This window comes from Temnothorax curvispinosus, unplaced genomic scaffold, assembly GCF_003070985.1.
Source record: "Temnothorax curvispinosus isolate PA1 unplaced genomic scaffold, ASM307098v1 QBEX01004937.1, whole genome shotgun sequence".
Lineage (NCBI taxonomy): Eukaryota > Metazoa > Arthropoda > Insecta > Hymenoptera > Formicidae > Temnothorax > Temnothorax curvispinosus.
This window is the reverse complement of record NW_020214717.1, coordinates 1-57,553: the sequence shown is the minus strand read 5'-3', so window position 1 is coordinate 57,553 and position 57,553 is coordinate 1. Positions and strand designations below refer to the sequence as shown.

Genomic DNA, 57,553 nt, shown 5'->3' with positions numbered 1-57,553 from the left:
GAGAGAGAGAGAGAGAGAGAGAGAGAGAGAGAGAGAGAGAGAGAGAGAGTGTAAAGTCGCTGGCATCTTGATGGGCGGTTTGCTTCTTTTTATCCTATCGCGAAACACGTACGTGTTTATCAAGCTCGAACCTTTACCCTTTTATCCCGCAGAATAGGTATCCCGATCTCCGAAGATATATCTTTCTCTTGTTAGCGGCGCGGCGTTCTCGGACGTCCCTACAGATTTTTAAAATTTATTCCACTTTGTATTTACAATGCGAGATCACGAAGTTAGATATACAGATTCCATTTACAGGCAAACGGACACACAATATGTAATTTTGCATATATTGCTCTACCAAGCATAAATATGCAAAGTAAAATCACGGAAGACCAAAAAAGATAAAATTTGCAAATAAAATACAGATTTAAGATAACGTTGCTGTTAAAAAGAATAAATAATTAAATAAGAATATTTTTTAATTTACTACTAATTTGGATACGATTAAATGTTGAAAAAAATTCCATGATTTTTTTTCCGTCATTACATTTCTTACGATTTTTACGCGTTTCAGTTCGTTCTACACCAGCATGTTCCGCACACATTTCTCACTATTTCTGTCGCTATCTAATGGGACGTCAAGTTTAACTTAACGGAAGAAGCTGAATATTCTCGCAACATATACGTATGCGCGCTCTCAATAAAAAGTAAGAGATGATGGTCAGTAAGCGTCCAGAGATTGGATCAGATCTCCCGATTACCGCGGTAATTACAAAGCCGCGCCGGCATTTTGCCGGACTCGTGGAAGCCAGCCGCCCTGGTCCACACAGCCGGCCGGGGCCGCGCGATGCATTACGCGACGCGCACGATGCAAAAACCGGGCATCCGCGCGCAAACCATCGAGAGATAATCACCGCCACGTGACCGCCGCCAGGCCGGCCCCGTTTTTGCGGGCATTACGTGGCCCTAATCCGGCCGAAGAGGCGCCATAATTACTACGCCCTGTTCGAACCTCGTCACCGTGTGTAATTTAATAAGTTTACGCGCGATGACGATGCCGCCCGGTCGTGCCGCCCGAAAAAAAAGCTTTCGCCGCGTCTTCCGTTCCGCAGCCACCCGGTCAAATCCCTTTTAACGCACGTTAATCGCGGCACGCAACTCCGATACGAGCGATCGCTGACGATCCGATCGATGCCGCTTTATTGTTAGTAATTGGCAAAGTTTCGATACAAATAGAAATCGCTTATATATTTATTAAGTACATTTATAAAGTTTAAATGAGTAGCTATTAGTATACTTTTCTCTTAGTTTTATAAAGAGAGATCCTTCAATTTCTGCAGTTTTATTTCAAAAGTATAAGTAAGTGATACAGAAAAGAATTCGATTTTTATACAAGATCGATCAGATTAACTACACTATTGTACCTTATTTTACTTTATATTTATCGCATTATTATATTTTATCTTGAATCATAATAATTTTGCTTTAAAAATTCAATATCTTGTATGAGAACATTAATTAATTTAGAATTTGATTGAGTGTAACACGTACGTGAGTTGCGTTTGATTATATACTACTGTATTTAAGAAATTGGGGAGTTTTTGCAATACCGTCTTTCAGACACGGTAACCGTATCTAAATTATTCAGATACAGAGTGAATGTATGTGAACAATTCAGATAACGTTTACCGTATCTGAAAGACGGTATTGCAAAAAACTCCCTATTAACGATAATATAGTGTATCTTTTATTTTTAATTTGTATTCAGATCGTTTATGTTAGTTCGAGTTCTTTTGTTTCATGTTGATTTTATTTGACTGACGATAATTCCAAAAGTCTGAAACTGGCGAGTCAGCCAAATTCTCCCGCTTAAGCCGATTTCAAATAGAACTGCACCGAAAATCGACGACGTTAGCAAGTTTCGCGCGCTTCGCCAAAGTTAGTCGCGGCGACTCTTATTTGCTTTTGTTGTGGGTTCTTTAAACCGGCGCGGCCGGCCTCCTATCGATCCGCCGATCTCCGCCTGTAAATCTCCGTCATTTATAAACGCCTTTTAACGATCTCTTCTTTCCCGCACGAACCGCCGATTTGGTGCACGCGAATGTAAATGCCTTCGGCCGAATTTGTCGGGCCGAGAGATCCGCCAATGACAGCCTCTCGCGGACGAACGCTTCCTGATTGCGTGGCGCCTTCTTAGAATGGGTCTTTATCAATTTTACGAAGTGGCCGAAGTAGTTTTTATTAATTGGATACCGCGCGGAGTAGCCTCGAGCTGCGACAGCCGCAATTTGTCTTCCTCGTTTCTCGCCTCTCTCTCTCTCTCTCTCTCTCTCTCTCTCTCTCTCTCTCTCTCTGTTATGTCGGTCTCCTTTCTTCTTTTCCCCTCCCTCGTGAGAGAGAACTCGGGGTCTTCCTGTCGCCTAATCTTTCATCCACATCGAGCGCCCATCAAACGACGCGACGCGCGTTTCACCCAACGTGCGGGTCCGCCAAACATGTAAATGCGAATGCTATTTCGATATGGCAGGTAATGGTCGCAAGAAGAAATGATAGAACGTTAAGTCACTATCGCTCGTCGCTCGACGCCGTCTGGAAACTGGCTCCGTCTTCATCGCTTTTATGAAACGGTCAAGCGGCCTTTATTAGTCCGCCACTTCCCGGAGTAATCTCGACGATGGAGAGGAATACAATTTATCTTCGTTACTTCCACGGGATTTAATCTTTAGACTTTTTAATTAAAGCCGCAACATCGTTTAAACCGACTAACCTCCGCCGCGTCTCGTTCGCTAGGATCGATATTATTACCTTATAGATATATGTACGGGGGGGGGGGGTTCGCTTTTTAGCGAATAGATATGAGAATGCGCGCATTAATCTACATTAATTCGCGCTGATTTACGTTAATAAATATGCATCTTTCGTGTACGATTGCAAAATCCAAAATGAAACGCAAGTTAAGTTATGGATACGCATCAGCAAATGTAATCCGTAAAAAGTTCTATATACGTATCGGAATTCGAGATGTAATCAATATATTGTATTTCTGAAAGAAATATGAGTATAATCGCTTATTCAACCATCAATCAGGCTGCAAAAAGATTTATCAAAGATATTTTTCACAATGATTAAGATGTTACATGCGCATGAAAAGACAAAAAGAACTATGCCGGAATCGATTAAATTTTTTCAAGCTAATATTGAATCTCGTGTCGTTAAATTACAAAAGATTACACGGATATATATACCGCAACGGCGACTTATAAAAAAATTTTTACCCTCTTTTACTCTGTATTCTCGTTAGATCGCCGCAGTAGCCGGAGCGCCTCGTTATCGTTCTAAATTATATCGCAAATAATCTTCAGATTACGGACAGAACTGAAATAGCCGGAGTAAGTTGTTGCAAGCCCGGCTCGCACGACTTCTCGAGCTCTCCTCCGCCAGCCAGCGATACGAGATTTCCAACGGCAATTTCGCGAAGCCCCTTTTCCGCGCTACGAAAACCAGTGTAAAAAAAAAAAAAGGTCGCACGCGGACGGAATAATCAGGGTCCTGATCAAAGCGCGGTTTCACGCGGCGACGGACGATGCTGACGGCTAATTAAGCGCCGGCGGACTTCTCGATGCCGCTCCGCCGTACGCGAGCATTACATGATCGGTCGTCGTATACGATTATGTCGTTTTTGCCTGTAAAAAGATCCACCGGCGTATACCGTATTCGTGCAACGCCAGTGTCCATGCCGGGACATCACACAGGAAGCTTCCTATCTTTTGAATGCTCGTCCCTCGCTCGCCAAGATATCTCCTTATAAGCAGCTCGCGCGTACGTTTAAACGGATACCCGAGCTGATTAGCACCTCGTTGCGTTAGTTTCAAAGAAAATGTCACGGGCTTCGCGCGAACCTAAGTTACGCAACAAACTTTTCGCGTTTTGAGTTTATCATGACGAGAAAATTTCAGAAGAGTTGAATCTCTCAGAACAGGAATTTAGGGCCGACGCTTTCCAATAAAGAGCCATCAAATATATTTTAAATTACACAGAACAGTACATAAAATACTTTTCTAAATTTTTTTTGTATAATATAAGCAAGTGAGATTGAAAAATTGAGCAAAGATCCATTTGCGATTCGTAAACACTCTCGTTTCGTTCGTAAACAATCCGCCTACTACAAAGAAGACGTTTCAGATAATCGACGGCGAAAGATCAATCGCGACACGCAGCGTGCGAAAACCCGCATGACGGTAGGACAAATAAATAGCCTGCATACACGGCACACGGCTCCGGCGTCCTTACGGCTGAAACGGGGTATTGCTGTTGCAGGTGAGCGAGTGGTATAGCCGATTGGATCCGAAATCGAACACAGTGTGGTGTGTTCATTGGTCGTGGCAGGGCGACAAGCGGAGGGGGAGGAATATGCAGGTAAGAGGAAGGGGGGATGCGTACCGGCGTGGCTTAGAAGAAAGAACGTGGCGGCACGGTTCAAAGCAATGGTGACATGTGACCGGCATTGTGAGAGCCTGAGCCTCTCTATACCGCGTAGTTATATGCTTTTCTATTGCGATGAACCGGGCTTGCTTTGACGGTCGGCCGGCTCGCCGACGTGGCGGTCTCTTCCGCGCCGTTTCGGGGCAACCCTGAAAATTGCCGACTACGATCACTCATGGCGTAAGCATAAATGTGCCACCCCGGAAGGGTCTTGTCCGGTAAGACCTTTCTCACGTATAAAAACAATAATCCGTAGTGTATGCCCTTTCGATGGCACATGACATACGCAATATCTTGCTAGTCTTAGTTTTTGGTCGCTTCTTTAGGAGACGTATGTATTTTCGTGAAATGTAGCAGTAAAAAGTCGTTACGACGAATGTGTTGGCGCAGATTAAAGCCTGCACACTAATTTACTTGAAATTATTAATTCACTTTAATATAAGTATTTCTTAATTATTTCATAAAATGTCCAACAAACAAATTATTTTACAGTAAAACTGAAGAAAAAATTTCTATTTTTTAATTCAATATCAAACTATACAATTTTTAAGCGTATATCTTTTTATATTTTTTATTTTAATATTTTTTATATTTGATACTTTGTTATATTTCCGAATTTTTGAGATCTTATCTACAAAACAATTTAACAATATTAACGTATTGTTTGATACACAAATGTAGGAAATACACAAAAAGTATGTTTTGTCATAAAAAATACCATAATAGTTTTGTGCCATCATTTTTCAACATCATGAGCGCTCATTACACACGATTAAAACAACCCTAAATGGAAGCAATCTCTGCTACGGCTTGAATCTCTCGAGGATGAGTATCATAATGATCTAATCTGAAGGCGCAGTGACCGATCTTACGTAGCCAAGCCACGAAAAGGACACGTGTTCCAGACACGTGTGTCCTCATCGCACTTATCTTTGAGCCTATCTAGCCGCATTGTGCTCCGGACCGATTATAAATACCCGTTTCCTGCGAGTCGCGACTACCACTAAAGCTCACCCCATAAATTCAGGCGGAGGTTAATAAAGTATACTCTCCTCATTTCCACTCCACACACACACTCTCTCTTTATGTTCTCTCTCTCTAACTTCCGATATAATTTTCTAAGTCTATGCTTAAATTGTTATGATATTGAAGCTATAGAACTGTATATGGATATATACAATCGATTTATCGATCAGAGAGAGAGAGGGAGAGAGAGAGAATTATCTAAGGATTTAAAAATAGAGTTGTGTTCAACAGCAGTGCAAAAGACATATGTTTGTATTATGAAATTAACACTGCGCGGGCACCGTGTTTTTGAAGCACTTACCCGGACACCCTGAGACTTTTAAGTCCAAAGGGTTTTTGAAAGCGTTTCTGTGTTACAAAAAATCTATAAAAATTTTCAAAAAGTGATTTCTATACTTACATAAGGCCAGAACTGTTGCAATTTTTTTTAAGTGTTGAAACGTCAGGAGAAAACTGTAAATACGAAAAATCGTCTGTGCCTTAAAAGGTCCCCACGGTGTCTGCTGTCTGCGCAGTGTTAAAGAGTGTTGACGAGAAGAAGTAAAAACGAAAGATCGTAGAGGAAGATCAATATGTGAGAAAAATTATCTAACAATAAGAGAAGAAGAGGGCATTATATGCTTAGAGAGCTGCTGATTCCAGTCACGTTATTAGAGATGTTTAATCGTGGTTACGGAAAATAGAGAGAGAGGTAACACAAGTTTGTCAGTAGACTATAGATAGAGACCGTATTGATTACAAGTTTACTACGGAGTCGTGAACTCTACGCTCCCATTTGTGGTTTTCAGCCATCGAGGAGGCATTAACTAAGAAACTTGTTTTAAAAGATATTATAATTTTTGTAAATAATAATACCCCCGTCTTTTTTTAACAATTTACAAATTTCAAATTGTGTACTGCACGATCAAGTTAAAAACAAGATCCTCAAAGTGATTGCTCAAAGCTTTGCTCTGAATATCCACCGCGTAAAAGTAAAATTGCTTGCAAGAGATATTACATGCATCAAAGAATGATTATACTACGAATAGAACTTGTGTGTTCTACATATTGATTCGCAAATAGAATATGCAATGTTAATAATTGTGCCATTTTTTGTTGTACTTATAAACATATATATATGCCGCTCCGGGAATGAAAAAGTCGTGGCAATGTATAGATTAATGTAAAAGAATAAAAAGAATATACATATTCTCTCAAATTAACAAACTGCTGCAAATTAATTGCAGTTATGTCGTAATAACGCAGGTCGATAACAGTCAATAATTTATTCATAACTGAGGGGGAGCAATACTCTCGGTTGGCAGGTAATTATATTACGCTGCGTTAATCCGCGGGATCGGAATTAATTAATCGAACTTATTGCACAAAGTTTCCGCGCGGGCTCAGGTGTGCCATTGAACGCATACTTTGACTACCTACCAGCCACAATGCCCGCCGGGATTCGGCGGCGGGTCAAACAGGAAATGCCGTTGTTGAGTTTGATTGCATTGTATTGTACCACGACGTTGATTACATCAGTTCCTGCACCTAGCATCCTTCGAATCCTTCGTGCGGACATTGGCTAGTCACGTGGTATCCCACGTCTCTCTTTGTGGGGAAGCAAGGAAATTAAATGCACGTGAAAAGCGAAAATGCGGTTTTCGAATCGTTGAAATACCGCAACAATTGTCTGTCTACATTGTCTACAAGATCTTTGTCAAAATTGAGAAATTGAATGAAACAGTTTATATACAAGATTAAGAACAATTTAAGAATCAAATTCTTTACTTTATGATCCAATTAAAATTTTAAATTCAATATAGATATGTTTTTCGAGAATTTGCCAGCGCACTCTCCATTTCCAGACAATATCGTCACGAATCGAACAATATTTTTCGAATATTTAGCTGTTATATTGAAAACGCTTCTACGAGCGCTTCTGCCTATTTGGATTTATCCAAAAAACAATTTTCACGTACAAAAATTCAAGAATTCCTTGATCTAAATAAATACGCTTTTGGGACGTAAGTGCCGTACGTATTTTCTTTAACGCTCAATGAACAATTTCGATTGTTACAAGCGCCGGTAGAAAACGTGGACGTAAGCTGGCGCGCATCCTTCGAATCCTTAGCGTTAATTTCGGCGAGCCGCGTGCCATTCCATATTTGCGGTGCGGGGATGATTGCCAGGGTGGGCGTGTGTATGCACGCCCGCGCAGTAAACTTGTAGCCATCAGCGAGCATTACATTAATTTATCGGGTACTCGTTCCGCGGCGTTTCGCCTCGAGAAACTGCGCGCGGGGAGCGCGGCAGCATCGGCGTCGGCCGTCGTAATAACAATAAAGTAGAGGCTTATGGTGCTCGGACGGGCTCGTTTTCGCGAAAAGGCACCGAAAAGGCATTATCGATATTTATTCGGCGACCGCCCTCCATAATATTCATAACGATTGCCCCGGCGTTCGGGCCGAGACGTTCGACTGCTGCGCCTCCGTTGAAATTTCTGTTGTGCGCGTACGCTTGAACGCATAATCGTGGATAATAATTAGAGGGCTCGTCGGCGCCGCGGTGGTCGCGCTTTAACATCGTTATTTCCCTTCCCTCATCCCCTCCCCTCGCCTCCTCGCGCTGTTCCTCTCCCGTTTCGATCTCTTTGCCCTGATCTCGTTCCTCTCGCGTATGTACACGCGCGTGCGAGCGGCACATCGGTAAAAAAAAAAAATTGTTTCCTTACGACCGTAAAATCGAAAAACAACATCGCCGATCGCGATACGTGATGCACGAAGTACGACGTTAACAAGCCGGAAAAATCGTGCAGCGCGGTTTGGAAAAACAACGAAATTATTGCGAAATTTGCAAACCGTAGAGGAAATTGTTTTCCTTCGACGTTTAATTCAAGCACGACAAACATCGAAGGGTGGTTTGTTCGCAAATTCGATTTATGACGCTGTTTTTTCTTCGCATTCTACACACGTGACAGTTTTAGAACAGCGGAATCAATCTGTCTCTAGCGGTATAGCTATCAATTGTATCAATATTTTTGAATGATACAAATGAAACAAGCACTTCGCTTTCAGTGCTTTCACATATCATTTATTATTAAAGATTGACATTTGTAACATAATATTTGTATAGTGTCAAAATATTTGCGATATATATTCCCTTTATAATATCGTACACACCAATTAATTATGTGTACTCAGAATGAACAATTATCTTGCTAATATTTTGACAATATTATTAGAATGAAAACTATTAATAATAAATGTTTTACACGTGTAATCGGTAATATATTGCAATCAACAAAGTAAAATCACTCTGTCGCTGTATTAAATCTGTTATCTATTATTACCAATAAGTAGATTTTAATATAAATGTATTGAAAAATCAATAGTTATATAGTATAATAATAATAATAATAATTCATGATTACGAAAGCGACAAATTTTCTATTTTTCGTGGTACCACCAAAAAAATCTTAAGAAAAAACACATACATTTATGTTCGTTTGAAAAACCACAAAAACTGTTTTTCTTCTAAATTTCTTTTGTATCTCATAAAAAATTCTCATAAATGTCTATTACCTGCACATACCCTTACAGCAACCTATACAGCTTTTTACAACGCTATTTGTCTCGGCAAATGGAACCTCTTTCAACAAAAAGACAATCTAAAAACATGACATTTACGGCCTTTCTATATATCAAGTCTTTAAATTTTTTTCTCTTTATTCCCAGAAAGTAAAAAAAAAATAGTCATGGCAAACTAAGTGATCCTATCTTTATCTCGGATCGAGAAATTCGAAAATAATCCGAGAATAACTATCCTGTCCTCGTTAACGACTTATGTATTTTTCACGTAGGGCAGGGTTCATCGATTCGGCGTTTCATGGTAATTTCGCGAATGGACCGTTTCGATGGTTCCCTCGATTCGGAGAGAGAGAGAGCTGGAGTTATAGGTCAGCTTTGCGGCGGTGGCGACGGCGGCGGGCATATGGCGGCAAGATGAAAGCTCTCTACCGCGATGTTTACATAATAGTAGTCCACCGTAATTCTCCCCCTCCTTTTTTCGCCCTACCATCTCCTACAATTTCTTCGACATTCTCACACTTCACCCGTCTCTCTCTTTTTCCGCGTCTTCTTCCATTTGCCGCTACTCTCTCTTCAGTCTTCTCCTTTTACAAAGATCCACCTTCCTCTTTTATTCCTCTTCGATTTCTATCGCCCGCTTCAATCTTCTTTCGTGCTTTATTTGTACGGTGAATTTTTCTTTGATTGAAGTGAAGTGTTGTTCTTCCATTTGAATTTATGATGATACGCGCATTGATTATACTTCATCCTCGTTTCATTATCTGGCACTTTTGATTTTTCACTGTTTTTACGTTCTCTTATCGTATTCTGAACTTATCCGAGATCTAATCAATATCAATTAAATGATTTTTATTAAAAAAGCCAATATTAAATCAATACTTACTCTAATTACAGTAGCGTGAATTATGTGATGATTTATTGAATCGACAATCAATTTCATTGTTAGATATATAAATAATCATTTATATTTTGGGAACATCTTATACACGGAGAGAATTTTTTGTTATTTTTACCCTTAAATTCACTACAAACTTGGGACAACTTGGCAACCAAGGAATTTTTAAGATACCTATACAAAAGACATTTTACAAACAACGTGATAAAAATTACCAAGCAGATTGGTAAATTTTGAAAAATTATTGAAATTTCCTAGATGTATTTTAGTAAAATTAATCAAACATATTTTATATTTTAATGTAATAGATATTAATATTTTTTAGTAGGTAGATATTAATCAGAATAGCTCACATAAAATTCTTGGTGATACATGTTGTCCTACAACCACCATGATTTCAGGGTAAATTTTAAGAGAAAATTCTCTCCGTATAATAATAACAATTCTGATCCAATAACTCGCTTATTTATCACATCGCATCGTCATCAGCCAGCTATCATTATCTCATTTATTCACCGAGATTCGGCCATCCAACATTCTCATACCATCCGATTTCCGCTCGATCGCTTTTATTCCCCCGTCATTTTAATATTCTCGGCCTCATCCTTTTTTCTCTCCGATTCCTTCTCTCCGCATTGGCCCGCGGTATACCGCGCTTCTTCCCATCCCTATCATCCCCTCCTAGTTCCTCGAGCTGCACTTTTATTTCTCCTCCCTTTCTGTTTCTTTGATTCCACATTTCTCTTATCGCCCTCCTCTCTTCCTTCCCCGTTCTCCTCGTCCCCCTCGAAAGTTTCCGTTTCGTTGACCGCACCGCTCCTCCTCCAACCCCTCCTCCAACCCCCATCCCTGGCATGCACACGCATCACCGATTCAAACGCGACATACGCATCCCCCCATTCTCCGTGGAACTGCGTGGCTAACATCAAACGTGCCGACAACCACGACGTGCACCTGCCTCCGTCACGCGCGCGAGTAAACGGCTCGTTCCTTCCTACTCTTATCCCTCACGGGTATTCTCATTACCCCCACTGGCAGCCGAGTACCCTCATTGGCAACGACGTGTCTTGGTAACCCATTACCCCGCACTCTGTTTACTCATACACATACAGAATCATCTTACTAATCCTCTAGTTAAAAAAAAACATTCACGCTGGTCTCAACCATCTTTATCAGACTTTATTGTAAGCTAAATCTCATTGTTTTAATATTAATTGAAGTATATTATAAATATTTCTATATAAATCAAATTCTTTGTTTCCTAAAGCTTCAGAAAAGAACTACCTTTTTAAACTATAATTAAACAAGTTTAGAAAAATTTTATCAATAGAATTATTTTATTCTGAAGTACTTTTAATTAATACATATAATAAATGTCCTCTATATAATAAATATTAACTGTTTTTAAAATTTAATTTTTTTGTCAATTACTAACACATATATTAAGATCAAAATAAGAGAACATTTTCTTATTAATACGTAAATACATTTATTAATAATCTATGTTAAAATGTGCGTAAAATAGCAGATATCTTCTAAATAAATTGTAATATATTATATCTTAAAAGTTTCTCTTGAAGAAGTAGTTTGATATAGGTATTGCAAATAAAATGAATAAACAATCGTTGCCATGAATTCATGCTTCGTTTACGTTATTTTCTCTAACCCTTCACTTTAGTATGCAACCGTATATCCCGCATCCCACATTTAATTAACTAGAAATTTGCGACATAGTAGGAAGACCCTCGAAACGTTAAGAGCTTGCAGTTGTGTTCTATTATGGTACCGCTATTTAACACAGTACAAAGCCATAATTATCTCCACTGATGAACAAAGATAGCAACAATGAAAAGCCAATTTAGCAGCTGCATTGACACGTTAACATCTAAGCCCTAAATCTCAGTAATTTTACTATAATTTCAATTTGATAGATAAAATGCCATACGAACTACACATGTAAATACATTTCTTAATTAGAAAAAGAAAGTGTCTAAAATTTCGTGAAAATAATAGCTAGCTTTCACAAAATATATGAAAATCTCCTAAATCTCCGTGAGACGATCTCCGTGACACGCGAAAGTTATATCGTGCGTTAATGCCTGGCAATATTTAAAACTGGCAGGAACCGTTTACAACAGGACTGCAAAAGCGTTATTATCATTAATTCTCACCACGATATTAATAATAATAGCTGCACTTTAGTTGCGAGAATTAATGATGATAGCGCGCGTTGTCGTGCTTGTTTAAGATGCTGGCCGGCAGCTCCAGCACAGGTATCTCCGCCGCGAGCTCTGAATTTCGCTCTTGCGGCTCTCTCACCGATTCAGTCGAAGGATATCGCGAGCTTGCTATCAGTTCCCCACGATTGTGACGGTTTGGCCACAGTGTACAGGCAACGCCGCTGAAGCAACAAGGAGGTAAGACAAGCGAGAAAAAAAAAAGAGATAAACAAGAGGTAGATCGTCGAGGAAGGGATGAAAGAAGCCGACTGCCCTCCGAGATATTCCCCTCCTATGTTCCACGAGAGGCCCCCCTTTCTTCGACTACTACACACCTGGTCGCAACTCCCTCGTCATATCCTGAGTCCGCCGGTATCAAAACTACGATTGTGCGCACACACAACCGCGGCCTGCATGCCGTCGCGCAAAACTGTTTATTTATTATGTTCTTTTATCGAGTTATTAATTGTTCGGAAACGAGATATTATTGAGAAGTTATTAAAAATAATATGTATTTTAAAAGGCAATAATTGTTCATCATATTTAAGAATATGGTGCAAATTAAGTCTTGAAATGCAAAAAGTTTAGAGACAAGAATATAAATCTATGCGACATATATATAATATTACAATTAAGATGTACAAAAATTATGCTTGAATTTTGTCTTTAATTGAAATCACTGGCACGTTGCAAGATAGCATTTTCTCTCCAATATCATTAAGCAAAAATCCATGACATAAATAGTACAAGGAACGTTGAGTAGAAAACTTGATAGCTCATTATCATTATAATATAAACATTCTCTTTTTTGTATTTTAGACTTGAAACTTTTCTCGGCAAATCAAGATATTATATAGCCCATTGTTGCCCAATTTCAATGTTTAATCGTGATCTTTCGTCGCGACGCGCGTTTGTATTGCCCGAACAGTGGGTGTTCCAGCATCATAATTCGTTTTGTCTATTATCCTAGCAAAACAGGTATTGTTTGTCGCGTAATTGCATCGCGTGCGCGTCATTAACGGAAGAATAGACCGTGACTATCAGTCTTTTGAAAATTGTATTCGTGTGTGCAAACGTAGGGCGCACCGTGTGACGTACATTTAAATTACTCCATTCCTAATATAATATTCCTGCTTCGTTATATCTATTGAATCCATTTATGAAATGTAACATTTTAACGGTATCTTATTGTAAGGGCCACAAAAAGATAAGGTATTCAAAATTCATTCAATTAAAACTTCAGGTACATTTACATACATACGTCGCATTAAAGCTTGTATTTTTATAATGTTACTTTCAACAGGATAGTCACGGAAATTCGTACACGATAACTGGATACATTCGCAATTTGTGAATACAGAACAAGATCGTGAACAGCCGGAGCCGTTCGTTCGGAACACTCCACGGCACTTTTCGAGCATCAATTCGGTACTTCGTTTCGACTGCGAATCGGCCTAAATTGGCATCGACCGGTTTGACGATGACTCAGAAAAAAAAATTTTTTTTTTTTTTCGATTCGCCCGGCTTCTGATCTTTCGCTTATCATTAATTCGATACGATAATATTACGGCGACACGTTCTCCACTAATAACGTCACGTCGATCGCTTTGGCCCGCCGCTTTTCTGGACGCTGTTGATCGCCGACGACCATTCGAAGATACGGTTTAAGAAGGAGAAACGCGCGCGTTCGATATATTCGCGGGGCGTACATACGTAATCTTTACGCAAATTTACTTATCGGCTCCATTACGCTCACATATTCATTTATTTATTTATGCGCGGTTCACGGTATGCAAATGCGGACGCGCCGTCGTCGCCCGTCGCCCGTCGAAAGCCAAATTTGGGTAAAACTGAAATTCAGATTCGGACAGTCGGAGATCCCACGTTAAGCCACAGTCAAATTTCGACTGAAATTCTAATGTAAGTGGGAAACAGCGCGGCGCCAGGTGTCGAAACGCGCGAGAGTGCATTGGTGGAAACAAGAATAGGAATTATTTGTTTGGTTCATTCCGGACTGTGCGTTCTTAAGCATTCCACGTGGAATTCCATTCTCTGTACTTAAGCAAATCAAAGAGAAAGAAGAGATAAAAAGAAACCAGTGTATAATAATTTAAGTTTTTTATACTCGCATGTTTCGAATTAGAAGAACCAAAACAATATATAGTCAAATATAATATAATTTTTTTTCTTCTTTTTTCTGTAATTTTTCATTTTAATTATTACGTTTTTTATTTTGCACATCTTTCTCACTGTTCATAACAAATTTATAATAAGCAATCTCTCATTCATTATATCTACTTTTGTCAGTTAATTAATATCTGTTACTCTATTCTTTAAAAACTTAATTTTCATAGATCTAAACGTAAATCAACTTTTCACATTTCCACTATAAATTGTCATTTCATCGTACGTTCGTCCTCACTATTTATACATATACAATTAATTCTGTTTCTGCTTAATTTACGCGGAGGATTATTTCGAGAACATAATAAATTTCTACTCTACTCCGTTCCCTGTCTCTATTGAAGCCACGAGCCCCGCGGAGGTTCCGTGAATCGGCCGCAGCGTTAAGAGTCGGTACGGCGAGTGGATATCAAAGAGAGTATCGTGCAGCCTTCCCGCCGGCAGCAGGCGGCTTCTAGCTGCTAATGATCGCGGTGTACCGTAACGTGCTACACGATTCCGACGATAAACTACAACGCACCCGGCAGCACCCGCGGCACCGCAAACCCGTTTTTCGAGCGGACTTTTTCACGCTCCTCTTCGTTCTCCGTCCGGCTCTCCTCTTTCTCCCTCCCTCTCTCTCTCTCTTTCTTTCTTTCGTTCTCTCTCTCTCTCTCTCTCTCTCTCTCTCTCTCTCTCTCTCTCTCTTCTCCTCCTCGTTCGCTCGTAAGTATCTAACAATAAGTACGCGCTACTCGACGAAGCGCCTCGTCGCGATAGACTACCGGCTTTTATGGCGGGCATAGTATGTGCACCTACGTTACCTTATCTCGTTACACGTGTCATTAACGTGGCGGCGCCCGGTCAAGGTATACGAGCTCTTTTTGCGCGAATGTTAACGACGTAGCGATAACTGCAACACGTTAAACGGGAACGCCTCGCGATCACGCAGTGTGTGTTCCTAATGTTCATGTATTATCTCGGTCCGCCAAAATATTTTTGGTTTCAAAACTATCGATTAAATCAGTTGAGAACAGTTGCAAGGTTTGAGTAAAAACCGACAATTTCAAACTTCCTTACACGCTTGATTATTTTTCTTTTGTTCCTGTTGCTTTATATTAAATTTTACACAGTTCGTGGTAAAAACAGCTCGTAGGAGTACAAAAGTAGTCGAGAACTTGCTATAAAATTAATCTAAACATCAAATATGCTGTACATTTACATGAAGCTGGAGGTTTATTTCCACTCGAGTTTGTGAACTTTTAATTAGTTTAATTATTATGTTTATGCTAACTTTCTCTATCCGTCTAGCAGTATATTTCAAAGAAAATAATAATTAGGTAACGTAGCTTTACAAACAAATAAATAATTACGAATAAAAATATCTTATATATAATTATTGTTAATGGTAAATGTATAATTATAACATTGTTAAAGTTTCGTATTTCAAGTATTTCGTATAAAAATAACAAAAAATTATGTATACTGATACATTTATCCTGAAATAAATTCTTTATCGATTGTAACACATAGATATTAAAGACAAAATATTTTTTAAATCAACAATAATTATAACTATTATTGATACAATTAATTTAAAGGAATATTACCAATGCAAAAACAATTTATCAATTTTTTCGAGACACAGAGGAAGTAACGAATAGGATATAAATTACTGTAGTTCCGCAACAAAATGCGTCTATAGAGATGAACCATTTGCCGGCCACGTGATCGCACGACTGCAAGGATATCCCTTTACCTGGATCCACCGCTTTCTAATAATGCGGCTTGCAAATTGCCCCATCACTAAATAACCGATGATCAAGGGAAGCCTCCTCATTACTATACGCGTAAGATTCCCGCGCGCGCAATTTGCATTAACTCCGCGAACGAGCCGCGACCTCGATGAAGGTCGACACTCCCTACCCTTAAGATTGATGCCGGCCGATTACAGTAGCGACGAGAAGTCATTCAACAGAGGACGAGGGGCCCCCCTGCCATCGCATTGTATGCGTGTCCAAGTTCCCTGCCTACATGCTGCCGTTCGATTTTCGACCGAGAAGTGTCCACCGTGATAATCGGAGATCAATCGTTACCCCTCGATCCTCATCGATTAGGTAACCGAACAGCAGAGAGGAAGAATCGCAGGTTTTGCGTTCACCGAAAAGGGCACCTGCTGTCGTCGGCTGCCTTTGTCGGCGACCTCGAATACCCCGAGCTTTGATCTTTCGTCGACAACGTTCGGGACAAACAACGCCGGCGATGACAGCGTTACGGTGCACCACGGCTATTTGCGGCGGCCCGGCCGTCTCTAGCCGAGCGCTCGACTCGCTGGAAAACCGACCGCGCCGCCGCGCAGCGAATTGCACGAATTAGACTGTTAATAGCCAAGATGCGTCGGAAATTAATTGTGGCGAAATAGGAATGTAATTGAAGATCTGGACGCGCGAGCACCGAGCAAATCGAAAAACCGTGGCGATGCAGCGATGGATAGATTTCTGAAGTAAAAAGTCTATGGAAAAGAGAAAACTTCTTCAACTTTCGATACAAACAAGTATTTTTAATATGATTGTAAAAGGATCAGAGGAATTCGTTAATTTCAATCTGCAAGTTTACATCGTCATGTGTTTAGTTAATGTCTTGGTAAGTAATGGCTTATTGATGCAAGAATTAGACGTACCTAAACCTTTTCGGCATATTTGTTTTTGCAAAAATTAAAATATGTGCGGAAAGTAATGCAGCGTCATTAATCTCTTAACATCGTTAGTTTCTTATTTATTGTAGTAATATATTTATAATAAAACATCAGAATTCCTGCTTTATATACAGAATATAAAAAAAAAAGATTCTATTCGCCCGAATACTTCCTTCAATACTGGTGAATTGTGGTGTTTTCATCACCGAATGAAATTGTAAATTTAAGTTTCAATTAGCGAGAGAAGTGAGGATGAAAAAAAAGTCGGCAAATGCGCGTGGATTACACTCAATAGCCAGCGTGCCATTTATTAATTGAATATCCACGTTCGATGTGCGATAAAATAAACCATAAAAGCGCTTGAATCGCAATTATACAAAAAAAGTGTCTCTAACGGTAACACCACCGCTTAACTGTAATATTGAGTGCAAACATTATTATGCGATACGGTGCAACGCGTTGTCAACAATATCGCGTAAAATAATTTCTCTGATGGCGACGAATGAATCATCACAAATTAATTCAAGATTCTATATGCAAAATGCGTGTCCGGAAAACGAAATACGATGTTATCATCGAGCTTATTATCGACCGTAATTATTTCAATCAAATCAGCTATAAAGCAAAAATCAAATATTGAAATCTAATTACTAATTCTAGTAATAGAAATCCAGAAATCATAAACCGCATCAAGTGGACTCATTTACAGACCATTTATCGAGCTTCTTTATATATAACGATGAGAGAGTTATATAGTCGTGCTTCAGGCTGGTATTCATTTTCATGAAACAGGAAACATTGTAGATAATTCTAATAGTCGGATTATATAATTGTATTATTAACTGCAAATATCCGGTATTATTTTCAATAATTTTATTACAGATATTAACTTTTTAGCATTGAAATATATTTTGATATCGCACGGTACACTCGTATTTTTTTTATCATGTCGTCGTTATCTCTCCATGATTTCATATTAACGAATACGCGTAAACATAATTACAGGTTGAATCAATGATTTTACTAATTAAAACTGTAATGTCGCATTACATAATCAATTGATCGTACATTAATTACGAAGATTTATTGAATCCGAATATTGTTAAGTCAAATAACGGAGAATCAAATCATGCTTTTAGCATCAAGGAACATGTTTTTCCATTAATTAAAATTTTCATTTAATTAAAATAAATGATCGATGGAAAGTCTGAAATAGATGTATTGATCTATGTACGTGTCATTTTGTAAATCGTGTTAATTACGAGATATATCACAAGTGAAATAACAAAATCGTAATTTAAAAAAGGCACCTGACTGAATCGATATTGTTGGAAGCGTCCATGATCTTCACGACCTCGTCGCAGTTGGTCGCAGTCAAAACAACCCTGCACGTGGGTAGTGAGAACCACGCTCTCCTCCACCACCCTCTAGACTTCGCTCTGTCTCACTCGCTCACTCCACTCCTACTCTGTCTCTCTTACTGGTTCTCTCTCTTTCTTGCTCTTCCCTACCCCTCTCACCGGTGTGCTCTTACTGGTTACTTCGCACGGTTTGAACTGGCCCGATTGTCAGTCGGTTCTCGGCTCTGATAGTGCAAAGAGCAAGGTATAGCTGTACTGCACGCGATCTATCGTATCGCAAGATCGTGTGAAAGCGCGCCTGAAGTGCTCATCTACTCTTCAATTAATCGAATCATTCCGATTACGAGATCAAATTATCACGTCAAGATATTCCTTTTAAGCTTGAAAAATTTCTTCAATCAATAACGAGCACTGTCTAATTCTAAAATTCCTAAGCGCGAGCTCGCGTGAGAATCGCGAATTCGAAGGGGTGCCCTGAAATTCGAAACGGGTGAGCGCCGGGGGTGAGGAGGAGGAGGAAGAGGAGGAGGAGGAAGAAAAATCGGGCGAGAAGAAGAGGAGGTGTCAGTCGCTATTACTTCGTCGATCGTGCCCGGCACGTGCGCGTACCCGGCCCCTCGTGCCTTTGGAAGAAGAAGGGTGCATCGGCGGAAGGAGTGAAGAAGGAGAGAAGAAGAAAAGGAAGCGGTCGAAGCGAAAAGTGACGGCAGTGCGCTCCGAACCGTCAAGCGGGACGCTGGAGGAAGAGAGCGAAATCGGTGCACGCGCGCGCGTTCAAATGCGTGCCGTAGTACCACGTGACTCTCTCGGGATACCCTCAACCCCCGCTTAAATATCGGGATCGTCGTCGCGCGGCACTCGATCGGAGAGATTACGGACCACCGCGAATTTTCATGTCGCATCAACCGTACGAATGGATCAATAGAAAAACACAGTGCTGTTGTGATTCGTTAACGAGACTAAGATGATTCGCGTGAGGATAGATTCGCGCTGTTGTACGCGCACGGATTGAAGGTGATCGACATGAACTGCGATGATTGCGTGTGAATGAAGATACGAAGATTTGTCGCGTGAGAACAGCAGCTGTACTATTTAGCATACGAGGGTGTATCAAGATGAAGACGGCGTTGCAGGTGAGTCGAGTTTACCTTGCACGAACGTATTTCGCGATTTTCTGTTATAACTTTACCTGATTTTTGGATAAATTTTAAGTTAGGAATGTTGGGCGTGAGAAATCTTATTGAATAAAAATATGGAATTATGGGTAACTTGAAAATTTTCACAAAAATCGATATCAACATCCTTAATGTTATCATATAGTTAAAGTTTGTTAAAGCAACAGTTATATTTAATTATATAATTAATATACATATATTCGTATAGTTTTTATACAAGTATTTATAATTTTTTATTTTTAAATTATATAACACTGCACCCAGCAATTAAAATGAACAAAGCTGTTCGGCAGTTACTTACGTAAAAAGGCAAATCCGAATAAAAACAGTAAATAAAATTAAACTGCCATACGAGAAACATGTAGACGATAATGGACAATCAAAAATAAATCCAGATCTTAAAAGAGGGAAGCTATCGCATGCGTCATCATCATCAACAACAACAGGGGCGAATGTCCTGTACATTAATTCCTTCTTATCACACACACGCGCGCGCATACACACCGGCGCGGCGGCGTCGTAAGACGAGTAGCGGCCGAGGCATCCCAATCCTCTTTTAACGCTCTTTGATCATCTGGAAGTTCTGCTTTCACGGGTACCCGCCGCGCGTTTCTCACCCGTCGCCCCTCCACCGACTGTCTCCTTCTCTCTTTCCCCTGACAACCGTCGTATATGCGATGCGACTAGGCGTACACAGTGGCCTTTAACTTTTAAGTACGATTTAACGAAAGCCTTTGAACGCTCGCCTGTGGTCGCGAAAACTCCACGGTACCGGTCGCGGATTCTTCCCGGGGGGAGGGGGGGTTATTTGACCTCCGCGGCCGCCGCCCTCGAAATCTTTCTTTACCACGATTTCGCAAGCTTTTGGCTCTCTCGCGCACGGCGATCCTCCACCGTAGCGTTCGCTTTGATATTTTTAATGCTCTTCGCGCGTCAAAATATACGGCGCCGCTTTTGTACGTCGTGGAAACTCGAGAAATCTGTAACCCGCGTTAATGACGCTTCCATAATGAATTATGCCGATTCATAATCAATTTTGTTCACGGTACAAAAATCTCGGGTGAAATAATTATAAAGCGAAATCCAAAACTATTATTTATATACAATTAAAGTCACGTAATGCGATCATATAATGTATAATTGTAACAAAACCGTGTTGAATCTCCACGTATCTATCTTCATTAAATAAGTAGAACTAAAAAAATATCAGAGGTAGCGCGTAACGTTTAACACGCGATGCGATCGATCGATCGATCGGTCATTTCGGACGAAAGATTGTAAAAGACAACACAAAATGTGTAGTACACTTAAACCAATTTTGATGACTTAATTTATTTTAATTAGCTAATTAAAAGTAATAATTAAAATATTGATTTTAATGAACAATTTAATTTAAATTTAATTATTGTTGCTACGCAATATTATTGCCTCGGCGAAAATATCGACACAAGCAAACGTCGTTAATTACGGTGTCGATTGAAGCTCATTAGGTGAGAGGCTGTGTCGAGCGCGAGCTCTACGTAATCGGGCGACTTCCTGGACGGCCCGACTACGATGCCCCTGATCTGGCGCATAGAATTCGCGCGACGACGCGACGCACGTGATAAATCACTTGCGGCAGCTATAGCCGCGCCGCGCCGCACGCGATAAACCGCGAGCTCCCGCGAATCGCGTGCGATTCTCTCTCGCACAAATTTATCGTCGTCTGTCGCCGACAGCCGCGCGCGGCACGTATTAAGGGGATATGGCAGTGGGAAATCAAAAAGAGGGAAATAAATTTATTCTCGCACGATATTATCACTAGCTGTGTCTCCGATGTGCGTTTTCATAACGACTTAATTCCTAAAATTGCTGAAAATTTCGCGGGAGATACATCCACTCGACCCACCAGCTGCGCCCTTGTGCAAACGTCAAAATTGAAAGCGCACGGTTTAAACGAAGCTTCATGCTTTTTTCCAAACAGCCGATTACAATGGCCCAAAAACAGAAGCTCGGAGCGAGTTACATTTCGGAGAGAGAGAACGTTCGAAATACCGTTTTCCGCCGTGGACCATAAATGTAAATGGCAAAAACATATAACAATCGATATTTAAATAAAACATAATTTATTTTTCCATCAATTTCTATACAGTTATAACTTTTCACGTATTCTCTCATTCTTGATTGTTTGACCGAAAACACTACTTTGTCCTTGTTATTTGTTGTATTCAATTTACATTCAGAATATTTTATTTACCGCACATTTTTATTAAATTATTGTAGCAGAAATTGTTTCTACTCTTTAGTTAGATAAATCGACTAAACAATATGTAATCTTTGACGTGCAGTTTTTGTAAAATAGGTACTCGGTTAATTTTAATCACACACTATTTTTTTTATCTTTTTAAGATATCTGTAAAGGTTAATATAATGAAGCAATATTGTTTTCTTAATGCAAATTTCGAAAATTATTATATTTCAATTTTAATTATTGACATTTGAATTTCTAAAATTAATTATCTTAAAAACAAAGAATTAAGAAATTTCAGCTTAAATTTTTGTTACTTTAGTAACTTTAGTTAAGAAATCAATTAAACAATATAGAATTTAATTCTTGAAACACCTAACTTCTTCATTTTCAGTGCTAAATAGTTTGGTAGTTAAATTTTAGTTGCAAATTTAGCATAGGAAAATTATTAGAAGTAATTTCTCGGATACTTCCTGTGTGCGTATATAATTTTCCATTACGCGTCACGATGATGCGGTATACTTGAGTTGCGAATACAATTCAATGTGTGGTTTTAAATGCTTCGGTGATTCCGCAGTTAACAACAAAGCAAATAATACTATAAAATAATACTGCTTTGTGGTTAAAATATGTTTTCATAACAACGTTATTTAAATGTCAACATTAATCTGAGTGTTACTACTATATCAACAAAAGCTCCAATTACCACTCGACTTTTACCATTCACAAAATACGTGCCAAATGTCCATTTGTTACCCAAACTGCTGTAGCTAACGATATCATCGAATTTATCTTATTATACGCAATATGTAGAAACATTTTTTTATATTTCTTAGAAATTAAAAAACTGATTTAGACTTCTAATAGCAATATATTCCCAGGGTTGATTCATTTCTTTTCTTCTTGTTGAAACTGTATAATTCATATCGATAATTACATGCAATAATTGACGCACGATAGGCATTCGTTTATGGATGACATATGTGTATCGCGGCTCCGAAACGGAGATGAAGCGTCCCTTGTTGTTCTCAAGCAGTTCGCAAGCGAATAGTGCCGGCCGTAAAAAGCAGGGTGGATAATTGCGATGATCGTTTATGCCACCTGCTGCCAAGGTTAGCGTTACCGCGATATTCGCATATCCGTGTGTCCCTTTGGCACCGCGAACGACCGCGCTCGTTAATGAGCGTATATTGATCTCACAAGCGCCGCATGACCGGACATCAAAGAGTTAGACGAGCAACAAGTATCCCGTCAAGAGAGAGAGAGAGAGAGAGAGAGAGAACCAAAAGCCCCGAGATTACAATTTAAGCCTGTTTACGTCGGGATTCCATCTCTGTGATCTCGCGCGCCACGCATAGTCCGCGTCGATTCGGAATCCCGTCTCCTCCGGCGTTTCTCCACACCGCGCGCCTCTTCCCGTTTTAGCCCTTTGCTCTGCCCGAGCTGCGTTTGCGCGCCAATAACTCGAGATTATTTTCCCAATGTACTCGCGCGGCTCCGATATTGCCTCCAAAATATAAACGTCCGTGCCGCTTCGCGGAGGCGCGCGTTTTGGAAACAGATAAATAATAATAAAACATAAAAACGTATTTTCACTCCCAAGTCTTGCGCAATCTTCACCCGAGACGTAAGATAAAAATGAGAGGTTTCTACAAGTTTCTCTCCGCACATAGATATAAATTTGCTTTATTTGTATAAAAAGTTAAAAAATTGATACTCTCTTTAATGGAAAAAACATTGACAACTAAAATTATTTATCATTGAAAATTAAATTTTTCGGCAAATTAAGCTTTGAGGATATAAATAATTGATAAAATCTTATTTTTTTAGTCAATTTTATTCTATAATAAAAACTCTACTTCAAACTTTAAAGAAATGTTTAACGTGCTTAAAATCTCATGACAAAAATTATAAATATCTTGGCATGCAGGTACCATTATATTTGTTTAAGCAAGAAGCTTAGCCTGCGCAATTAGAATATATAACCTCATCCGGATTAAGCTGTTACATTTAAAATATAACACGGGCAAGGAAGGAAAATATTAATAGGGCGTATTCATGGTAATGCACATTTCAACCGCATGAATACGAAGATGGAGGAAACGGAAACGGAAACGGAAATGGAAGGAAAAAAGTAGCGACGAGAGTAATGTCCTACTTTCAAGTCCTTTTTACAAACGCAGGAAGAGGTGACCATTTTGGATTTCGTAATGAGAGCAGTATCAATGATCATAATAAGAAGCTATTAAGATTTTGAGAAGACTGTACGTCGTTTCACCGTCATTTACCTAAACCGTGGGCTTTTCGCGCGGGAAACGTGTCGACGATAAAATCTTATTGTCGAAGAAACGACACGGGGGAGCGCGGCGCGAGATTGCTGCGATTTACCGCGAAACTTTTATAATGTTTTCCGGTTTGCCGAGAGACTTTCGGGAGAGGAGAAACGATAGGAAACAGGGGCGCACTTCTTAGAGGCGAAAACGCTGGCGAGCTGACGGAAACAATGCCCCGTTAGAGAGTAATGTCAGTCCGGATTCGTTCTACTACGTGCCTTTCTGTGTGCGGAGACGGCGGAGACCCGGGCTGGACGGAGCATTGTGCCAGCAAGCAGCAATTAGTAGTGGATGGGCGTTGTTACCTCAAGTCGAGAGGGATATTCAGTTTGTAGTATTTAAGGGAATCTGGACGCGGAGCGACCAGCGCGACGAAAGCGTCGCTGGCCGCGACGGAATTGGTGACTGCTTTCCAAGACGCTATATACGACACTGATTAATTACGTCGAAGAATAATCATGATAGTCGCGTTTTATCTTGAGATGAATTTTCCTTTGTAATAATAGCCGTGGCAAGAGTAATTTAATATATTCTAAATTAATATAATAGAAATATAATAGAATTGCGAGTATGATGCAAAATGATATTTATAAAATTTATGAATATTTCTCCAGAATGTGTTAGGAAAGATCGTTCTGTATAGATATTAAAATATATAGTCCAAAAGTTTAAAAATAATGAAATTAAACGTAATAATAAATAACAATTAATGTGAGAATTAGCGTGGAATTAATGCTGATAATTGCTAAAGGCTAAACATCGCTCTGGCATCGGGATCTTCTATTTTACCCGGGATGTGTGATACGCTGAATACAAGCAGCAATGGCATCGCGAGGTATAACAATTACATAGCAGACATGACTTCGTTAAACTAGGTGGACAGTGGTTTATATAAGCAGACTAAGAGATACAGTGCTCTCGGAGAACAACAGTAGGGCCGTTACAAGCGACATGGGAAATGCCGGGATAGCTTATGGCGCTGCTAACGTTGGCTGGCTGGCCGCGTTGACACCGTAAAGGAGATTCCACGTATAAATCGTTATTAATGATATTTTATTCGCTGGAAAGAGATAAGTTTCATATGAAATGAGGTCCGGTGAATCGCTGTCATAACACAGCACGGCAATTAGCAGCGGCAGCAATTACTGAGAGTAGACGGAGAGTTGTGTACTCAAGAAGGCGATTATACGCGCATCTACTTAAGAACATCTACATTACAGGAGATGAATAACGATGGCGATGTGGACACGGATGAGGATAATTGCGACTTGGATTACAGAGCAGCAGGCAATTTAATCTTGAAGACCACGAAGGCAAAAGTATATTTACATCGCGAACAATCTACCTATTCTATATCCCTCCTCCCTTCCCCCTTGTGCGAGGGAAAGCTTTTAAAGGTACATTAAATAATGGCTAAGACCATTACGACAATTCTCAGATGAACGAGGAGAGGATCCTCCAGAGAGATTTGTCGTCCGTTAGCAGATTATCTTATTTATCGCGGTAATCCAATTTATAATTGATACAAATTTATATCATCTACTCTTACCTAGTTCGACTAAATATTATGTTACAGTTGGATTTATTTTAAATTTCTATTCTACGTCGCTTTAAAGGATCAAGCTATGTGTTATAATTGTGGCAAAATGCTATCGGAAAACAAAACTTATTATTAACGAAGACATAATTGATTTGTATATATTATAAGCTAGACATTTGACGTTTTTATCACACAAACCTGTGATATCATATCTATCAGCGTCTCAAAATCAAATCTTTGTTCAACGTTCCTCTGGAAGAAAATCGCAACGAGATCGGGAAGAGATCAAGAATTTCCGACGGATTAATCCAGCGTTAACGACTGGATGTCTAGTTCTCTTTCACAGAAAAGGCTGTCTAATTCGCGTTGCTCAAGACTCGAAGTAACGATGACGACGAGATTGAGCTCGAGCATTTGGACTTGGACGCTGACATGAAACCGAAGACGATTAAGACGACGGCGACGGCGACGGCGACGATGATGACGATAACGACGACGACGACGATGACGACGACGACGACGATAACGACGACGACGAGGATGGCGACGATGCTTCTGCCGTGAGGCGGTGAGCAATTAGCGACACAGCGCGGCGAGATCAGAGGCCGAGGGCGGGGTGGGGAGCGGCGGCCTAATTACACACGGTACCGACCGACTTCAAAGGAGCCGACAGTTCCTCTCCTCTCCGAGCCATCCCCTCCGAATGGCCAGCCCGAGAACAACGCTCCTCTTCCTCGTATACCCCAGAGCCCAGGCGGCCAACGCAGACCTGACTGTGCCTTCGATACTCTTCCTTCTCTCGGTCCCTCTTTTCCTCCTCCCATCTCGTCTCTCCTCCCATCTCCTAGCTCTACGAGAATACCCCTTGCTGCCTTTGATCGCGGGGTCATCCGCGGTGGCAGAACTCACTTCGCGCCCGCGAATATTATCGTTACATTATCAGATTGTATACCTGCTGAAGTCGTGACGACTTGTCGCGCTAGATAATAAATTTTGTTGTTTGCCTCTTGACGGGAGAAGTGTAAATCGCTTTCCCGCGATTAACCTGAGTAGAATCAAGATATATTTCCAATTGCATCTAAACGATGAATTATTCTTGCACCTGTTACATAAATCTAAATTTTGTTTAATCTAATAATTTTCGCATTATATATTTCGTTAAATATTTTGACTCTCATATGCAAGAGTAGTCGAGCGTAAAATTATGCCGACACTTTTCGAAAATATAGATATAGGAAACATTTTCTTCTCCGTTCAGGATCCGCGCGTCTCCCACAAAAAAATTATTCGAGAAAAAACAAATATCAGAGCGTAATTTTGTCCGGCACGCTTGACGGCTCGCCTGGTCTCTCCTCGAAAAAGGAGATCCAAATTTAATATCCCCAAAAAACGTGCAGCGAGGCTTTCCGTGCCCGTGAGGGAAAGCAAGACGACAGCGCGGTACGGCGGTCGGCATCGCGGCCCAACGATCAAAGGGGCGACGACGAATCACCATGGCCGTGGGTTGGCGTGCGTCCCGCAGGGGCCCGCGAGCGTGGACACACGAGTGGGCACGCGTCGCGCCGAGAAATCGACGGGGACCGGTAAACCCGGCGCGGATATCCAGGCCGACGTGCGGCGGCTCTCGGACGCCGCCGCCGCCGATCTTCCACGAGGTCGTAACGCCCGACGGGCTTAGCCTTAGCGGCTGCCTCCTCTACCCGCGTTGTGGCCGCAAGTCATCAGTCAAGTCTTTGAGGCCGGCTTCAAGCTGCCTTCCCTCTCTTCTCCTATCCTTTTCTCTCTCCTTCTCTCTCTCTCTCGAGAGAGAGAGAGAGATCTCTCACACTCTCTCCACTCTCCGTCTTTCTCGAGCCCGCAGAAAAAGGCCTTTTGCCGATCTGGCTTGGCGGTGAGATCAAACGTTTCACGGTCCACCGTACGGTGAACCGACTGCGCGCGCGGGTGCGCCGCTTCAGGCCGATATACATAGATATATACGGCGGTGGAACGAAGAAAGGGCGAAGAGGGGGGCCGAGAGTGGACGGTGGGGAAGAAGGAAGGAAAGAACGGGTTGCGAGAAGGAACGAGAGAACTCGCGCGGAGAGAAAGGGCGTACTCGAACGAGGAGAGGAGAGAGGTCTGAGCTGTTCGGCGAAGGAAAGGGAAAAGGCCCCGGGAAGGCACCTAAACAAATACGCGTGCCCCCGCTAACCGATCGCAAATTTGTTGAGGGCCGACCTCGAGATTCGGCCTCGCGGCTGTCGCGGCGCGACCGGCTGTCCCAATGGTCGATCGGGGACGCGATCGATTGTTACGTGATTTTGGGGAAATATTCATGATTATATATTGGCGGACAGAGAGACTGGTTACGCATCGCGATATTTTTCTGACCTCGCCGTGTTGGATTAATTTCCGGATTAATGTTTTGACGCACATAGGTCGAATACACGCGGGTTGTCGCAAAATACGCGACTGCGAGAATTGTTTAATTCAAAAATATCGTCATCAATATACACGGGTATTTTATTTATTTCGATTGTTTGTGCCAATGCACTCGTAAATAAAAAAGCTGATCCCGCTTTTTTAATAGCTTATTCGTAAAATTTTATTCCATTATCTATCGCGTGTATCTAAAAAGCATGTAACACGTTTAGCCATTGTTAACATATATCAAATGCAAATCTCAAATACAGTTTTTAGTTTCTGATTTATTAATGTTAAATATTATTCATATTAATCAGATGAACTTATTATGGAACTAATATACTTGTTAAACATAAATTTAACATAATAAATAAAAATTCTTCCATTTGAATAATCTTATGCCATTTTACGATATTTTTGATTACTTATTGAAGAGTACGGCAATTTTTTGAGAGAAGAAATTATGTGTTATCACATATATGTGTTATGTCTTGTATATTTTGAAAAAATTTAGATTTTTTTAACTTCAACTTACATACATTGCGTAGAATACCAGGCATATTTCCTTTAATGTTTCCTTGTTTAAGAACACCTATAACAGAAATCAGTGAGAATGATTAACTTCAATTTCAAAAAGCCGTTCACACATAGTTTTATTCATATATAAAATATATGAACGTATAAACACAGTTGGAATATTGAAAAAAAAAATAAAAATAAAAATCAACGAGATAATATAAAATTCATAAAAATCCGGTGCGTATGCGAGACGCACAAATCGAATAGCGATATAACATGGACGATGAGCTTCACGCTATAAGCTTATGAGTAAGATTCATATCCCGGTGGGTCTAATTAGCAATCGAAATGAGCGACCGCGAACACGCGAAGGCAATTTCCCCATTTACGGCCCGGCGGAGAAAACGCGGCGGATCGCGGCGTCCGTCGCCGCCGTAAAGCCCCGCTCCGCTCGGTCGTTACGAATCCTCTCGATATCTCGGACTGTGTCTCTCGATAGCTGTGTCTTCGGGTGGGAAGAGGATCGCCGGGAGACGAATCTCGTTACGGGGCAGCTACGAATCGTATTATCGATTTGTACGGCGTCGCGGATTGGCGGCGGCCGGATGGAACCTTTGATGTTGCGCCGAAGTTCGCGGAGTAGGCTTCCGGAAAGAACACCCGTATATACCGTATACCTGTAATACGCACAAGTCCGGATCGGACTCACACGTCCGAAGAAGAATCTCCCGTCGAGGAAGCGGCCGCGAGATGAATACGAAGAAGAGAAGAAGAAGAAGAAGAAAGAGGAGTGGAAGAAGAAGTGGACGCCGGCACGAAGTGTGCCCCGCGAGAAGGAAAGGAGGAGAGAGAAAGAAAGAGGGTAAGGATCTTCGAAATAAGCTCCCGTAAAATCATTGCCTACCTACGCGCGCCCGCTACCGCGCCGTTATGTCCGATCTCGCCTAACTCGTTTGATATCAGCCGGAGTCCGATATCTCGGAGCAAGCCGACCGTCCAGTTTCGATCATAGCTCTCCGTCGTATTTCTAAATCGAATTTTTTCTCATCCTTTCTAAAACGAATTTTGGACGATAACGATGTTGGGACATTGCGTGTAACGATTGTAAATAATCAGATTCGATTAGATTTATCGTTGCTTTTAAATTATTATTCCGAGAGAAATATAGTTTTTAACTAACGTGTCTATAAATGAAGAGAGATTATTTAACTTATAGATAAGAATATATAATATACAAACTTTTGTTATGCGATTTGCTGTAAAATACTGCGAACCTCTTCAATTCTTCAGATTCTTTTTTTTTTTGAAAAAGAGAATATAATTTATTCGAACGACAGCAATACGACGACAGGTAACACTTAGAGCCGCTGTGCGCGGTCTCTTTCCTCGTTGGCAAAGAAGCCGCCCTAATATCGGGAGGGGGGAGGGGAGGGCAGATGGTCTCTCTCGCGCGTGCAAAAACGCCATTTCCAGCGCGCGCGGCCGAGCCCTCGAAACGAGCGGCCATAATCGATGTTCCGTCTCTCGCGCCTTCGAGTTTCTCACTTCCTCCCCGATCCTTCAGGCGAATCAAGGTCAAAGTTCGTCGCCGCGGCGCGGCGCGGCGCGGAGCGTGATGCGGCTGCTCTCTACGGACGGGCCTCTGAAGAACGCGGCCGAGATTTTTCCGGAAGAGCTACTCTTTTTTGCAGCTCGCCGCCGAGTGTCGGTTCGAGAGGAAAAACGCAATCTCTCTCTCCCGGTTCCGCGGCGGCGCGCGAGTTACGGATAGAGGCCCCGGCGCAGAGGAGAGAGAGTTAGCAAGAACGCGGTGTAGGCGGCACATCAAAGGCGCACCTCGGGCGTGAACGAGCGAGCGGGCACGCGGCTCAAGTAGAGAGCGGAAGACACCGCCACCAATCCTACCGCCATCCAATATATTTACTCCGATGGACCACCGCTACCATCACCATCGCGCCGCCGCCGCCGCCACCGCCACCACCACCTCCGGCACCATCACCCACCGCCACCATCACCATTGCCATACTATCGCTATTACCACCGACGTCACCGTCACTGCTATCGCCGTCGCTGCAGCCGCAACGGCCCGCAACCGCTGCTGCTCCGAGCTCCGGAGCCGCGCGGCGCGACCACCGTGCAACCGCTCCGCCGCCGCCGCAGTCACGGTTGGCGCGCGGATACTTTGTTCGCGGCGCGCCACGCCGACCTGACCGAGCCTCTTCTTTCTCTCTCCCCTTTTCCTATCAATCTCCGCTAGAAAATACGCACCTTAGATTGTAAATTGTGGTGCCGCGCTCTCGCATCGACAATCACGGTGACAACTCATTCGCTGCGGTATCACTCGGGAAACCTATACACCTATATACACCTCAGACATGTACGGGACATATGCGAGACCTCGACACGTTCTTTTCGTTTTTATATTATGTACCGGTTATATGAATATAAAAATTACCAATTCCGCAAAAACTCGCGTAAAAGCGAAATTATCTTTGCAAGAATTACAATTTTACCGGAGATATATCATTACCGTCATGTCGTGTCTTCAAATATCACTGAAATAATATAAAGTATAATTTATATAAATGTAAAGAGACTGGAAAGCGAGAGGCTACTGTGTGGCTTGAAACTGAAATCTTTTGCTAGGAGAGTCATTAACGCGACAGTGGTTATTTAATACAAAGACCATACAATTCGTTATACTTTGCACGCTGAAAAAGAACACGCGTAAAAGAAAATTACAGAATTTTCCGCAGCTCCGTTCGTTACTTTCCTTAAGTAATCCGAATCTAAAAGTTTTCTTCGCGGCGACGGCGCCGCGCCGGATGTCTGTGGGCATTGTGATTCAACCGTGCTATTCAACGGTTGTATAGTTTCGCTTCGAATACATCTGCAGAAATGTAGTTTTGAATACATGAGATTGCGAGAATAGTATGGCAGCTATTTCGCCCAACTTTCTACGTCCGTTTCGAGAAAATACAACTTCCAGTTGTAATTTGCAGCCGTATATTGAGCGTGTATCTTGAGCGGCGCTTTGCCAGCTCCAAATGTATAATGTTACACATTGTGTTATGCATCCCAATTTCGATCACATTACCGAATCATTTTTAGGTAAAATTAAGTCTCACATATATCGGCAGTTTGGTTAATCAGACATTGCATCTTTCGAATTTTAATTTCCCACTTTTAATAATCTGACATTGATATCTTACAATTATGTCTTATATTAAAATTCTGTTAACATAAAACTCATTTGAATTTAAATATAAAATAGTTATTATCTGCTTGCGCAAGATTGAAGATTAATTCGCCAAACGTTTCTAATTTAAAGCCCAATATGTTTCTTTTAAAACGCTTTTAAATTGTTAAAAGAAATAATACTAGTAACAATTTAGTTACCTAAACTCCGCATTGAAATATCACAATGCTTTATAATTAATATCGAATCGACCATCCCTTTCGGGCTAATTCTTTACTTTTGGCCCCAAGTTCACTATACTTCCTCGGATTTTCTCGTCGTGCAGATAATTAGCGCCGACGGGAATTGCGACCTGTGTTAGAGCTAGTTTATGAACCCGACGCCGAGGAAGTGCATTGATCCCGCGGGTCGCCGGCAAACAGGCCAACCGATAAATTAGTTGCCAGCAGATATCTCCTTCACTTTTCCTTCGTACGGCGTTCGGAAGGCGCGCACGATGCGACGTGGCGCGGCGCGGCGCGGCGCAGCGCGGCACAGCGCGGCGCAGCGAAGGCGAGGCAGGGCAAGGCAGTCATATTTCAGCCCTTGTTAGGACGAGGGGCCCCTGCCGAGACGAGCCAGGGAGAAAATCTCTTTGACTCGCCGCTCCGTGCCTTAATCCACTGGCGTATATACCCTATCTTGCCACCTGCTCTCTCTTCCTTCCTCGTCTCTTCCTTCCCTTCACCCTTTTATGTTATGTATGCCTATCTCCCGCTTTCTCTCTCTCTCTCTCTCTCTCTCTCTCTCTCTCTCTCTCTCTCTCTTTCTCCCCCCTCCCTTCGATCCTGTTGTCTGCTTCTTCCTTTCTTTCTTTCTTTCGGCTCTACCGACGTAAATTACGACAGATATTTACGCCGATTTTTTCAGGTCTTTTCCTACCGCTTCAGGGTCTTTCCCCCTTTTATACGAGTGTTCTGATCTAAATAGAAGTGATATATATCTACCGTAGCTGATTATTGCGGGATGTTATATTAATTACTGGATTCAGTATTAGGAGGTATATGCAAACATTTGCTCGTTCTTAGACATGTTGATGTATCCAGATGCCTGGAACATAGATGAAGTATTTATCTTGGGATATTTTGATGTCGGGATATCAAGCGTGGAATCAAGAGTATATGCTAGTTTCAGGATCAATCTATAATTAGCATATATGGATGAGAAATAATATTGCACCGTCGACTAAAGTGCATAGAAGATTAGACCTTAATACTGTTACCGTTGGTATAAATCTATTCTAAAGAATCTTTTATAAAATACCGAAAGAAAGCGGATTTGTGCTTTTCTTTCATGCATTTTTCGGAAGATTGTAACATTATTGAAAAGAAGTATTCAGTTTCAAGTAAATACCGTGCATTTTTCGGAAGATTGTACAAACATTAATGAAAAGAAGTATTTAGTCCCAAGTAAATATCATACGCACGTTGTATAGAAGTAATCGCAAGAATGTAGAGAATATCACGAACTTGGGCTTTTGTCGGGGGGAAAAAAAATCACCTGATCGGTGCAGAAATGCACAGCTAAGTCAAAGCTAAGCCGAAGAATAACGAAGTTTGTTTAACGTCTATTTCCGTGGACAATTCAACTGGGATTAAATGTATATACGTATCTCGACTCGTCCGAACGCTTTGTCACACCGTTAAGAAGACTGATCTTCTGCCGACGAAATGGCACGGAAAGATTTCAAATGCGCCGTCACATCCGTGCGAAAAATATCGAGTTCGGAGCTGATCTATAGTGAAGATCGATTCCTCGATGTCTGCGATATCAGCTTACGAATGATAACGTATTGCCGTAAGAGTATAGCGAGAAAAAAGAAATCCGAGAAAGGAAATTGATGTCAATTTCCATGCTAAAAGGCGCACGCTTGTATACCAATATTCATAACCAAATACAAAGAAGGGAAGGATGATTTCCTTTGAGGGTTCGATATACTTTGTACCGAGATATCCGAGGTATCGTCTATTTGTGGTCCGTGGCAGAAGAGAAAGAAAATGTAATATGCATAAGCATAAAACACCGTTCTTTTATCTTCGACTTTGCAGAATGATGATCGTGGTTGTTTCCGTTGGTATGTGATAAGCTACTTTAACAATAACGGAAATAGATCACGGCGGCTTTGTTCTCCAGAGAGATACATATATATTCACGTGGGGAGATATCGCGCGCACGTTTTTAATTTAATTCAATTTGCACGCTACATTATCCTCTATTACGAGGGACCAGTTGATGAAATCGATGATATAATGAAAAATAATGAATATTCATTTTGTAACTGCGGCCTTTCATTATGCACAACGTGTCATTAAATCAATTTTAGAATTGTCGCTGAAATTGATGAATAATTCGTTGTAATATAAATCGCGCTGAAGGCATGTAAGGCATGTAAGGCAGACAAATGACATTTCATACAACGAGAGCGTGATCGATGGTTCCACTTTTTTCGGAATTCTAATAAGATCTAAACATGTCCTAAAGTATTCCAAAATACCACGAAAATTGCACGAAATACCGTTGAAAGTAATTTCGCGTAAAAGTTTCGCCCGGTAGGCGGGGGTGGAAACCGCCGCGCCGGTTTGGGCGGTATTCGAGGGAACGTAATCTAGCACCCTCGCAGGGCTCGCGGAACTTCTTCTCTCCCCCCAGTTCCCCACGCGCTCGCGGAACCGCGCGCTTGTTAAGTCGCGAGAGCGCGTCGAAAGCTGACGCTTACTTTCGCCAACTCCTGCTCCTTCCCGAGGAAGGAGCCGCGCCGCAACAACAACCCCGCTGCGCCGCGCCGCGCTGCGCGGTTATGGTAATGCGTGGTTTGCGGTGCGTGTTAGCCGGCCGGACGGCCCTCGTAATGGTAACGAGACGGTCTCTCACCATCATCATCAACATCCAGACGACGACGAAACGCGATGCGAACGATCAACGACTCTCAGGCCGGCCAGCAAGACGCACGGCCCTCTTTCAAAGATGCCGACTACTCTCTGGCTATTTTTAACCTGTTTTCGTCTCCCTTATGCATCCCTCTCTGTTTCTCTCTCTCTCTTTCTCTCACTGTCTCTGCCTCTTTCTCTCTTTCTCCACGTCGCATATTCTTACAGCCATGTTACGTGTTACAATTAATCAGAAGAAAGGCATTTGATGTGTATTGTCCAAATCTGGGATTTTAATTACATTTCCCGATTGAATAAAGTATTAAAAACGAAATTTATTATGTTTCATAAGTTGCAAAAAAAATATGTATGTCTATATAGAGAAGCATCTATATAAATTGCACACATTGTATATCGACATATATGTTATAGTATGATTTATATATAATATATACAATTTTATATAGATTTAAAATTATCATATTACGCACATATAATTCCACATATTAATCGATTGAGATTTGTAGAAAAGTTCGATTTAATCACGCGTACACATGCACGGGCAATTAATGTATTTGCGTATAATCCTACTTGTCTCCATTATTATTTCATCATTAAGTACTACATACTCAAAATATTCATCTTATTTTCAGTGCTACATTTAAATACATCTATCAACGCATTATGTATGCATTATATATTTTTAAAGTTATATATGGTTTTCTATATGCTCTCAGGGAATCCATGTCCCAAAGTATGAATAAATTGCGCCTCTCTTTCTCTATATCTCTCTCTTTCTTTCTTCATTCCATGCGTGTGCATTCGCACACGCCGCATCGACGGAATGCCACGCATCACCAACCACGAGAGTCAGTCAACCTCGAGAGGGAATCAGGTGTGGAACAAATGAATTCGCGACGGGGGAGGCGGATCAGCCAGCTCCTTAATCTCGCGGAAGCGAATGCTTCTTTTGTGAAGGACGGACTCGTAAAGCAGGACATTGCCGTTCAACGTCATTTCTGCTCTGATGCTAAAGTTCGAGATCATTTACCTATGTAAAAAGTGATCGAAAAGGGATCGATGGCCTTTATATATCTTAAATCAGTAGAAAGGAATTCATATTTCAGTTATTTCGTGTTACATTAAACATTATTAAATAGAGAATGATATTTGCAGAATATATTGTACAAAGTTAATTCTTTAAATTTAAGCGGAATAATATTCTACAATTGTATGTAATTATATGCATTAGTAGTATCATTGAAAATTGAATATTCTGTTTATACGAAACATTTTTTATAATCCTGCATGATAGGAATATATCAAAATCAAAAATAATACGAAAAATCAAATAATCTACATCATTTTATTTTTTATTGAAATTTAAAAGAAAAACATGTACACATTAAACCGTGCAAAAATTCAAAAAATACATATGCGCGCGCGCACACACGCATGCACACATGTATAAATTTCAAGGAGAACTTTTATTCATTTGGGATGGAATGAAATGAATCGCATCGATATCGAGCCGCCTAACCGAGTATTGTTATAGTATTGCAAGAACCGAACTTGAAAGTAATTCCAATAGGAAATATTTTTTATTCTCCGCTGATAATTAAATCCACTTTTGTATGACTCTTTCATTTGATAAAATTGTAATACATGTACCATGATAGAGGAAGATTTAAATAAAAATACGATGACTTTTTCATTCAACGACGAAGAAGATTAAACGTAAAAAACTAATACATATCGTTTAAAGAGATAATTATTTTTCAATAAATTATTTTTTCAACTGTATCTACTATCAATTACACAATCTACAATAAGATCCAATGCTTAATACAGTATACTTTCCTATCGATAAGATCCCATAATAATTCTTCGAAAAATTTATTCAAAATCAAGGGTTAAGGTATATAAATACTTATATTCCTATGTGATGAGAAGTATTGGAGAAAAAGATACATTTTAAAATATTAAGGCATCCTAAATAAACTCCCCGATAAAAATCACGAAAGAGAAAATGTCTTCGTCGAGGAGAACGACGAATGTTTCTCTCTTTCTCTTTATCACGTGCACTAACGATAATAAAATATCGATGGATGCGCGAATACCCGGAGCTCGCATGAGTGCGCCGCGCCGCGCCTCGCCTCGCCTCGCCGTAAAAAGCCGTTCAGATCGCGGCCATTTATCTACGGCGTGATTCATCTCTTTGACTGCGGTGCACGGTATCTTTAAACGTTTTACCTGCTACCGGATTCCCTGCAGCTAGTATACGGTGCGCCGCCGCGCCGGTCCAAGTAACAGCCGTCACTTTGTCGGCCTTTGTCACGGGGATTATGTGCCGGGTGGCAAATTATGACGGACACCTTCACGCCCAGGACACCTTCTAATGCGCCGGCTACGGAGTCGGCAAAAAGAAAGAGAAAGAAAGAGTAACAGAGGGAGAGAGATAGAGAGTTCTTAATATACCTTGAGTACATGTTTTTTTAAGAGAGAAAGCTTGAGATTACGCAAAAGTATTTCTATAGAGATTGAAATTTTAATAGATGCTATATGATATTTAGCTCGTTTTTTATTGCATTGTATTGGATTTAAAAGAAAAATATAATTGTAAACAGTAATTAAATGAGCGACAAAGTCAATGAAAATTTTTTACCGTTCAAAAATCAATCTACCATAATTAACACGATTCGAATAGATGATAACAATTGAACGCATGCGAATATTTTGGAGAAATAATATGTTAAGCCCCTTGCACAATATTAGGCGATAGTGATAGCGATAGCGACAGCGACAAAGTTGCCGACAAAGCTGTAACTTTGTCGCTGTCGCTATCGCTATAGTTATTGCCTATTGTGCAAGGGACTTTAACTTGAAATATAAAATAAAATTTAATTTGTAACCTATAAATTATTGTGATATGTATATGCTTTTTAATTGCAGTTTGACGATGTCGTTTAATATTCTACTTATCGTGCATTTTATATGTACATTTCTGACAATGTATCAGAGTATTTTATACATATGATATCAAATTTAATAAATAATAAAAATCAAAGAGGAAATTTCCACTATTTTTGCAATGGCTCTATTCTTCAAAATGTACAGCAGTATGTTTTATAAATTTTTATTTATTTATCTATGTTGTTATTTATCTACTTATATTTATAAAAGAGAGTACTAAAATTATAAATAAAAAAATAATCAATTTATCAATAGTTTGTCATTCAATCTTATTTCCAATTGAAAAATGTGAATTATCAAAAAGGACGCATAAATTAAAAAGATCGATATAAATGATACATATTAAAAAGTAAAAACGTTTGCGTTATGATATCGTTGCCGAACTTTGTTCAAAAGCGGTTTTACAGCCTTCTCTTTTTCAATAGCTCTTGAATAGCCGCGCTCAGAGCATAACATAAAACTACCCCTCCGCCAGCCAGGCCCGACACCCCAACGAATTGATTTACGGCATAATAAAGCGGTTAAGCGCAGAGTGGAAGCACCCCCGTTCGAGTCGTCTACTTTATTTATGACCTCCCCGAAAGTTTCGATTCGATGCGGATTCTCGAAATCGCTGCAAGTCCGTCGCTACGCTTTCCCGATAATTTGTGGTTACGCGAAAGGCACTCGACGAGAGGGAGACATGCCACTTTCGGTCAGCTTTAAGTTTTACGGTAATAGAGGGGTTGGTGCATACCCCAGGTACTTAACGTCGGCGAACCATGAAACGTTTTCCGCTTGGTCGTCCTTAATTTTTTAAGAAACCCGGATTGTCGCGTCACGCTGATATTTCGAAACTGAGCTAAACTTCTCCAGCGATTTTCTATGGATTGATGAAAATCTAGGCTATAATTTAGAGAAGTTTTTCGTTGACCTGTCTAAGAAGTTACATGACGAACAGATAATTGTCTTTCTGTAAAAATAATTTGGGTTATATGAAAAAACAAATAAATCTATCTAACGTTAGAACTATCTAAAAAATAATCATAAAAAGTAGAAAAGAAATGATCTCATTTGACATTAAAAAAAAATTAGCTTCGTGATATTAGTCTGTTACTTCGTGATATGCCATCGTAATTTCTTAACACTTTTTGTAATTGAATTACAATTTAAAAATTTTGTTAAAATTTAATTTAAATTAAACAAAATAAAAATATATTTATTATCTTTATTTATGTATCTTTAAAGCTTAATCTGCTCGAGTAAGCTTTCTGTTGCTTGATTACTTAAAATCCAATTAAATCAATTAAAAATCTTAAAAATTTTAAACTAATTAATTTAAATTTTAATCTAATTAAAGCGTTTATGGATAAAGGAATTTCATTCAGTTTTTCAAGGTTACGAATGTAAGAAATTCTTTAATTTTCATCGAAAAATGCGATGTACACACTACGGCAATATCAAGAACTACGGTATGCAATCATGAATTAGGCACATCCGCGTTTCGCGTAAACTACGAGAAAGCCCCACGGCCAACAATCGGTGATTGCGGCTGAATCATGACATCGCGCAGTGCGTTTCTTTCACGGCTACGACGCAATGCGAAAGGAAAGGCGAGAGAGGTGAGGCCTCCTCTTCTTTTTGTACCCATTGCTCCGTACGGAGCGGAACCCAATCCGCCGTTTGCGGCCCATTATGCCCGATCATAATTGCGTCGCAACAATGTTTCTCCTTCCTACCAGCCGCAAGTGTTGGCGGCAAGGCTTTCATCTCAGACCGAGATCGAGACCGAGCTTCTGTTTCCGAGGTGTTTCCGCCGCCGGCTACCGTCCTGGATGCTGGAACTTGATCCTAAGTAGTCGTTTTCGTGAAAGAGGGGCAGGAGGCCGAGGGACGTTGTTGCGGTAAAACGAGCCACCGATGGATATGGTAGCCGGATGCGAGATAGAGAAGGAGAGAGTGGCGCCATGTAGCTCGTCGTCCTCTCCGTTATCGTCGTTTTTTAAATTATTCCCTCATCACTTGCTCATTTGTTACATGGTGGCCGTGTAATGTGTTGGCCTGATCGCCGATATGTTCATAAAAACCATAAAAAAAAGAAGCGAGGAAGAGTGCACGCTCGAAAGTCGAATTTGAAGACATTAATTATCAGAACATTGTAACGTTTGATATATCTATTATATTGAAATTAAAATATTTATAAAATATCTGTAAGATTTATTTTGCAATAAGGAATTTAGCCAATTGAAATTTTTGATAGAATATATTATACGATAGACAAACGTGATGTGTCGAGATTCGAGTTATCAAGGTTTCATTTCGCGTATTTCAGATTATGCCGTACTTGGCGGCGTTGATCCTGACAATAATCGCCGAGGACAAGCCAACAAATACGGTCTCCGTTTCCTCGGTCTCCTTGGGCTCGCCGGAGGAGTATCAGAGCAACACGATAAGGAAGGTGATGAGCTACTTGGGGAAATACGGTCTGGACGACCAGCGGGCCCTGAAGAGGGTGTATCTAAGCAACAGATCGATCACCTGCAACGATGGATCGCAGGCCGGTTTCTACCTACGAAAGTCCCACGGTTCCAGGCGGTGGATCATGTACCTGGAGGGCGGCTGGTACTGCTACGACCAAAAGAGCTGTAGGACCAGGTGGATGCGGATGCGGCATCTGATGACGTCAACCCAGTGGCCCGAGACACGCGACGGTGGGTCCTCCCGATCGTTTATAATTATACGTCGCGCGGAACGAAAACGATTTTCCGCTCGTGCATCCAAGCGCCGAAACTCTCGCGCCGCGTCATAAATTAATTTCGTGGTGATCTTCCGTGGACGCGCGCGCGCTTTTGAACGCTCGCATTGCTCCTCGCATCGTTTTAAATAATACATGTTATGCGATGCGGATCAACACATATGAGCTTTATTATGCACGAATGGTATTTATTGCGCCGCGCAACGACGATATAAATCACTTTTTTTCACCCAACTCATTTATGCGTATCAGAGAAGACTTTCTGAACCTTTATATCGCGATATTAATGTACGAATTTATATACAAAGCATATATCCAATCATTATTGGATATTGCTTCTATTATATAATTTAATTTGTTAATTAATAATCTGTTATTAATTTTATCATCATTAAATATTTCTTGATAATTCAGAAAATTAATCTCGGTCAGGAAAGATTCAATTATTAATCGAAAAATTGTGGCTTTTATTCATAATTGCAAAGATCCAATTTCGTCAAAATTCTGCAAGTTTTAACATGCAGTAATTACCAATTGCCTTTTTAAATTTGTTCTCCAATATCTGTAGCTGCAAGGCAACAGGTGATCCTCGACCAGCATATATGCACGTTGCTTGATATTGCCACTGATTGTCGAAATAAAAATATTTCCGATTTTTTTTTCAGTGGGCGGGATGCTCTCGCCGAATCCCGACGAGAATCCATTCTTTTGGGGTACGAATCACGTGTAGGTATTGTCTATCTGTCGTACGGTCGACCTCGCGCGTCGCTAATGCACCGGTCTTTACGTAACGATACGCCGTTGTTGTCGTCCCACAGTTTCGTTCCTTATTGCACGAGCGACAGCTGGAGCGGCACTAGGGCCTTCAGGTCGCCGAACGACATGTTTTCCTTCATGGGGGCAGAGATCGTGGTCCAGATCATCCGGGACTTGGTTCCCCTTGGCCTCGAAAACGCGAGCGCCTTTCTTTTAGCCGGTAGCAGCGCGGGCGGCACCGGCGTTATGCTGAATTTGAATCGCGTTCACAATCTGATACATCATGAATTGGGTACGTCGCACGATTTATCAATTATCGCCCCCAATTATTGCGCCCCAATTAAACAATTCCCGTCGTCATTATTGATAATTGCCGCAATTTTCATGGTAATATACGTTTCTCATTTGACAATCCAATTATGTCAGGCGAATCAGCATCGATAATGATATAGTTATTATCAATTATTTATATTTATCGTTAATACAGCTGTTCAAGCGTAGAATCACATTTTAATTAGTCTCCTCAATAATATCTCTCATTAACACTGACACAAGACCAAGCTTTCTCATATGCCATTCTTTTTAATACCTATATGAGTTTTTAAATATAGATTTTTCATAATGTTATATATAGTATATATAATTTCTGTTTTAAAATTGTATGAAACAGAATCGTTTATAAAATATTGTAAAATATTTAAAACAGATTAATATTCCTGTTCTATATTTGAGTTTCTCAATTTATTTTATTCTTTCAGCATGCAATATATCTTACTGCATAAGCATTTTAGTATTCTTTAGTCACCGACAGTATATAGTTCGGTTATGAAATATAAGACTTATCTATTCGCGCAGGCTTGAGACACGTTGCTATACGTGGTGTGTCGGATTCCGGATGGTTCCTCGATAGAGCGCCTTACTCTCCGAACGGCCTGTCGCCGGTCGATGCGATACAAAAAGGAATGGAATTATGGAACTCTCGGATGCCACGTAATTGCGAAGTTAGATATCCTAACGAGCCGTGGAAGTGCTTCTTTGGATATCGACTTTATCCAACTTTGTCCGGTGAGTTCATCTCGTATCACGAAAATTTCAGTTAGTATCTAAAATTGCTATGTTTCGAAGAAAGTTTAAACTCTTTTATTTAACATCTCAGCACCGTTGTTCGTCTTCCAATGGATATTCGACGAGGCACAAATGAAAGCCTACAACGTCGCCGCGCCAGTAACGAGACAGCAATGGGACTACATACATAAAATGGGCGACAGTCTTCGGCAGACGTTTGAAAATGTTACCGCGGTCTTTGCCCCGAGTTGCATTAGTCACAGCGTCCTGACGAAAAGGGATTGGAAGATGATTAAAATAGACGAGGTTTCCTTCGCCCAGGCATTGTTCTGTTGGGATCAAATGCCGGTCGGGAATTATCGTAGCAACGAACACAACAAGTAAGTAGCCGAATTGATATTTGTTGTTGCATGAACCCCGCCGATTGAAAATATATTCGTCGTTGCACCGCGTTGTTTGCCGAGAAAATATTTGTCAGAGTGTAGAGTCGGATTCATCCCGGTAAATAAATCAATGACGCTCGAGATCAATGACGCTTCGAGGCCTCGAGGAGATAATGTTTTTCGTTCTGCTACAGTACTCACTCGCAAATCGAGACCAATCAACCGTGCGGAAAGTCGCTAAAAAAGCTACTGCGTTCTGGTATCAGAAAGGGAAATGGTACCGCGATCGAGGACGGAAAAAGCAGAGTTGGCTCCTCTACGGAAATGCAAAAAGCACGATTGTCCGCCGTTGGCAAAATGCAGGAAAGAAAGCCGGTCTCCGGTTCGATTCAAGAGCAGGAGAATAAGAAGAGGCGAAAGAGGAAACATAAAAGCAGAAGGAGAGACAGAAAGGAGAGAGAGAGAAGTAAAGAGGAGAGAATGAAAAAAGAGAAACACCAGCGGAGAAAGAACGCCGGTACGGTTTAGCAATGCGCAAACATGTTTTGAACCTTGCTCAATAACAGTCGACATTCTTTGAATAGTTCCAAGCTGCTTCATATAATTTTTATAAGAATAGATTGACCGAAAACTCTTTTAGCGCTACATTTGATTTCGCGATAATATTTAATTTTTAACATTTATTAATAAATTTTAAAAAATAATTGATCTTTTCACGTGGTTTGTATTGACGACGATTATTCGAAGTTTATGCATTTTTTTTTTTTTTTCAGGTCGTCGCAAGGGCGGCAAACAAGTTAACGGCAACAACCATACGGCCATATTTAACGGCATCAGGCCGCAGCGATCGGTGATACCGTCGTTCAAACGGAAGTGCGTCAAGAACTGCCATTTCCGTATGATAGAGCGCTGCACTTGGCCGCAATGTAACCATAGCTGCCCCAAACTGCATAATCCCTTTACGGGCGAGGAAATGGACTTCATTGAACTGCTCAAGAGCTTTGGTCTAGACATGAAAAGTGTCGCGAATGCCCTCGGCATCGATATACATACATTGAATAGTATGGATCACAATGAATTGCTGAATCTTCTGACACAACGCGCGAACTAGCAAGACATTTTCTGTCGTAACGTTTATGCAGAGTTCTCCTGCTTGTTTTAGCAATCTCTCCGTTGGCACGTCCTAGAGTCAGAGCTCAATATTTACGTACAATTTCAAATATTACGTTTCAAGTAATGTGAAACGGTTCGTATCAGTTGTATCCACCGGTACTAATGTTACAGTACTTAAATTAGAGAAGATATATTGCTGGTAGAAATTATAAGTAATACAAATCTATTAAAATATTGAAAGTATAGATATCTCTATACTTCTATAAAATAATCAATACTTCTAACAAAGTAAATTTTTAATGTTCGCGTAGTACAAACAACTCTATAATACTAATAACGTGAATTTAGATAATTTTATATAAAATAAGATGCATAATTATATAATTATATAATATTATAATATTATATATAATAATATTGTATTATTATATATAGTATTTAATAATAAATTATATAATTATAGTTATACAAAGATATGTAATTATGCAACATGATGACATACCAAATCAAGCTTAAAATATATTTTTTTAATTTGATAACAATTTTGCATATATCTTCGCGTTGTATATCTTTGCATATTATTGATTTAAACCGGAGACTGCCAGTTGATCAAATCGATGAATTATTAGCTCCGCTCATATAACATATAAAATATATAATTTTTTTTTTTTTTTATTCAACGGCAACAATTTAACGTACGAAGTATGCTTGAATAGAAACGCGTTACGCGTTATTGACCAAATATAACGCGTTTAACCAAAATGGATGTACATAATTTCATAGAGATGCCTCTTATGGTGCGTTTGCAGGACTCGCTTCGCTGAAAAGACGAGAAAGCCCAGAGAGTGGAAATTTCAATTGGCATTTTCGCTGACGGACAGGGGAAAACAAGAGAGTTCTGGCGTGTAGAAAGTGTATATTTCATTGTAATTGTACGACTACACGAATATCTTAATTTATTATAATTTATAGGTAAAATAACCGATCATGTAAGTATGTTTTACGAATTAATTCGTATACGTTCATTGCGCAGAGTTTGTCGCCAAAATTAGAAATCGGGCGAAAGGCAGAACCCTCCCTAACTTCATATATCTGTTCGAATGCAATTCTTTTCATTTCGATTGTCCTTTGATTGTCTTTTGTAAAAAGATCCTTTTCTTTATTAAACACATCTTTGTGTTCATCACGTCATATAGATTCAGTTTGCCGTGTCATTTAGAACAGAATCAGCGTAAAACTCAGTCATACATGAAAGACTGTGAGGATCTTCCAATGTTGCAAATAGGACTGTTTCTTTTATGTAACGTCGGAACGGAAACTCATCAATAAACAATTGACCGACCGACAAGGCAGCTTCATAGACTGATTAAATTATCTACCTCAACGAATCAAATCGTATTAATATCCTTCATGTACTATAATTGTCAGATTAGAACATCACGATAAGAACAATGTTACTGTAAGTTGATACGCGTAAAATATATATATTGTACCTATGTCTTCAGTTTTGTAATATAACTCTGCCAAGGTAATGTTATTTATTTAATATAGTATAGTATCCGATGATTGCAGCGGCATATTTTTTTGTCGTGTGCACATATATACATAATATATCGATGGTACCAATGACATTTTAACTACGAAACTATATATTCTCTCGAGAAGGTTATTTGTCCAATAATTTCTTTCCTGATTATATTTTGTTTATATCGATTGTACGGTATAAAAAGTATTAAATAAATATATTACAGACTTAAGAATCGAAATGACACAATATCTACAATACTTTTCTCAAACATTTGACAAATAAAATGATCATAACTTAATGTCCAAATTAATGCCCAAAAATGCACTTATTTTTATTGATACCATCGATATATTGACGTTAAACATTATATTTTAAAATTTTATTTATTTTTATTTTTCTAAATTGTGACCCCGTCTATGCGAATACGATTAAAATATTCGAGGTTTTATGGGTCAAAGCTCTTGCATTCACGTATACTGCGACATGTACTGTTATCTTTTAAAAATATGACTACTGTAAATAAATTGTATATCTGTTCTATTAAGAGCTTGATGGTTAATGGATCATTTATTCGTATTCCTGCATTCGAGACCCACACAGACCAGCAACGTTTAAGTAAAGTCCGTATTATCATCTATCATATATGTCCATGTCATAATCCATAAAAGAAGTACAAGTATAATCAATCAAAAGTATAACTATCTTTAAAAGTTCTTTAATAAGAGCTCGTAAAAAATTTCTGTTATTGAAAGTAACTAAAGTAAGGAGATGGCGCCAAGTACACGCGCCATCGTTGTACTAAACACACTAAATCATTTCATTTGTACAAAAAAATGTGCTATCAGAAACTAGCCAACTTATAATTCAGTAAAATCGGTATCAATATCAATTCAGTATCAATTTAGTATCAATTTAATAATATCAATAAAACCTAATATAATTATTTGTGTCTATATATATATATATATATATATATATATATATATATTATGTATATATATAAATATATATACTATGTATTAATATTTTATTATACTCGTATCTATATGTACATTACTCTTACACGAGTAGATCGTTTCATCATTTGTACAAAAGATTCGATATAAAAAGTTGACGCTAATATATAATCGAATGATTGTACTTGTGTATTACACAATTGCTAACTGAATTATAACTATTTGGCCACGAATTTTACTACAAATTTTAAATTATTAATGCGAACCGAGTTATACGAGCCAAGTATGACAGTTTTATCTTAAAAACGCTTTAAACAATTTAAAATTTGTAATGAAGTCCGCGGCTAGATAATGCAATTGTATAGTACACAAATACAATCATAATATTACATTTTATTGACGACTATATGTTAGCGCCAGTTTTTTATAGCAACTTTTTTTTCAAATAAATAATTACTCACTATATTAGTATATAAGAATGTACATATAAATGATACAGATACAGGTACAATAACCATATTAGATTTTACTGAATTATAAGTTGGTGCTAGTTTTCGATATCAAATCTTTAAAAAATGGTCCACTCAAAAGTTGAATGATAATAATAATGTGTATTTTCTATTGATTTTTCGTAAGTGCAACGATGCACCGGAAATGCAATTAAACTTTTTTCTTTAATAGATTTTTTGCATAAACATCAGATTCTTTTGGACATTCTGTGTATAAAAGTATTAGGATTAGGCGCTCAAAAAAGAAATATTTCACGAGATATTTTATACTTTATCCCGACATTATACTTTTACATAAAATATAAAATATTTCGTAAACTATTCATTTTTTTTTATATACCATACATCTTTTTATCTAATATTTGTATGTACAGAATGACGAGATGAATCAATTGATGTAATTGATGTAAAGAAAACATAATTTACTTTAAATTATGAGCAATTGTTTTTTTTCCGGACAAAGTTTTGCAAGATGAAAAGTTGTTTCAGAATTTAGTCAGGATTATGTATTTTTGAAGATAAAAGGTTGAATCATCCTGTGTGTCTCACCAACGTTTTACATTTACGCGACTTCGCTGCGCGTAAATTTGGCGTGAGATGCGGTAGCTTCTCATATCTTCTTGATATCTTCATCGAATAAATTCTATGAGTAACGTTTACAAATTATTCATTGTTGTATTGCGGCGCGGAGCCAACATATACAAACGCGATTTGTAACGTACCCACGATCGCGATCTAGCCCAACAAAATGTAGTCCTACGTACCATAAAATGCCCTAAAGTGTCATCGATAAATCGCGATCTGCAGCCCCGATCTATACGTAACGATTAATCTGTTTTGCTCTCACGACGCGTTCCCTCCTGACGTGCAGTGTCCCCTCTGCGCACGATGCACGAGGGCGATAATTCAATGTAGAAACTGAATCCGTTCTACCAACCTCCACCGATCGGTCGGTCGAGTTCGCATCCATCGCGCCGGTTCTCCCTCGAAACTATATATTCCGCGACGGCGTATGCAGGAAATGGTATTTAACAGGCCGGGCCGGGTCCGACCCCGAGTGTAGCCGCACGTAGCCGATAGTCAATGGTGATGGAGAGGCGGACGTATAGGGCGAAGAGAGAAGGAAAACCAACGAGTAACTGGGTTCCCTCCTCGCGTTCAATTGACGCGTCCGAGGAAGTGACGGAAGGATGGAAGCACAATGTACTTGAACGTCCCATAAGCGGGTTCTACATTAGACTACTCCGGTTACCGGATAGTAGTTCGTTCGACTGCCTATCGTTCGGTTGTCGGGTTGACTCAGCTGGGGATCACTGCGTGTGCGTCGTTAGCAGTCGGCATCTGAATTCGTTTTCCGTACGATTTCCATTCCGCGCGGCGTTTCCGTGAGTTTATCGATGTGACGATAATGTTTGACCTGATCGAGAGATTCTCTTGCGCGTGACGGAAGTCAAACGTAGATCGTAATCGTAAACACCGGTCGTCATCGCGCGTTACCGAACGCGGGGGATTATATTTCTAAAACTACACGGCGCTTGTATATAGGGTAATTATTCGCTCGCAGAGAAAACGGGACGAATTTTTGGTACTTTTCGATGAAAATGTGGTTTTACTAATAATACGTAGATATATCTGATAAAAAATTTCACTGCTGCTTAAACTTCAGCCAAAAGTACAAAGATGAAGCTCCATATATTTTCCTACGAAAGTTTTTTCAACATTTCTGTATCTTTTATTGTTTTCTTTACAATCCTTGATGCAACGTTTATGTAGAAAATATTCTTGACTCTATAAAAGTGAAGATTTATATATATTTGTCATTATTTAATGAAGGCAACATTGTTGCGTGAACAAGTTGTGAATTTCAGACAACCTGAAGACTTTTGTATCCGTTATGCTCGAAGAAATCAGAAACTGTTTGACTGAAATACGATTGCACAATATTTGCTGACATCGGAAGATTGGAGACTGTAGATAAATAATTTTGAACGAAATCTCATCGTTTCAATCATGCTGAAGGGAATTATTGTGCTGATTCTCCATGTCTTCTGCGATGTTGGTGAGAATTTAAACTATTGCGTTTAGGTTACGCAAGGTTTTTTTAGCACAATTTATATTATATTGCTGGAAATGTAAAATAACATGTTTAAAGAAAATATTTTTAAATAATCTGAAAAAAAAAACTGAATATTATCGAAAGTAAATCGTTACGTTATGTAAATATACGAATAAAAAGCAAATGTTTTTTTACAGTACTGGGGCAGTTAATACACTAATTTTCGTTCAAACATTTCGTTCAAATACAAAAAGTGTAAAAAAATATGAAGATAAATATTGCTGATATTTACATAATTTTGCATTTCTGCATATTTGTATGTATTTTTTTTCTTTTTTACTAAAAGCGATATATACTTGCAATTAGTATAAATCATAATGTTCTGGTAAAATCAAAATAAACTTGCAAACGTAAAAAACGGTTTTGCTGATGTAAAAATTTATCTAGATTAGAGATATAGATACAGATCTGAAAATAATTTTGTTAGAATTTAAAAATAATTACGCAGAAGCTCAAGCTGATTGCTAGAATGTCAAAATTTTTTGCAGAATTATCGTCTTGCTTGAACGCTCTATATAATTATTAACTATGGTAAAATTATTTTCAGATTTGAAACTAGCTAAATTTTTAAATACTTCAGCAAAACCGTTCTTTCTATGTGTAATTTGAAAAGCGCGAATAACTAATTTTTCTGGGATGAAGATTTAAGAGATAAATTTGTTTCTTTTTCTATTAATTATTGTATTCTATTTCTCAATTAATCTTCCTGTTTTTGCTTTCAGCATTGGCGGGGCAGTGCGGAAAAGTGTGGGTCACGGTTTCCTCTTTGTGGAGACCAATCGCCGCGAGCGATAAGGTGGTCGATGCCGAATTAGAAGTAAATTGGGAATTCGATTGTCCGGCGGGCACAAGATATTCAGATACCCAGATCAAGGTGTTCACTGCTGACCCGTTAGCAGCACATAGTAATAAATTTTGTTTGATTCTCTTGTGTGTACCGTATTCCGCTGCCAGAGATAGCAGTTAGACTCGAAAAATTAACGTGTATCTTCTATTTTATTTACATATTAATTATTGTATTGTCATATATCAAGATTACAATATTTATCGTTATGATTTATTACAAAACACAAGACATTATATGGCATGACAGTAATTTGTAATAACTGCAGTTAAATTTGTTTTACTTCAAAGTCTTCAATATATTTATTCTCATGTAGAAATTCCATCAACAAAGTTTAAAAGTTTATTTTGCGTTCGTGTTTCATTGATTGCTTAGTACAGATCACCAGCTTATGCGCATTGAAACGCTTCGAGTCCCCCCCTCCGTTAAAACTTGTTCGCTAAGTCTCTCTCTTCCGCCTATCGCATTCAATTTGAAAACATTGATCCATTCGAAATGAATCCCCCCGATAGTTTTGAATCGTTTCCAATCCGATTTATCTTACAGAATGAATCGTCGTGAAATCGAACGCATCCATCCCTCATCACATTTTCTCACCGTAAAGCTATCGAACTTTGAATACCGAAAAATTTGTCGGCGCAACCACGGCTCCCATTTGTTCCAGACAAAATGATCAAGCCTGAACTGATCTTGACTTCCTTACAACGTCCTCGGGGATATTACAGGACGAATATTACGGTGGGTCGTCCGCCGCTTCCAGGAGGGTGGGACACGAAAGATGGGGCGACTCTTCCGGGATCGCACTGTCTCGATTATTATGCAATCCTTTACAAAGATGGTCACATGTTTTCCATGTCTTGTCTGCAAATTTGGCCAACTTGGATGTACGATTTGAGGTACTATAATTTTTTTACACGTCTTTAAAACTCCGAATTAAAGTATCACTTTTAATTCGAAAATAATTTACCCTTTTAACTCCAAAACATTTTAAAACGTTCATATAAGTATGTTACAAAAAGAATAAATCAAGCGGCAGAAATGTCAGACGATACTTATGAAGATTCAAAAAATTGCGAAAGATCTGTGATACATATTACACGTGTAACATAAACGTATTGTTTGCAATTATTTTTTACTATTACAAATCTGACGGACCAGGAATATTCATAAGCAATTTTTTATAGCAATTGACTGCTGTCAATACACAATGTTTCTTTGTATTGTTAAAGGAGGGAAATTGGCATGCTTCCTATCGGCAGCTTGATGATACCTGGGACACACAATTCTGGCTGTTACAAGCACGGTGATCTGACGCGCCGGGATGCTTTTCAGCGGTATTTGCTGACACAAGATCGTGACGTTTGGACACAGCTAGTGCACGGTATAAGATATCTGGATATCAGAGTTGGATATTATCCATCGATACCGAATGGCACCGCACTTGACGAGGACGGGAATCATATCAATAGATTCTGGGTAAACCACGACGTCATTCGCATTACACCTCTTTCGGAGATCTTAAAGGATGTAAGAGACTTTTTGGATGTAGCGAGGGGTGAAGTTGTCATTATGGACTTTCACAGGTGAGTCGCGCTATATCCAATATAGCGTTGTACATTTCAAATTCACGCGTTTATTGAAAATTAAATTCGTGTTAATGGCCGTAAAAATCGGAAAAACGTAAAAAAATTACATTACGAGAGAATTGCAAAATATATAACATAATTAATTACTAACTCACTCAATTAATTTTAATTAACTTTTAACATTCATTAATGCATTAAAAAGTAAAAAACATTTCTCTTATATGTTTGAATATGTGTTCCCATATTAAGCGTTATTTGTCACAAAAAAGTTATTAATAAGTATACTCCAAAATATATTCAAGTTCTGTAATAATAAATTAACGTAAGAATTATAATAAACAGATTTCCTGTGGGCTTCGAAGGTAGGCCAAATAGGCATAGGAAGTTGCTAACTATTTTACATCGAGAATTCGAAAACTTAATCCTGAAGCCGGACAGAGGAATCGAAGGTTTAGGGCCGACATTAAATGATATTTGGACCGGCGGCAAAAGATTAATTATTTGTTATGGTGACAAGCACACAGTAAACGGTAAAACATCTTTCTTGTTTGGCAATTTTTTTTAATTTGTCAATATCTACAAATTTATTCATCATCTTACAATTTGCAAGTTTAATTCGTTAAAATTCTTTAAAACCTTCTAGCTAGTAATCGTTTATAATAATTTCCGTTAAATTCCTTTAAATTCAGAATACGATTGGTTGTGGCCGCCTTTGACGCAGGTATGGGGCAATCAGCAAACCGTGGAAGGTTTGTTCGAGTATTTGGACGAAGAAATTTTGGGATCAAAGAAACGTAGGAATAGCCAGAATCCATTATGGGCAGTAATGGCGGAATTGACGCCGTTCCCATTAGACTTTTTTTTCAATCCGTCTGGCGGACTTCGGCAGATGGCCGATTCCGTTAATCGAAATCTCACTGTCAAGTTCCAAGAGGAGTGGTGGAAGGAAACGAATATCGTCGCCACAGATTTTTTTCTCGGAAATGATCTGATCTGGGTATCGAGAATGTCGAACATAAAGAAAAGTAATATCGCGCAATGGCGTTTATAGTTCGTATATAAGAGAATTCCCTTGATAATAATTCCCTTGATGATTTGTTCCTTGTTTTGAAAATGGCAAAAGAATATTATGGCAAAGTGAAACAATAACTTCACAATCGAACTTTCATGAATCTTAATAAAGCCGGAATAGTGTATATTAATATGAATTGATATTTACGCGTGAGATTATTCAGTTGTATGAATTTCACAAAAAAAATGTAAGAAACTAACTCATCTATTTATTGTACAATATTGTTGCAATTGCAATAAAACTTTGTGTAAACAATAATAATACAATCTATTAAACAATTTCAGTTTGCAAATTTTTAGTGACAGATTGTAACAACAAATGTTAAAGGTTTTAGAAATACTATAGTATCGTACAATAATAAATGTAATAAATATTTCAACATTCCTATTTACATTTATTCAAATATAAGTAAATATGTGAGGTTTTAAATTCGCGAGAAAATTCTCCATTCCATAGAAATACAAATAAAATTACCGCAATGCATGATTATGCTATTCAGTTAAGATACAAAAGTTTCTTTCGTGGAAACCATAATTTTTCTTAGGTGTCTTTCCTATCATTTTTCGTGATCTAAGTATCTTCGTTGTCTTTTGATATAAAAATTGTTGAAAATCTTAGATTAAAAAAATTCTCCTCAAGACCATATGGCTTTTTCAAGATTATGGCTTTTTCAGACTTATCTATGTTTTTATTAAATAAGGCTATATATCTATCTATTTTTGTCGATATAACGTTGCAGCTAATAGCAAATCACATATTTGACAATCAATCCATGTATTACTTTAATTTAAAGTCACGGGTCTCGCGATGTAAATGCTCATGTTTAAACCTTCCCGCTCGACTACCTCGCGCATCAGATTACCCCTCACCGTTTCATGCATTTGACTTGCTAATAGCCCTCACCAGTTCAGACAAGAGACAAGAGTAGATTCAGTAGATACATAGCCAGTAACGCGTCGGCTTTCGCCGTGAACGCCGAGAGAACGTTAAGCAGATAAGGTCGCGCCAGGGACAATGCTAGCGAACGCGACTGCAAACGAGACGAAAGACGAGCTATGGTGGTCTATATACGCTTGGTGGTCGTGCGTGCTCGTGTTGAAGATGATGTTGCTGACGTGGTACACTGGGCAGATCCGAGTGAGAGAACAGGTAAAATTTTCGCACGTCTTTTTGCATCTTTTCCTTGTTAAATATATATGTTTTGTAATTTTATGTAAATATATATGTTTGTCTAATTATCTGACTTTCTTAAGAACACTAAGAACGTTGTAGATAGTAATGCGATGAAACGTCAATATGAAGTAGAGTAATTGCGCGCGTTTTCAGCGTTATCATCTGCGTTATCATCATACATAACCAAAAAAAATTTGTAAAAGTTTATCCCAGCAATAACGAGGCGTATCACAGAGCTATTTTATAAACAATAAACATGATAGATTTTCTGTTTCTTTTCATACGTAGATATCGAAAAGAAAAGAACAATCAACCTTGAATGATGTTTACCGGAAAACTATAATTTATAAGATGATAATAATCAAATCTTCGCAACTATTACTGTTACTGTTAATAAATTCAATTATGCATGTATAATGAATAAATTGACTCACCAGTTAATGTTTTATCGTCTTATTACGCTGTTATGTGTTATAGCTAAACGCAATCTAATGCCACATATTATATTTAAACAAATATTTTCTTAAAAGAGAACATTATTTTAAGTAGGTATCTTATACCATGTGTCATTTTTATATATTATGCACTTTCTTTACTCAAACAAATACAAAATCAATTTTTTATTAACATTAATCTTAATAATTTAAATTAAGATTTATGTTGTTTAAATCTATACTATTATATAAAATTCTTACGGGTGGTGTATGTTTGGCCGTTTTTAACTTAAAAACTATTAGACCGAATTTGTAATAAAACCGTATAAAATAGGGGTAGAATTTTCCGGGGAGTGCTATAGAGTGTATAGTTTTTCGTTATCTATTTTCTGGAAACCGGTTTTTCTAATTTTTCAGGAAATAATTGACCGAATCTTAATGAATTGTATATGAAACAGGGGTAGAATTTTCCGGGGAATTTTGCTATAAAGTGTATAATTTTTGGTTACCGATTTTTTGGAAACAGGTGGAAACAGAAATTTTTCCAAGTTTTCGGGAAATAATTGATCGAATCTTAATGAATTGTATTTTGGAAACCGGTTCCGAAATTTTTCCAATTTTTCCGGAAATAATTGACCGAATTTCAAAGAATTCTATATGAAGTAGGGGTAGAATTTTCTGGGGAGTGCTATAAAGTATTACAAGGGCCTGATCAGTGTGGATACAAGTTTAATAGCTTGTGCAGCGTGAAATGCAGAGAGAGAGAGAGAGAGAGAGAGAGAGAGAAAGAAAAGGATGATGCGGAAATCTATTGGCGTTAAATATAAATATGCGCTATCATCTATTTGCGTGTCTTATTACATATCTCCTCCGGGGCGAACCCCGGGTAACCAGCTAGTATTATACATAAAAGTTATTAACGCATTAAGAAAATAAATATACATATAATTATTAAATCAATACTACAATCAAATACAATATTAAATTTATAAAATGTGAAATTAAAGCAGATTGGCATAAATTTACCATTTATATAATTCCTTATTAATTATATGTTTGCATGGTTTAATTTAATGTACCAAATCCTCTATTGTTTTATCATATTGACGTATTTTCTTATTTTCTTTGAAAATGATAAAGCGCAGCAATATCAAATATCAAGCAAACTTGTATTATTCGGGCATACATAAAATAAATGCATTTATCAGCTATACGGGCTTCATTGCCTTGTTATTGCTTAATTAGTATTTATTGAAAAAGATGGTTTTCACGAGAATACTGTTAGTACGAGGAAACAATTAGTTGCGATCACGTCAATTAACGCTTATCTCGATTCAGCATTCCCGGCATTTTTTAAAGTTAGTGTACAGCGATATTTTATTTATACGCGTACTTTTTCAATCATATAAATGTGGCGTGAAATTTGTCGAGTGCGCGGAACTTTATTCGGCATTTCTAATAGATAATAGTTCGTTAATAAAACGATAATTGCAAAGTTATTCGCTCGACTGATTGTGAGATTCAACGTTTCTGATATTCGTTAATGGCGCGATAATTATTTCTGATGAAAACTACACATCAGGGGACACTTGGAATAATTAAATAGTAATACTGGAGTAAACACAGATTACGAGTATCGAAAATCACAATCACATACGTTAATTTAGCGTTGTAACAGTCGTTTGATGTTCGACACTTCTGACTTTCCGGACACAATCCAATATTACGTGATTCGTAAACAACTGTCGATTGACGACTAATTACTGTCGAATATGTTGATTGCAAAAACTGTTCAACAATACATCGGCATTTTCAATACACAGGTAGTTACAATAATGTATTACCCCAAAGATAATTTTAATTTTAAATTATAATCATATAATTTTCATTAAAGAAATAAAAAACAAAGTTTTCCTATAAGTAAAAATTGAAAAAACGTATATATAAATTTAATTAAAATTATGTAATTTTTTTCATAATTAAACAATAAAAGTTAAAGTGAATAAATTCACATAAAATTTGAAGCAATAGAATACAAAAAATGAAACTTTTGCCAATGTAGTTGAATTTCTAAATTTGTTTGTTGCACATTCTATTACAAGCAAATTAGTTATTATTGAAAATATGTGTTATTGAAAATATAGTTTAATTTCTTCGTTAGATTAAAATTAAGTAATTTTTATTCATTTATATATATATTAAAAATATATTTATTATCGATTGTAAATATGTATGATTCTTATTTCTATATACATTGATACGCGTACACATAGCGTAATGTATTTCTCTATAAGTATTCTAATTAATAAGTGAGAAAAATGAATTGAAAAATATTGTTTTTTATAAACAATATATTATTTTTAATTATTAAAAGAATTAGTAAGCAGAAAAAATATTATTTAATTTATTTATATTGGATTTAACTAATGATGTAATTAATTGCAGTTTATCGAGAGATACGGTTAATTAAAGTTGTAAATTGCAAATTATCCAGTAACATTTTCATTAAATTTTAAAATAATCATGATAAGATAATAATGATATCTTTTAATATTTATTCACATGCGATATTTTCATTTGAATGTGAAATATGCGCGAAATACGAAACGAATGTGTCGACTATCATTCACATTATTATGGTTGAAGACCAACAAAAGTGTTATCAAACATCAGCATAATTCGAGTTTATAAAATGTGCAATATGCTGTGATATTGTTTTTACAACGAAAGATTCTCTACTTGGAAATAAAAAAATTATGAAACTTAGGCAATACATAGAGGATGTCCTCTAATACGTAAGAAACTTTTTTTCGCTGCTCGAATTTACATTGATAGGGTAAAATTAATCCTTGAAAGTTAGCCTATTTTTCGTCTTCATTTTATTATTCATCAATAAAAGAAAGTAAAGCAATATTTTATAGAAAAAACTTATTTTTTAAATAAGATTTATCAATTAAAAGACTTATCAATGTTTGAGAAGTTATATAAAATATATAAATAAAAAAAACAAAAAAAAAAGCGTTAATAGAACCGCGGAAAAGCGTTAATAAACGTCCTCTTACACGGTTTTTTTAAGGGTGGATACAAAAGACAATTTTTGTATTATTACAAAAGTATTATACGAATTATTATTATTAAACTTCTATTGTAAGTGCAACGTAAACTTTCCTTTTGTGGATGAATTAATCATAATTAAAATGTAATTAAAAGAAAATTGCAATTTTAAAGTAAAATTTATAATTTTCCTTCAAAATTTGTAAACAGCGAAACTATAATATGGTAAAATTTTAATGAGCCTTTGAATTATCATCCCGAAACAATTCGGACTCTGATGTATATCTAGATTGGAATGCAAATTAAATCGATTTCATAAAAATTTGTAATTAAATTTTGTTACAATCTCAAAATATCTTTTCCTCCAATACAATATTTCATAATATACAACATACGTAACGAAATATTAAAAAAGTAATGAGAGAGAGAGACAGATCTCTTTCTTTCGTTGTAAAACTCTCAATAAAATGACAAATGAAACTTTTGTTCCAGATAAATTTTTACCGCCAGTTTCTTTAAGCTTGTTCCACGATCTTTTTCTTCCTTTTTAAATGACAGTCATA

General features: G+C 38.5%; 2 protein-coding genes across 6 annotated transcripts; both read left to right on the top strand.

Moving 5' to 3' along the window:
• Positions 1-18,617: 18,617 nt before the first annotated feature.
• Positions 18,618-45,597, top strand: LOC112454261 (palmitoleoyl-protein carboxylesterase NOTUM). Of its 3 annotated transcripts, none has more exons than XM_025015549.1 (9): positions 18,618-19,522; positions 39,979-40,357; positions 41,067-41,127; positions 41,220-41,449; positions 42,013-42,222; positions 42,314-42,602; positions 42,800-43,122; positions 43,379-43,666; positions 44,528-45,597. In XM_025015549.1, exons 1-9 carry the CDS (start codon positions 19,505-19,507, stop codon positions 44,590-44,592), a joined length of 1,863 nt encoding a protein of 620 aa, XP_024871317.1. In that variant the 5' UTR covers positions 18,618-19,504; the 3' UTR covers positions 44,593-45,597. The 3 variants fall into 3 exon arrangements, with proteins under 3 accessions (XP_024871317.1, XP_024871318.1, XP_024871319.1); XM_025015551.1 differs by lacking the exon at positions 18,618-19,522 and adding an exon at positions 29,399-29,451; XM_025015550.1 differs by lacking the exon at positions 44,528-45,597 and having other exon boundaries at positions 43,379-44,001.
• Positions 45,598-47,925: 2,328 nt separating this feature from the next.
• LOC112454262 (PI-PLC X domain-containing protein 1-like) lies at positions 47,926-52,713 on the top strand. Of its 3 annotated transcripts, none has more exons than XM_025015553.1 (7): positions 47,926-48,257; positions 48,580-48,770; positions 49,550-49,732; positions 50,336-50,567; positions 50,901-51,254; positions 51,600-51,787; positions 51,947-52,713. In XM_025015553.1, the coding sequence occupies exons 2-7, from the start codon at positions 48,722-48,724 to the stop codon at positions 52,306-52,308; spliced, it is 1,368 nt and encodes a 455-aa protein (XP_024871321.1). In that variant the 5' UTR covers positions 47,926-48,257; positions 48,580-48,721; the 3' UTR covers positions 52,309-52,713. The 3 variants fall into 3 exon arrangements, with proteins under 3 accessions (XP_024871321.1, XP_024871320.1, XP_024871322.1); XM_025015552.1 differs by having other exon boundaries at positions 48,567-48,770; XM_025015554.1 differs by having other exon boundaries at positions 48,545-48,770.
• The last annotated feature ends 4,840 nt before the right edge of the window (positions 52,714-57,553 follow it).

Coding starts and splice junctions, on each gene's coding strand:
- LOC112454262 (XM_025015553.1), top strand. CDS start 48,722: ATGCTGAAGGGAATTATTGTGCTGATTCTCCATGTCTTCTGCGATGTT. Junction 49,733..50,335: donor TGACCCGTTAGCAGCACATA/GTAATAAATTTT, acceptor CATTTGTTCCAG/ACAAAATGATCAAGCCTGAA. Junction 51,255..51,599: donor GTCATTATGGACTTTCACAG/GTGAGTCGCGCT, acceptor TATAATAAACAG/ATTTCCTGTGGGCTTCGAAG.
- LOC112454261 (XM_025015549.1), top strand. Junction 40,358..41,066: donor GTGGCCCGAGACACGCGACG/GTGGGTCCTCCC, acceptor TTTTTTTTTCAG/TGGGCGGGATGCTCTCGCCG. Junction 43,123..43,378: donor CCAGCGGAGAAAGAACGCCG/GTACGGTTTAGC, acceptor TTTTTTTTTCAG/GTCGTCGCAAGGGCGGCAAA.